Genomic DNA, 72,089 nt, shown 5'->3' on the forward strand with positions numbered 1-72,089 from the left:
CCAGAGCCTGTGCTCCACAACGGGAGAGGCCACAACAGTGAGAGGCCCGTGTACTGCAAAAAAAAAAAAAAAAAAAAAGAGAAAAAATAAAATGAGATTCTACTGTCTATAGCAGAGCTCAAGGCTAATGTTACTGTCAAATTGAATTTTTGGTGAAATCACTTTTTGAAAATTCTACCTACATCTATTAATTCAATTCCATCTGATAATAAAGCAGGATGGGGTGGGGGAAGTTCAGAGGGTTAGAGAATGTGTTAATAAATGATTAGTGGAAAAGTATCTTTGGAAGGCAGTACAATAAATTGCTTTTGCCTTTCTCTTTCCTAATTCCCCCTCCTCGTCCTTCCAGATGCGATTTAAATAAAACGAAGTTCTTAGGCAACTAATGTTAACTGTGTGTATAGTGCAATGCTTATGGTGGGGCTTCTGTTTAAAAAATAAAATAGAATAAGCCCTGTGGGATAAATAGAGTGAGTCATACTTCTAGGTTTCTCTTCCAAGCACTTGAATATTGTCTCTGTTGTGTTCTCACTCGAGTGTTGAAAGCTAAAATGCTGAGTGGAATCCCAAGGGGAATCAACTTCCCAGCTTCAGTGGTGTCCACCTAATGTTCTCCTTGGACTGAAGTTGTAAATCAACACACAGAAAGAAGGAAAGCATTACAGTAGTTGCTGTCAAGATAACCAATAGTTTTTCAACATTACCAATTTAATGTAAAGATTCAACTTATTAAATATACATTAAGTCTTTCTTATGATTAGGGCAAATTCCTTTCCAGAAAAGTTCAATTATAAAATCATCAATAATACTTATGAATTTCAATAAGCCATTTTGCTTCTGGGTAAATTATTCTTATTACTAATATGTGCAAGTCCCATTTGGACATAAAGAAAACCCTAGCTATAAGAAAGGAGATAATAATTAACTAAGCATTCTTCATTTTTAATAACTAACCTAAGAGGAAAATAATGATATGTCCATTCACCACTGCAGAATCAACCAGGACTCACTGAACAATGTAGATTTCATTGTTAATAAGGAACAATAACTCCCTCCTTGGAATGACTTTCCTTTTAAATAAACCATATTGGATGGTTCTATTAAAGGACATCACTACAAACAATAAATGCTGGAGAGGATGTGGAGAAAAGGGAACCTCCTACACTATTGGCGGGAATGTAAATTGGTACAGCCACTATGGACAAGAATATGGAGATTCCTTTAAAAACTAAAAATAGAACTACCATATGACCCAGCAATCCCACTCCTGGGCATACATTCCGAGAAGAACATAGTTCAAAAGGATACATGCACCCCAGAGTTCATTGCAGCACTATTTACAATAGCCAAAATATGGAAGCAACCTAAATGCCTATCGACAAATGAATGGATAAAGATGAGGTACATATATCCAATGGAATATTACTCAGCCATAAAAAAAGAACAAAGTAATACCATCTGCAGCAACATGGATGGACCTGGAGATTATCATACTAAGTGAAGTAAGTCAGACAGAGAAAGGCAAATATCATATGATATCACTTTTATGCAGAAAAAAACTCACAGATGTAGAGAATGAATTTATGGTTACAAGGGGGGAAAGCTGGGGGAAGGGATAGATTGGGAGTTTGAGATTGACATATACACACTGCTATATTGAAAATAGATAACCAACAATGACCTACTGTATAGCACAGGGGAACTCTGCTCAATATTTTGTAATAATCTTAATGGGAAAAGAAATTGAAAAGAATAGATACATGTATATGTATAACTGAATCATTTTGCTGTACTCCTCAAACTAACACAACATTGTAAATCAACTATACTCCAATATAAAATAAAAATTTAAAATAAAACAAATGCAAAAAATAAATACATGATAAAGGACGTCGGGTCCTTTTATTTTTCATTAACCTATAAGTGTTTAAATATGGCAAAATGATTAAAATGTTAATCAGTTAACTTTTTTCATGTGTTACTATTTTAGGTGCATCTCTAGATATTTTCAGCTTTTACTGCATTTCCAATCACCTAAAAAAATTCTATGGCTTTTTTTCTTTTTCATAAACTTCTTTTATAATCAACTGAGGTCACATCAAAACAATTAATTAAATTCTAACAATATTTTTCATATCTCACTAACTTTTAATAGTTACTTTAAGATTCCTTCCCAGACCCTTGATTATTATTAGCAGAAAATCATATGACTGTATTAGATGACATCAGCTAATCCTCCAAAGCAACTGCTCCTCTCCAGTTTGGAAAGAAACCAACACCTCAGGCCTCCTTGCAGAGATAATACACAATACACCACCGAAAGCCACAGCAATTAAAATCTCTGTTAGCACGCCTTTGATTTCCACAACTTGCTCTTACTGCTGTTAAAGATTTTTAAAACTACCAAGGATCTTCTACTGACATGAGCTTTATCCCCTTAAGTCCTTTTGGGAATGGGGCAGGATATAAATAAAGAAACAATAGTAAACAGCTTAGTACCTGCTCCCAAGATGAGCTAAGCAAAGAAGGGCTGTTAGAAGCACCAATATGGTTTCACTGGGTTCAGTCATCTTGACATATTTTCAACAGTGTTGAAAATTGTTGTTGTTGTTATTATTTCACACGCATTTATTGACTATCTACCATGTGAATCATGAAGCCAAGCACTAAAAGGGATATAAAGATACACACTACACAGTCCCTACCTTTAAAAAGGTTAATTGTATTGAAAACCATAAACATAGTAGCCATAATTTATTAAACATTCATGATGATTTAGGTAGTTTACACGTGGTAACCCTTCAGCCTACCCCAAATTCTGTAATATAGGAATTGTTGTCCTTATTTACATCGTATAGATCTAGTACCTATTCTTTAATTTTGGCATCCACTCATCCTCATCGAAACCATTTGCTTCATGAGCAGCCTCATGGCACAGGGAGATCAGCTGGTTGCTCTGTGACCACCTAGAGGGGTGGGATAGGGAGGGTGGGAGGGAGGGAGACGCAAGAGGGAAGAGATATGGGAACATATGTATATGTATAACTGATTCACTTTGTTATAAAGCAGAAACTAACACACCATTGTAAAGCAATTATACTCCAATAAAGATGTTAAAAAGATTGCTTCATGGAAAGCTGATTCTCATCTTCAGACCTCTGGGACCTGCTCAATCTCTATAGTTAGATGAGCTGACAAATCCCCTTCTATTATCAAAACTAGTTTGCATTGTTTTTTTCTATTCTTTGCAACCAAAAGCACTCTAACTGATACACAGGATAATATTCATCCTTCAAAATTAATAACATTTTCTTAAGGAGGTGGGGGTTATATTTCCTTTATTTTATAATTTTTTAGACACAAAGGAGAAGCTTAGCTGATTTCATAATATAAAAACCTGATATTTCATTAAATAAATATTTGCTAGATGAATGAACTGAACAAATGAATGGATAATGATTAAACTATTGAATATGAGATAATTTCTCTGTCCTTATTTTGCCCCTACCTCATCAGGCTAAGATGCATGATTGACATTGTTATGTTAAAAGAACATAAATATATAACAATAATTGATGTAACTCAGCTCTTTGAATTTATTTAGTTTTTCTCAGGCAGTTGATGATAGCCCCAGCTTGACATTATTTGAAAATCATACATAACGGGGGTTAAGTAGCTAGCACCTAGAAAGTCAGAATAGATAAGAGTCACCCATCTGACACTTGCCCCTTTGTATACTGACCTCCATCTCACATTCCTATACATCAGTAAGTAATGTTCCCAGAGAGTGAGAGATTAGACCGTAGAATGTGTGTTTTGTTTTGTTTTGTTTTACTCACAGTGATCAAAAGTGCAATAGATCTTGTTCAACTGTTAATGGTGGTTGTTAAAGACATTAATGCCATGACTTAGGGACCTTTTTCTCCAAGGAAGCTAAAGAATGGGTAGAAATGACATATAGCCTGAGGGGAAAGGGTGTGGTGGGGAGAAGAGGAATACCTTAAAGATATTAATCACACAGACATACTGAAGATCTCTCATCTCACAACTGGAAACTACTCCACTGAGAGGGCATTAGCTCTCACATTTAAAGTGAGAAGTGACAATAGAGAGGGAGAAAAGGGTTGTTTATTTCCAGACACTGCCAACTTCCATATTGCTCTCTTGCTGTGTCATAGTCACAGACCTGTACAATGACAGGAAAGATAATTTCTAATCTTCCTGTTCAAGAAATGATTTTATTGATCTCCACTTTATCTTTTATTTTTCCTATGACTCAGCAGGTTAGAACTGCTCCAGCTCCTGTAGCTTTCTATCATTCAGCAAGATGTCCACGGAGTTAAAATGTCTTACAAGTTAATAGGAGGTGAAGAAAAGTATTTCAGCACCAAGGAGAGTACCCTGTTATTTTTCAAATGGTTTTGTGCAATCAAAACTGCATATTACTCATGAGGCTAGAAAGAAATTTTGAAAGGTGGTTTGACAGAAAGCTGCTAAGAACTTATTTCATTCATGAGAAAAATTCTAATAATTTCTATAAAATTAAAAACTTGCCAGTTTTGTACCTGTACATGATTTCAACAATGCACTATTCTTTTAGCTTTAAAATGCAATGGAATTAGAGATTATTTGTCTATTTTTCAAATGTCAAAACCACAGATTCTGGATGGACTTAGATTGAAGGAAGTTTCAGTGAAGTCACAGAAGAGTTAAATTAACAGCGATGCTCCATGATGCAACTACATATTATCATACTAAATGAAGTAAGTCCAAAAGACAAATACAATATGGTATCACATATATGGGATCTAAAATATGACACAAATGAACCTATCTATGAAACAGAAACAAAATCAGGGACATAGAGAATAGACTCGTGGTTGCCAAGGGGGAGGGTCGTGGGAGAGGGTAGGAGTGGGAGTTTGGGATTAGAAGATGAAAACTGGTATATATAGAACAGATAAACAACAAGGTCCTATTGTATAGCACAGGGAACTATATTCAATATCCTGTGATACACCGGTCAGAATGGCCATCATCAAACAATCTACAAACAATAAATGCTGGAGAGGGTGTGGAGAAAAGGGAACCCTCTTGCACTGTTGGTGGGAATGTAAATTGATACAGCTACTATGGATAACAGTATGGAGGTTCCTTAAAAAACTAAAAATAGAACTACCATATGACCCAGCAATCCCACTACTGGGCATATACCCTGAGAAAACCATAATTCAAAAAGAGTCATGTACCACAATGTTCATTGCAGCTATATTTACAGTAGCCAGGACATGGAAGCAACCTAAGTGTCCATCAACAGATGAATGGATAAAGAAGATGTGGCACATATATACAATGAAACATTACTCAGCCATAAAAAGAAACGAAATTGAGATATCTGTAGTGAGGTGGATGGACCTAGAGTCTGTCAAACAGAGTGAAGTAAGTCAGAAAGAGAAAAACAAATAACGTATGCTAACACATATATATGGAATCTAAAAAAAAAAAAAAGGTCACGAAGAACCTAGGGGCAAGATAGGAATAAAGATGCAGAACTACTAGAGAATGGACTTGAGGTTACGGGGAGGGGGAAGGGTAAGCTGGGACAAAGAGAGAGAGTGTCATGGACATATATACACTCCCAAACATAAAATAGATAGCTAGTGGGAAGCAGCTGCATAGCACAGGGAGATCAGTTCGGTGCTCTGTGACCACCTAGAGGGGTGGGATAGGGAGGGTGGGAGAGAGGGAGACGCAAGAGGGAAGAGATATGGGGGTAGATGTATATGTATAACTGATTCATTTAGTTATAAAGCAGAAACTAACACACCATTGTGAAGCAATTATACTTCAATAAAGATGTTTAAAAATATATATATATCCTGTGATAAACCATAAAAGAAAAGAATATGAAAAAGAATGTGTATATATATATAACTGAGTCACTTTGATGTGCAGCAGTAATTAACACAACATTGTAATTCAACTATACTTCAATAAAAAATAAATTTTAAAAAAATCTCCATGAGAACAAGTCCTAAAAGCTTTCTCACTGCTCTATCCTCAGAGCTTGGCACATGGTAAATGCTCAATGAATATTCATGTGAATCAAGTGAGAAAGAATGAATTAATGAATGGCATTCATTAAGTGAGTAGGAAGGAATTAAGGAATATCTTGTTTGTAATGAATCACTTTCTGCAACTGGTCTCAGATATCCTCACATTGCTCAGCCTGAAACATGGACACATCTTTCTTTGCCCTGTATCAATGGTGCTCTGGATCTCAGAAAAAAATCATGCCCCAGATCATGCCTCTCGGCTCCATTAAGCTTTCAGTGTAAAGGGTTCTCCTTAGAGCCCTGGAAAGGTCACTGAGGTTTCTATCCATGTAATCCTACATCTCCAGGGTAGCATGGCATCCACCCACCTGTGGCTCCTCCAATGCTCAAGCCAACCAGTCAAGCTGGTTCTGCCCTGTTACCAGTTGGACAGGACCCAGTCACAGGAGGCTAACTCTCATCCTCTTCCACAAAGTCCCCAGGTAGACCATCACTACTTGTCCTTATTCCCAAGCAACCCAGGCAGCCCCTTCCTTCTGTGCCAAAAGTAGAAAATACCAGGCCTTGCTCTACTGAGAGATCCTCAAGAGTCCAGCGACATCTTAGTTCAGATGTGCTAGGAGACAAAGGACAATAGTGCAGTTCTCCTCTGAGTTACCACCATAGCCAGACATGAGGTCACCTTGAGAGACTAGAATCTACCAGAGACATGGCCAAAGGTGAAAGAAGAAACATGAACGTGTAAAAACAGTGTTGAAACAAATGTTTCCGACAGTCAGCATGGCATGAAGACTTCTCAGGCCTCTGAATCCCTTTCCTTGTTTTATGTCTATTTGTTCAATGAAACACGTGCAAATCAAGTCAAGCCTCCTGGCTCCCAGGTAGGTACAGCCCAGTTCTTAGCTCCTAGAAGGATTCTGGGCTAAGGCTCCACTCTACTTGGACTGTACTATCAGGCCCCCAAAACGGGGGGAGCTGCCAGGGAAGGACTGATTTCCATTTCAAACTGCATTCTGGTACTTTGTACTCCAGCACCATTGGCCGATCAATATTTAATGCTTGGAGATTCTGACTCTGCGGGAGTCATGTCAGGGGACCTTGGGAGCCAATCTGCTTGAGCTTCTGAGTGATAATTATTCATGGGCTCCTGCCTCTTGCTCTTTCTCTCGCACGGTCCCACTCTGCAGACTCAGTGCCTTATTCAGTCTTCTCTCTCGCTCTCTCCGCTGCTGTAGCTGGACCCTCCGCCTTCGCCAACGCTCAGCATCTGCACATCCCTACAATGGCTAAAACAGCAATGGGTAAGGCATCGCGCCTCGTTCTTCCTCGGCTCGACCTGGAGCCCACCTCTCACCCTCTCTCTTACAGCTTGGAAGACATTCGGAGATATTTTATAGAGAAAAAGACATTACTGTTAACATAGCAATCGGGAAGGTTGGAGGCCTCTCTGGGGTTTGAGGGAGGGCAAAAGGGGGATCCTTGGAAATCTAAAGCTAAGGATTTGTTTTTAAAGGTGGAAGCAGGTAAGTTGCCGTCCCATGGGTAGCGAATTTATTCTCTTTCCATATTTAAAATTAAGGCTCAGTCGTGGCGGGGGAGGGGTCTACTCGAACTGTATGCCTTAAATGGGGTTAAGGGACATTTTGTAAAGTGCTTTGTAACATCCTTTATTTCTTCTCTAGTTAAAACAAGAAAAGAAAAGAAAGAAAAAAGAAAGAAAGAAAATAGGGGAGAGGAAAGGGGGCGGGAGAAAGGAAAAAGAAAAATGCAAAGTCAAAGCGGTCCCATCTAGGCTGTTTGAAAGATGGGTGGAGACGAGGGAGGCGGGAGAAGAACCGGGCAAATGTATGGCATTGTCTGGTCAGAAAAACTGATAGTCCTGGGGCGCGGTGCGGAGAGGTGAGGGCGCGGGGCGGGGTTGGCGGTGGGGGGAGACCTACACTCTTTTGTTTTAGGGAAAGGGAGGGGAAGGAGAGAGGAAGTCGGGAGGGCACGGAGGGCGCGGGTGGGCAGCTGCAGGGGCGGGGAAGCGCGCGGTTGGGGAGGGGTGGAGGGACAGCGGTTTCGCAGGCTCTGGGGTGGGGTTTCTTTGTGTGAGGACGAGCCGTCCCGGGGGGCGGCGGGGGGAGGCACCTGCAGCGCTGGGCACACAATGCGGACGGCCCCACCCTTTGCGGAGCCGCGCTGGCGCCCTCCCCCTCCCCCCCTCCCCCCAACCCGGTGCCGCGGAAAGGGGGCCGGGTGCGGAGCGCAGCGCGACGCCCAGGAGCCCAGCCCTGGGGAGACAGCAGCGCCACGCCCGGAGCCTCGCACTCCCGACTCCCAGCCTCGGCTTCCGAGTGAGACCTGACCATTGCCCCCGCCTTCCCCACCCTGGCCTCATTGTTCCATTTTACGGAGGGAAGGGGGGAAAAGTGGGTTAACATTTTTCTTTTCAAAACCACATTACATAGGGTTATTAGACATAAACGCGATAAAGCCTTCTTTGAACTCATTTGATCGTTTGGGGGAAAAGCTTCTGGAACCTAGATACGAGTATACATAATAATACAGACACAAAAGAGGTCAAGGTCTTAAATTGAGCCAAGTGAAATATCTGTTTTGTAGGTCAGACAGGGCCAAATATCGGCAATTTTCATAGGCTCAGCCTGTATCGGAGAGACAGTCGAGACGCAGAGACCAAACGAGGTTCCGGATCCAGGGCCGCCATCCCCAACGGGTCTTGCGCCTCCAGTGCCCCTCGGTTCGGCGCTCGGTGGCCCCGGGAGAAACAGGCAGGGAGGGACCCGAGGTCGGGTGCCGGCTGGAAGCACCCCTTCCGCGGGACCCGGTGCGGGATGCGGAGAAGGGGGAAAAGAGGCCAAAAGGGCTTGCTCTGGTCAGCTCCGCCCTGCCCTACCCTCCCAGGAGGAGCCGGAAAGACCTCAGGCTCAGATACTGGGCAAGGAAAGGGGGCTGGGGAGGGGCCCTTGAGCGGTCTGCCGTCCTAGAGTCCTTTTTTCCAGCCCCGCAGTCCAGAACAGTCCGGGCGCCCCTCGATGTGCGCAGACAGCGGGCGTTGGTCCGAGTCCCAGCGCCGAGCCCCTCCCAGCCAAGTGCGTGGCTCTGCGAAAAGGCCGGCTCGAGCCCCGCCCGGCCACACAAAGGCGCGGCCCCACCCCAGCCGGCCGCGGGACCGCAGAGGTGACCCCTTCCAAGGAGCGCGGGGAGGGTCTCTTCTCGCCCTCCCACATCCCGTGGAGCATGGGGCTGTTTCCCGCAGCCGAAGCCCACGGCCCACGCCCTGTTCTCCATGCTTTCCTGGATGGAGACCCCTTGGATGGTCTCGGTAGGAGAGACCCTCGCTCCTCGAGCGAGGGCCTCGGCCCCACCCTTCCCAGCTGGGGCCCAGACCCGACAGCCGCTGGCCGGATGGGGGCGCACGTGGCGAGCCGGCGGGTGGAGCGCAGCCAGCCCTGCAGAGCCCCGCGCCGCGCCCTGCGCTCCCCCTCCCCAGGGCTGGGCGCTCGCCCGCGTGGGTGCAGCCGGGAGACGGGTTTCTGCGCAGTGTCCTGAACTACCCCGGCCTCCCGCGGTTCGCGGTTCGCCTGGCAGTCCGGCAAGATTCTGAGAATGGGGGGTGGGGGCTCTCTCGCTCTGCGCTCTGCACCTCCACCGAGAGGTTTCTGCGGCAGGACGGCGTCTGCAAACTCAGCAGCAGCAGCATTATTGCTATTATTTTAAATTATTATTATTGTTTCATGACTCACTGGCCATATTTGTTCAAAAGGTTTGAATGACTGCATTTGAATAAGGATTAACCCTTGTTGTGCTCACTTTTCTTTTCTTCCTCCTGTTCCCAACCCCCCTCCCAAAAAAAGTATGCATTCCCCCTTTCATTTTACGTTATAAAACAAATACATGTTCGGTTCCTGTAGGGACTTTGTACGTTCGTGTGGGTCAGATACAAGTGCAGGTGCTTGCTTAGGGCAGGGCTTGTGTGCCAAAGATTGCTGGAAAATTCTCCGCGGAGAATTGTTTGTGGCCGCAATGGATGAAAATATCCGTATATAATTGAAATATGTTGATCTTCACCTTGTAGTCCATAGACCCTATCTATAAATATATAAATATAGGTTATGCACAAAATTTTAACTTTTTATTTTTATTGCTAAACTCTTCTTCCAATTGCTGATTCTTGATACCGACTCGATTCTGCACAGAAACATGGATGGTGAAATAGCCACCATCCCATAATAAAAATCCCACCCCAAATATGACAAACGCAAGAGCCCTTTCTGCCATGAGTAAGCAAATCATGAAAAGAAGTACAACCTCAGCATTATTAAAATAATGGATTTTGAAGTCATTCCAGTTGCAAAGCATAATCAGTTAATCACCAGGGCGGGAGTTTTTTCCTGATTCATTAAACAATTATTGTATTCAGCAAGATTGTACTAGGTGCATATAATATTCCCTGTTATCTTCTCTAATGAAGTGGGTACCTTATAAATGGATATATAAATAACTAGAAGTGTAAAGAGGAGGATTTTGTTAAATTTTCAGGATAAAATTGAAAGAGAAATAGCAGTAGTTTATCACTTAATCTTATATGCATAGTTCGTACCAGGAGAGTAAGCTGAGCCTGCAGTAAGCATTACTGACCCAGTGTAGCTCAAGGCAGGTAGCTGGTTTAATGATATAAATTAATACACCGGGTGGTGGTTGTCTACCTACGCATGGTAAACTTCTCTGAAAGAAAATAAATTTTTCAATGATAATTATCAATGATTATTGGATTGGATGGTTTGTCATTAAAATACACAACTTTAAAGTTAATTAAAATTAACCATGGTTTTGTGATGTGACTTACCGAATAATTGTACCAAATTATTCTAAGGGGGAAGGGAGTGTTTTTATTGTCAGAGCAATTGTCTCTGTCCTTAATCATTAACAGTTTTAGCAGAATTGTATCTGTTGCATTAAAAATACTTTTACTTACTTTCATATTCTTTTAACTGTTAATGGACAGATCGTGGAATAAGCATTTAATCATTTGGCACAATATACTTACCTTCAAATAACTTGTTCTCAATTGTGAAATGCTGCAGGAGGCTACGTTTTCCTCAGATTCAAGAAATGTCCTCTCAGGGTGTCATAAAGCCGGTTCACGCAATAAAATAGCTTTCCTCCCTGTAATTTAGATTCAAAATAGTCACTCAATTCTGCAAATATTTAGTAGTAGCCATTAAGCAGAGTTTTAAAGTTAAATCTGTACAATTAAAAATGAAATGGAAGATAAGTCAATTACATAATTAATTGAGGATTTTTGTCATTGATAAATCCAGACCATCTTTAGGAAAATTCCTGACTTATTGGTCACTCGTGTTTTTTATTCCAACCGACTATACACCCACCCCAATAGCTCACTGCTCACACAGGCTGGATGAAGCTGGCCTCAGAGCTGGTGGCTACCTGCTTTGGGTGTGGCCACCCCAAGCTGTAATATCTAACTCCAGCTCACACCAGTTTCCTCTGCTGCCTTAGAAAAACACACATTATTCTGTTGTCACAGAACCTGTGACCTTATATGAAGAATGCAAGAAATTTTCCGGACAAGAAAGAAAAGAAAAAACGGAATTAGCCAGTGACCCAGATGTTTCCAGAACCAAGGCTTGGAGTCTGCATTAACTTTTCACCCCACTAGAGGGCACTCAGGTTCTCCAAAGAAGTAGATTGATTTAAACCCTGTTCCAAATACTTGCTATTTAAGAACGTCTTTTATCTGGAGCATTCAATTGCTTATTGGATAAGTTAATGCCATGCTTAGCCTAGTGAATGAAAAGGGTTTGTACACTTTTTCAAGGAGACGAGATGAAATGAGCCATGTTCATAATCTGGAAGTAGGTGTAGGTCCTGGTTAATTATTCTCTGATGATTTTACTTTCTAGTATCATTACATTGTTACTGTAATATCATTTATGTTATTAGGGGGTTTGTAGTGGATAAATAGTATACGGTGGTCAGTAGTAATATCAAGATTATATAGGAACAGAATGTTTCAATGTTTAAATAAAGGAATAATTAAACAAAAACATTGTTTAGTTATTCATTTATTTAAAATGTGCTCAGTGTTGAGGACACACCTGAATGTCACTCACCACTTCCAGAGAGATGTCAAGTTAGTAGATAAAGCAGGTAGATAAAATGTGATACTGAGAGGGGCCCCCCAAACTGGCTGTTACTCTTTTTCCCACTTCCTGTTTTTTTTTTCCATTTAAAGGATACCTTTTAAACCAAATCCAGTGTGATTTCAGCTTGAACATTTAAATCTAATGTTATGTCAGCTTTCAATAATTATTGAGTACCTCCTTGTAGTTTTATTATTTAGTAGAAAATTTATGTTAATTTTCATGAAATAAGAAGAAATAGATAAGCATAAACTAATTTTTAGGATTATCAAAAGTGGATTTTTTAATGTTTGCAGTGGTAGGAAATTCTTTTTCTCTCATATGTCATGTACCTATAATCCAACCATAAAATATTTAATAGGTTCATATTACTATGCTCCCCAGACTTTAATGTGCATGTGAATTACCCTGGATTTTCATTAAAATGCAAATTCTAATACAGTAGGTCTGGTTGAAGCCAGATATTCTGCATTCCTAACAAGCTTCCAGAAGATGCCAATTCTAGCCACCAAACACATCAGTTTAAGCAATATAAAATTGTGATATACACGTTCCTCCCGCAATAAGCTCTGGCATTACATCTTAACATTCAAGTCTATGGCAATCTTTACAAAATATTTCACCTCCAAACTCATATACTTAAGGATTTTATTCCTCTGGGAGTTATGTGTTCTGTGCCATCATTCTCTTTTAATTGGATTTTTTTTTAATATATTCGTATTGCAGGATTCAGCAAAAGACCTTCAAGAGAAATGTGGAAATAAGAATTTGACTCTGTTTGAGGGGCGGGGTGGTGTGTGTGTGTAAGAAAAAAAATAAGTGTGGCTTGCAGCACAGTTGAGAAGGCTGATAAATCAATACTGATAGTTTACTGTCATTTACAAAACAATGCGCAGAACAAAATGTTCAATTCAGAAACTTTTAATTATGGAATATAGTGCAAAAGTCTGTAACCCCATTTACCATATGGCTAATTCATTGCAAATACTCTACATACTAAGGAAATTAACACAGAGGATTAAGCATCACTAAAGTTGTCTCTCAGCATATCCCATACTTATTACTTACCAAATTATCTAACAGCATTTCTTCCTGGATACCACATGAGCAAATTATTAATAATTTATTGAGTATGGCTGTATATTTGAAAACATTACGTGTGTGTTTTCTGCTTACTTAAGCCAATAAAGGAATTCCAATATTCTATACTAACTTTCTAAGAAAGTCAACCTAGAGGTAAAAAATGGGTCTTCAGGGAATATCATCAAAGATGTACTATGTCAGTCCTGGCCTACAAGTGGGTGGCTGACACTGCAAACATCACCACATCTCGGGAAATGCTCTCCTGCAAAAATGATACTATGCATGAAATATCTCAAATTAGAAATTTACCATTTCCCAAATAGGGCACTAAAAACATGGTCCCAAATAAAACTGGCCATAGAGATAATAGGATATACTGTTTTTCCCCATGAAGTTGGATTAAGCCTCAAGGTTATCCATCCCTTTGTTCCTGTTGTTTTTAACTGTTCATTTCAGGGTCTCTCAAAAGCTAAGAAACTTTCAATTTTGCAACTCCTGGTACATTTAAAAAGGAAGAAGACATGCTAAGACAGCATTATAAAAATCATGTGTGTTTTAAATGTTTAATCCTAGCAGTCTGTTGTAGCTGTATGTATACCTCATTTGGAGATAACAGAAATTTAAACTAGTGGACCCTGAAGAATGAGGCAAAAAATTTCCTGACTGGTCCTTCAATCAACAATTTTCCTGTGACATTGCTCATTTTCAAGGATCATTTCTCTGGCATAGAAGTAAATTTCAGAGTGTCTATAAGAAGTTACTTTAATTTATTGCTTTCATCCTTATATAGTGTATATAACATGCTAGGCACTAAGCACTTTACACATATTAACTATGTTCATTTATAGCATGTTATAACATGTTTATCATCCAATAATCCTAAAAAGTATGTACTAGTACAGATGAGGAAACTGAGGTGCAGATAAGAGGAATGACTTGCCCAAGGTCACACGGTTATTCAGATCCAAAATTTGAACCCAGGCTTTCTGGCTCCAGAATCTTCGCCCTTAACCAGCACCCTTAGACTTCAAAGGTGTTCCCATCATGGGGTTTGAACCAGTGATACTGCTATTTTGTTTAACAAGCCTGATGGTCTTATCCTTTCTGAGCACAGATCCACCTTGAAGATGAAATACATTCAAATTAATGACTATTTTAATAGCTAACCTGGGGCTTATTAAAATAATTGCCGTGATTTAGGCTTTTGGTGAAAGAGAGCTATAAGACCTTGGGGGCTCTAATGTATGGGATCATGTCACTCTCTGAAGGCTCAACTAAGAACACAGCAGGGACTTCTCTTGTGGACACTGATTTTTTTTCTGGAAAAAAAGAATTCTTGACTTAATCTAATCAGTATCTTCCGGTTGACACGTTTCAAAATGGGCTCTTAGCTGGTTCCGTAGACCCTAGATGTTTAATCTTAATATTTTGTTTTATGAAATAAATCTAGAGCTAAAAGAGAGATACAGCCATGGCATTCACATTTAACATAAGCATTAGATATTACTTCAAGACTTTCTCCATCTTATTACCTCAAAAGCAGACACTCAGGCAAGAGAGATCTGTGGGAAGGCTCTGACTCCCTTGCAAAACATTTCTAATTATCTTTTAATAAAGGAATCAGGTCCTGTCATTTGTCAAGGAGACATTTGCAGTGGTAAAACCTGTGTTTATATAACCCATTTTTATTAGTCATGATTACGATAACATTTTGTGTACACTTGTTCTCACAAAACACTTTTATGTGAATGTAAAGGTTAATTAATGCATTTCAGCAATCATTTTGCTAGACATCTGGAAATATAGCTTCTCTAGGAATTGTACTTAAGAAAAGAAGTCACACATTATACTGTGAAACCATAACAAAATTTTAAGGCTTTTCCTCATTTGCAATTTTGTTGACCTCCAGATTAAAATATTTAATACTATGAAAAATTATAAGATTTTAAAAATTTGTTTTTGTGATCAAAAATAATTACAGTTCTTGTATAGTCCATTAAATATAGTATTATCTGGAATTGATTTTTTTAATTGTAAAGCAATGCTTATAAGTGTGCTTATTTAGCCGTTATTCCTCTGGAATAATTGTACTTTGGATGTCAGAATTTGTACATCATCCATTAGCACAAGTCCTTAGTATCACAATAGATGATCAGTAATATGAATCTGTCAACCTTTTAGTTGTATGTCTTTATATCCAGAAAAGAAATGGATGAAATTCATCTAAACTTAGTTCCACAAATACTTGTACAAGAAAGCCTTTTAAAGTTTAAATTTTCATTCTACTCCCTGTTTCAGAAGATTTTTTTCTCTATTAATGGCAGCCATAAAATTTAATTTCCATTCAACAAAACTGCTTACAGTAAACCTAATAACAGTCTTTCAGTTTGGGCTTCCTAGTAAATAGAAACCTAACTCACATGATAAAGCTCAACAGTATAAAACATTTGACTGTTGCAAAACTGAGACCAGAAAATCACATCAAGATGTCATTGTTACCATTTCCAGACTCTAATGGGGAGGGGCACCAACCATCTCAGGCGATTGAACAGCAACCAGTTACTGCAGCCTGCCTTGGAACGCTGCTTCAGACCATAATTGTCTTCACTACTGCGTGGTTCTTTTTTGTTCCAGACACACTAATATCTACTGTTGTTTTTTAAGTCTTATAGCTTTATTTGAGCAATGCCAGTTAGAATCCTTCTCATAGTCATTATTCAAACACATGACAAATTACCAGAGTTGATTCTAGCCTTTTCATGCACAGATTACATGATCCAAGACTCCTGTCGCTTTTAATATCATCTTTTCATTCTATTTCTGACCTAATCTTTACTTTTAGAATTAAAAAAATGGAGCAGATAAACACAGAAGATTGAAAACATTCAAAAGAAAAATTGGATATCATGATCTATCAATACGGGACCTTGTAGTTCTCAGAAAATACTCACCTGTGCCATACTTTTTAACCTTCCTATAATCCTTATGAGATGGGCATAGTATACATGTCACTCTGTTTAAAAATGAGTAAATTTAAGCTCAAAGAATTTAGTAAAGTTCACATGTGGTAAGTTTTAGAGCTAGGGCCAGAACACAGGTCTAACAAAGATATATGTATCTATGTATACATACAATATATGTGTGTGTGTGTGTGTATATATATATATATATATATATATATATATATATATATATATGTAATTTCACTGATATGTGGAATCTACAAAACAAATGAACAAACAAAACAAAATAGAAACAGAGTCATAGATACAGAGAACAAACTGGTGGTTGCCAGGGGGCAGAAAGGGGAGTTGGGCAAAATAGGTGAGGGAGGCTAAAAGGTACAAACTTTCAGTTATAAAATAAATAAGTCACAGGGATGTAATGTGCAGCATAGGGAATATAATCAATAATATTGTAATAACTTTGTATGATGACAGATGGTAATTAGACTTCTTGTGGGAATCATTTTATAATGTATAAAAATATTGAATCAGGGCTTCCCTGGTGATGCAGTGGTTGAGAGTCCGCCTGACGATGCAGGGGACATGGGTTCGTGCCCCGGTCCAGGAAGATCCCACATGCCACGGAGCAGCTGGGCCCGTGAGCCACGGCCGCTGAGCCTGCGCGTCCGGAGCCTGTGCTCTGCAACGGGAGAGGCCACAGCAGTGAGAGGCCCGTGTACCGCAAAAAAAAAAAAAAAAAATATATATATATATATATATATATATATATATATATATATATTGAATCAATATGTTGTGCACCTGACACTAATACAATATTGAAGTCAATTATACTTCAATAAAAAGATATAGATATCTAATATATATATATATATATATATGTATTAGATAGGATTCGATTAGATATATATATGAATATACCTAATATATATTACATCTATATTAGATATGATAATATATAATAAAAACAAAACTAATAAAATGTAGCACTTTCTCCTGTCCAGTAACAATAGGCACAAGTGAGGAAAGGCACACACTAAGTGGGTTTACCATCAGTCTAAATTTATTAATAGTTAATGGCATTCGCATAGCCCAGGGAGATCAGCTCGGTGCTTTGTGACCACCTAGAGGGGCGGGATAGGGAAGGTGGGAGGGAGGGAGATGCAAGAGGGAAGAGATATGGGGACATATGTATATGTATAGCTGATTCACTTTGTTATAAAGCAGAAACTCACACACCATTGTAAAGCAACTATACTCCAATAAAGATGTTAAAAAAAGTTAATGGCATTAACTGCAGTAAAATAGATTCAAATGCCAACTTTGTTCTGAAGCCTATGCTAGGTATTGTAAAAATATAAATAATCATGGTCCTTACCCTTGGAGAATTTAGTCTTTTGAAGAAAACAGGACCCTGTACATACAAAAAAAAATTAATAACCAGCAATAGTAGCTTGTAACTATAAATAGAAGTCTCCACCATTTTAACAATCTTATTACACTACCCTACAATATTATGAGGCAGCATATAATGATGTACTAAGACCATCAATTAGGAAGTATAGAGAGCCACTCAAGTGCTCTAAGAGACCTCTAGCAGATAAGAGGTGGGTATGGGGATTAGATGGATGTAATTTTACATCTTGCTCCACCTATTCACTAGTTGATAATCCTTGAGTGAATTATCATTTCTATACTACAATTTTCTCACAGTATATCTCACATATAGCTCAGTTATATCTCAGGGGGAAATAAGACCACCTAAATTACATGGTTGTTGTCAGACAGAGAAAGAAATACTGTATAATATTCCCTATATGTGGAATCTAAAAAATACAAATGAACGTATATGTGAAACAGAAACAGACTCACAGACATAGAAGATAAATTTGTGGTGACCAAAGGGAAGAGGGAAGGAGCAAATTAGGGGTATGGGATTAACAAATACAAACTACTATGTATAAAATAGGTAAGCAATAAGGATATACTGTATAGCACAAGGAATTATAGCCTTTATCCTAGTAACCTATTATGGAGTATAATCTGCAAAAATACTAAATCACCATGCTGTGCACCTGAAACTTATAATATTGTAAATCAACTATACTTCATTTTTTTAAAACATCACATGGTTGTTGAGGGGATTAAGTAAGCAATTCAGTGTTAAGCACTTTGTAATCCAAAAGAGTAATCCCCTTCTCTAACACCCTAGATGGATGATGAAAACACTAAATAAAAATATTAATTTAAAGTAAATAACTAAATTCTTATACTTTGTAAATTTCTACATATAATAACAAATCTACTGGAATTACTTGGAATTCAGGAAATGAGCATCACTCAATAATTCTTTGTGGTAGAGGGAAAACTGATGTGATATTTATGACACAGCGGCCAATATAGAACACCTCCAAGATAAATCCATTCCAGGTAATGCCAGAATTAAAAATACATTTCTTTTGCATTTATTTCTCATCTCATGTTTCCCCGTTATACTTCATATCTCATCCTCTGTCAAATACATATATAGCTTCAATAAAACTAACACTTCTTGCCTACCCAGTAAGGCTCTCAACATAAAATGTCACATTCAGTAGAAATAAAAACTGATTCCAGAAACATTAAAATGTAAAAGTCTTCCCTGACATTTCTTGGAGAGCAGGAAAGAAGAAATTACATCACATACCACACACACACACACATGCACACAGAGTCTTTTGTTCCTAAAATCCTCTTAACCCATCAATTTCACCCAAATCTCACATCACTTGACTGTTTCATAATCTCTCATTTCTGTTTCTCCAGTCTCCTCCCTTCCTGGAACTCTCCTGCTCTCCTATTTCCATTTTCAACACCTATCCTTTAGCTAGATCTTTTCTTTCAGGGATAACTTCAGGTATTTCTTACCTGGATAAATTTAGCCTTGCTACTCTCCACCCATTAGTAGATAAGTACAACAAAAATACTAGAGCCGAACAGTACAAACAGAATATTCCTTAGATGACTGTAGTAAGAAAAAAGATATAGATACTTAGAGTTTAGTATTATTCTCCCCGTACTCATGAAAATAATACATTTTCAATCAGTAGTGTTCCAGGTACCGATCAGTAAAACACTAAAATGTTACTGGAATGTCATTATTAAAATAATAAAAATATCCTGAGAAATCAAATTAGCATTCATCTGACATCTGGCTTGACAAAGGCTTAAGGGAGCATAATTCTGCTATAAAAGAGCATTACAACTCTTTTGTTTTGCCTCCAAAATATCATTTCATATAAACACATGGTACATAAAGTTGGAATTATATTTATGACATAATTATAGGCATATTAATAGAAATATGTTTACATTTACAAGTATAGTCCTTTTCAAATTAGATACTGTTGATAATAACAATCTACATATAAAAATACTCAATATTGTTCATATTTATAAGCCATAAAATGCAGATGATAAGATATACTCCTACTTTCTCATAAACGTGAAATAATGACAAAGGAGGAGCTTTATATGAAAGCATCAATACAGTTTAAATCCTCACGAGGTCATAAGATATTGCAGTGGGTAGAAGAGTTCAGCTTTAAAGAAAATGTAGACATTCTTTCATTTTAAAAAAATTGAACAAGCTTCCGAAATGCCTAACCAAAACACAATGGTAGAAAGAAAAGAACTGCATCTCTTCTATCAACCAAAAAGTTGGTTTTAAAAAAATGCTTAGTAGTAGAACAAATAAAAGAAAATGAAATTCAGTATCTAGCATGAGAATTTTTTCTAAGTTCAACATTAACATTGAAGAAATATTGAATTATGCTGCTTTGAAAGAACTGGATTCCACGTGCTGAAATGTGTCTTAAAATGAATTTTTTTCAAGCGTGTACAGTAGCAGTCTGTATTTATTATGAGTTGCAGGAAGCTGTATTCCAACTTATGCAAGAGAAGAATTGCAGAAAAATATAACTTGGGAGAGAATGGTGAACTTTATGACCTGCTTGCATAGCCGAAGAGAATAAACGCCTACCCACTTTTGCAAAGGGACAATGCTGCTGACAACAAATAGCCAACATTTTATCACTTTTGCTAAATTTTAGACGTGAATGGTGAATACATAGGGTGAGGACGGTCAACTAAGAAGTCAAATAGGATTTCTCAGAATTGCTTCTGTAAAAGCTTTGTTCTGCTTGAGACAAAGAGTAGCAGGCTTTGCAAGGCAGCTTCAAATCTAGCTTTCCTTGATCTTTCTTCCTGTGAACTCTACAGGTTTACTGTCTAACAATGAGCTTAGGGATTAGCCACATACCTACTTGCAGCACCTTTTTGTGGTCATCATATTTCCCATCACTTATTGTCCCCTACTATTCATGAACCAGTCACATGTCATGTGTCCCTATGCCCTTTCTCCCATTTCATTTTTATGGCACTCTTAGGTTTCATTATTCCCACTGGACAAGGAAGGATAGGAGAAGCTAAGGGAAGTTAAGTGACTTTGTCGAAGTTTCACATCTTGTTCAGGGCAAAGGCGGGTTTCAGATCTCAAACCCTCTCTCTTCACTCCAGCTGCCTTACCGGGAAAAGTTGTTAACTGTGTGTTTTGCTACAGACATTTCTTTACCTTATATGCAACTATACTGAAGGCTTCTTTTAGGCCAGAACTACGTTTCATGTACTTTGTCACCCTCACAGCATCTTGTGGCCGGAAGTAATGATACTATTGGGTAATGTGTATTGAGTGTAGTGTGCTGAGTGCAGTGAAAGCTGTCCCAAGCACCTTGAGAAGATTATCATGCCCATTTTCACAGCTGGGAAAGGAAGGCAGGGAAGGAAAGCTACGTGCATCCAGTAGGTGCTAAGGTCAGGATTTGAAACAAATCAGTCTGACCGTGGAGCCCTCTTAGGCAACCACTATACCTACAGTGTCCCTTGGACATAAGTAGGGGCTCTGGCTATGTTTGGTAATTTGATGAGCTAAGGATGAAGAGAAACCACAGCATTACAAGAAGCAAGATGCCACAGCATTTCACTATAGCCACGGCCTGTAGACTTCAAAAGTCACTCAAAGAATAAAGAGCAAATCAGAGAAGATTAATCTTTGCTAACAATATCTTACATGAGTTAGCACTTCAGTTTCACAATACATTATTTAATTCGATCTTTACAATAATATCCCCATTTTGTGGATAAATAAACTCATGTTTAGAAGGTTTAATAAATTGTTAAGGTTGGATAGATCCTGAGCTAGAGCCCAAGTAAGTCTTCAGCTCTTACTCATATTTTTTCCATTATCCCAAGGTAATATCTACTCATCTTAAGTCAGTATTGTGGCCAAAAAAGCAACAGAACATATAAATGAATGCAGAGGAAACATTCACCTGCCTCCTTTTTCTCCTTGCATAGAGAGAGGTGATTACCTGTTGTCATGAAGTTGACCTTATGAAGGATAGAAGTAGGTGGGGCTGCTTAAATTTTGCCTGGGAACCAAGCAATTACAGTTGTGCCACTAACTAATGTCATTTTGAAACTATCGCCATAGCTACAGCTGTGGGATAAGGGCTAAGTGAGATAAGTAGCCCACTTCAAAGCACCCAGAAATACCAGTCTGTAGCATAAAAGGAATTTAGTAAATTTAGTGAAGATAATCGGTGAGCTCAATCTGGCTCCAACATCTGGACTCCTAATCCCCACTCTTAAGCTAGTCTCAATGGGAAGCCAGCTGAGCCACTGACAGATCCAGGGGGTATCATTTGCAGCTGGTGACAGCTCCTCCCTGCTCAGCCACCAAAAGATAAGCATTTATAGAACACTAACTGCTACATATAACTACATGCATGCATTAAATGAGACAGCTTCTCTCGCCCTCAAAAAACTTAAATATAGTTGGGAAGAAACGATTAGCAGCAAACCCAACAGTAGAGGAATAAGGGCTAAGCTTTGTGAAACAAGCCAGGAACATGACTGTGTCTTTGAAAGGAAAAGAGACTCAAAGCCCTTTGCGATGGGAACAATTAAGTTTGAGTCACTTCTGTTTTTAGGGAGATGGGAACTCAGCCTTATGGAATTGCATGAGTCAAACATTGGAGACATTTCTGAATTGTCACCACATCCTCATACACAGATCCTCTGTCCTGCTCTGCACATTATTACTTGGCCAACTTTTTGAAATTGTGAGCAATATCCCAAACCACAAGTACACTTTTTTATGAATGTATTTAGGCTGAATAAATCTAGAGAAAACAGAACGTGAAGGAAAGCCCATATTGTGCCTTTAAGTATTATGTATTACCAAGTTATGATTTTTAAAATAATATCAGCAATTTATTATGCCAAATTCTGATTCATATTTATCGATGCAGATCAAACACTTGATACCATTTTACCTTCAGTTTTTTACCGGGAGTGTTTATGACCAAGTCTTGTAGTACTAGCTGCCACAAAGAAAATAAGAAGCATAGGTTATTCTGATCTCACTCAACCAGTTATACCAACATGTAATCTTTCTCATATCTTAGGAATGAGTATCATGGATTCAAAAGGGGCTCCAGATGGCATCCAAAAAGCTCATATTTTATGAATCACCTATTCAGCCTAATCATAAAATATATATATATTATATATATTTAAAATAGATCTTCCTTGTAGTATGGGGAAAAGCTAAATTTGCTCAAATAGTTTGACAATTTGAAATTCACATGATGAGTTGCTTTATGAATCACATTATATATAACATTTTGTGTCTATCATGTAAATATTTATTATGAAATACCAAGATTTGGAAAGAGGAAACAATTTACAAAGCAGAAATATGAAGAGTAAGTTTTCCTTTTCTTTAAAAATGTAATGCCTTAAAATAATTTGTTTAAAAGAAGGTAGGTAAAGAAAGCCCTTAGTGCAGAAAACACACAAAAAAATGAATCTGCATGCAACTAGGAAGTTAATTCATTTAAAGACAATATTTGCTAAATTTGTAGAATCATAGAATTCCAGAGCTTGGAAATACCAACTATCAATGAAAAAAAGGTCCAGAAAAATTAAATGACTTGCTCAAGTTCTTAACAGAAAAATCTTAAGTTTTGAGAAGACCTCACAGGTCATATAATCCAGTCACCATCTAATACTTATTTTCCTACCTGAAACATGGGGTTAATTAAGACTTGGGCTACTATCCAAGAGCAAGTTTAATCGCAACACATTACATAATTTTGTAAAGTAAAAGAGAAATGCCATTCTTCATGAAAATTTTGTAAATGGAGGAATTCTACAAGTAATACATGGTACATATATATTGCCTTGGTCAGCAGTAGCAGCAAGTACCACCATTCTGGATGCATTCCAAGAATTTCGTATGTATACATGAGGCATTGGTCTTCACATGCAGATGAACTTGCTTCGCAAGAAGGATGAAAGTGTGTGAAGCCCTCGGAAAGGCTGTTCCAAGTGCTCTGGAAGAGGAGATCAATGATCCTTAGGTTTTAGGAAAGGAAAAAAATACTGCCACAATACAAATAAATTGCTTTATATCACCCAACATCAAAAATGCACAACCAGATTTAGAAGCAGGAGAAAGAGTCAAATATTGAAGAAAGATGATGTTTTTAAAAGCCTTTCATCACTTCCACTATTACACCTTTCTCCCATTGCTGTTTTCCCCTCTGCCCCTGTCATCACCACCACCACACCATCTGCCATCCCCAAAGTGGGGGAAGGCCTTTAAAAAAACTAAGGTTATTAAGTTTGATTTCTTCATGTATAAAATGAGACTATCATTAGATTATTTAGATTATTTCTGCTGTTCCTTCCAGTTCTATGATGCTAAGGCTAGTGATTCCAATTGCATTAGACAAAATGCAGATTTATTAATAATCTAAACATATTTATATTGATGACCTTAAAGTAACTCTTTTTGAGGAACTGCTCACCAATCCAGGTCAACGAGATTTCACTAAAGTAGAAAAACAAAATGCATAACCAAAACAAACTAAAAACCTCATAATATGTTTCCTCGAAGTATGAACAAACCCTCCTGATCACTCAGGTATTTTTATTTGTATCTTATAGGTTAAGCGTGTTATGAAATCCACCTGTAAGAGAACATACGGTTACTTTTTAAATCTTTCTGGGTTTTTTTGTGATGTGTATTGCTTATTTCAAATAAATCAAAACCCAAATTTCAATCTCTTTATCCTTTCTGTAGCCATTTACTTTATTACAAAAAAGGCAAAGTGATACTTTGGCATACAAAGAACAATAACTTAACAAAACTACATTTATCATAGCACGAGCATACAAAACTTTTGCATCACTGAAAATTACCGTTTCTTAGAAGACCTTTTATTTCCAGAAGAAACAAAATGCATGTAGAAGAAGGAAAATTTAGAAAACTTTTCTTGGACCAAATTGTCTTTTATATTTTAATCTTGTTTGTAACAGTGATGACACAAAATGGACTGTGGAATTCAGAAGCTCCCGACATTTTTCTTACTTGCTTTTTATACTGTTTTTCATTCCTGGTAGAAAATTTTACTAATTCAAGTTCTAGTATATGATGGGATGAATCCTATTTCAGAAATGCAATAGTCAGTCTGCATAAGAAGTATGTTTTGCTGAATTAAGAATGGATGCAAAGTATTTTTTTTTTACTCTTCAACCAAAAAATTAAAAAATAATGGGAAGAGATTTAAATCACTTGGGTGTCACATTCAGCCATTGTGGAGACACAATTCAGAGAACATCATGACAGCCCTCAAATGGAGGTTGCCTCCCCATCAGGAGACTGAAGGGAAGGGGAGAAAAGAGTCATTCCTCTACGAGAACTCCACTCAGCCAGATGAATGGTCTCTCTGTTCTTTCACTCTGGCTTTGTCTCATTTAAGTCCCAACCAATTTATTTATCATCCTAGGCTTGTGACTACTACAGGTGACTTAAGAAAAAGACATCCCTCGGTACCCAGAATTAGGCTTGCTGATAAAATCTTGAATTGCAGATAGAATAAAATGTTCCCATTACCCCTGTAAACCACAGTGTAGTTTGGTCTCCATGTAGAACTACAAGAATTTCTTTATCAGGGGAAAGATAAAAGAACAAGATGCTGCATGATACAGCGGAATTCTCATTAAACTCAACAGGCGCTTGACCTGGAATCAAGAGTAAGGTGAGGTCCCAAATTGATACAATTTACTGCTTTTATTACAATTTTTATCACAAGGACTGATTCATGTCACCCAATTTCTTTTCCTTGTCACAATTGTTTTTCCAAGAATCAGTGGAATTGAAATTTAAGAGCCTCATATATTTCTGTAAAATCCAATGATGGGTTGTACAGCTTTGACCTTCTTAAATGTTCCTTTACTTGATTTGATATCTATTCCTACAGAAAAAGTATGCTGCTCTGGCTGATCAAAATATTAATCTTTTAGAACCTCCCTGGTTATTACAGCTTAGGAGATCATAATCCTTGTGGGGAGATGTGAGTTGAACAAATATAAACTGAATCCATATTTATATAGATTAACATTACATCATCATGGCAGAAATATCTAGAACATTACTTCATATCAGTGATCTTCTGGGATGTTAAAATAGATCTTGAAAAATCTGAGATTTGTTTTTCATGTAAATGTTGAATTCTCAATTACATATTCATCAAGCTAAGGTTTTTTTAGGGTCCAAATTGAAGCCAATATAGTATGCAAATGTTTTAAATAGAACCATTTTATAGTCTATTTCATCTTTCAAGAAGAAAATCAGTGATGGAACTCCTGAAAGTATTTCTAAACAGGATGATAGATTTGACTTTTAGAAAATAATCTGACCTCAGGCTCTAGGACCTCAAAGCAATCAGACTACCAAACACAATACACATACACATACACACACACACACACACAATAACACAATATGGCCAAAATCAAGTTAAGATGAGCTGCAGGAGCTTAATTTATGACATGGATAAAGAAGGCATCAAAAAAAGGGCTTATAGGTAACGGATTCCCATCTATTTAAAGACAGATAATAGGAGGCACAGAGAGAGGTCAGATCTAGGAGATCAGTGGTATAGTGTGGGTTCAGTGTTTAATGACTGTGGGTGTAAGTCTTGAGTCTTTTTAGAATCAATTAGCAGAGTACCATGTTTCTCCAATTATCTCTCATTTAAACTCTGGCAACAGCAGTGAGGACTACCAGGAATGTCCACAACTATCGCCCCCAACTTGCCAGATCCTAAAGATGCCCCTACCTGGAAATGACAGCATTTTTTCCCAAAGAAAGAGGTGCTCTTAATTCCCTGTTTATATAAATTGGAAAGCTTCAAATAAAAAAATGTTGTCAATGAAATCTCTTAGAAACCAATGCAAATCTACTTGTTGTAAAATCATTGCAAGGAACTTATATCCTGCATTCTGTATATCATCTAACTTTGTCCTTTACTTTCTTCCCAGAGACCTTTCAAATGAAGAAATTTAGGTTGACTCCAAAGTATCTTAGGACTTGTCAAGAAATCCCACCCCTACCCCCTACTGGACTAAAATGATCAATGATCGCAGGTAAAACATGAGAAAGGAAAGGAGGGAAAGCAATGTGCTAATAGACCCTGAGCAGCCTTCGTCGGAACCCCCAAAACACAAGTCCATGGTCAGGCAACGAGTTCCCTGAATGACTCTGTTCTTATGGTTAACACTGCTATGTGAGAACACAGACCAGTAGCGCATCCAGAGATTATGAGATATTTTCTTCCAAAGTAGTATATTAATGACATTTTCAGAGCATTCCTTAACTGTCTTTCACATATTAACAGGAAGTCTAATACATATTACTTCTTTTTTATACTCTGCATTAGCCAAAACTGAGTCAAATAAAATTTTGCCCAGAATGAATAAATGGAAGATATTTTTGTGATACTACTGATTCTAAATAAAATAACAACAAACTAAGTATGAGACCTCATATTGATGGTCGTTCCCACACAAGCCAGGTGAAATAGAAAATTGAACATTTTTAAAACACTTATTTTTAATTTTTCAAGCCTTTCAAAAGTAATGGAGTATATTGTCATGAATAATATAGATTATTGTCTTGTTGAAACACAAAGTGTATAAAATTAAGATGTATTTGAAATTTTGAGCAAAGGGCTTAGAGCTTGTGATATATATTTAGAAAAATGGGAGAAATAATTTTATATGTATATACATATATATGTGTGTGTGTCTATTTCATATTTTACTAAGTAAACAAAATCTCTCTGCTATTTTAATCTATCCCAAGATCTAATCTGATAATTAAATCTCTAGTACGGATTGTATTGTTCTCCTCAACCACTCTTTGTTCCTCGAGGGAGGACTACAATCTCCAGATTCACACACACACATGCACACACAGGAAAAAAACAACAAAGAAAATTGAGAAAATTTAGATGATTGCCTACCAAAATATATCATCCTTAAAATAACAATCCAAATAACTGATGCAAAAGTACTTTTATCCTAAAATACCTACCTAGATAATTACCACTTTCTCTTTTTACCTCATTAGCTGTAATATGAGTGTGTAAGGATATATTTACTCATATAATAAAATATACATATACTCAAAGTTCCTTTTGAGAAACTGTTCCTGCATTTTCTAGCCATCTCTGTACCAAGTAAAACCCACAAGTAAAAGAAAAGTTACATTTTCTTTCTATAAACCCCTACACTTACCTATAACCATGTAGTCAATAAAGTTAAACAACAAATGCCAAAGAAAAAATGGGAAAGAAAAAAGTCTTGAACTCATTATTTTAAAAATCAGTAATAATATGCATTATTTTCTAGTTAGAAACAACGTGTAGATGGTGAAGGTAAGTGTAATACACCTGAACAAATTCTTGGGGAAGTGAATAACATTAGCAGCAAAGCATTTAGAGTCAGGCAGACCTACATTCAAACTAAACTCCACACTTTATCATCTACTGCACATTGGGCAAGCTACACCACTTCTCTGAGTCTTTTAATTTCATCTGTAAATCTGGACTAATTATAGTACCTCTCATTGTATTGTTGAGATGATTAAATGAGAAAATACACGCAACCAGCTAGCAGCATGCCTGGTACATTGTTTGGTCTCAACAAATCGCAGCTGTTGCCATTATTCATAGTTCATTGTAGCCATTTAGAAGAATGGAAAAAATATCAGCGTTCATACACCATTAGGTTAAGTGGATATTGCTATTAAATCATTATGCATCATGTGGGTTGAATTTTAAATGAATTTACTAGAGAAATACACTTACCTGTAAACATTAATAGTAAATAGCAAATGCAAGCAACAATGAAAAACCTTATATGGAATTACCTATCTCCTCCCACATCCTTACAAACCATGCACACTCTGCTTGGTGTTCGGTATAGTGAAAAGATTAATATATGCTGATTTCCAAAAACCAATGAAGAAAATGATTGTCAATTCAAAGTATGAAGTTTCAATAGTGAAATCTTAATAACATGTTTCTAATAGCATTCACATTTGCTTGGGATTTGTTTTCCTGTCAATAAAAAAGTTTATTCAAATTATATATATTTCCATATCTCAACCCATGGTCTATTTACTACAAGGTCAGCTCATCCTAGATGAGCTGGACTCAGTTTTAGCGACCCTTTTTCTGGAAAGCTTCCCTTGGCTACCCATCCGTGAGGATCTCTCACTCTCTTCCATCTGCCCTTGACTCCAAATTTAGTTATTCTTTTCTATCAATTCATCTTTCATAAAGTCCCCTGCATCTTCCCTTTCTTTTTCCTCTGCACTACCATTTCCCCAAACCATGTTACCTGTTGAACTTTATTCAATTGTTTCTTAAGTGTGTCTCCTAGTGATGGGTCTTTTCTGCATAAAATGGCCAAATAGGTCTAAGAAGAGCTTTTATCAGGTAATTCCATTTTCAAAACGTTCAATGGCTTCCTATTGCTAGGATGACTCCTAATAGCCAAACGTTTTGACCGTGAATAGGGATGTTATTAATGGGCTTAAACCAGAACGATGCAGGCAAACCAGGATTTACAGCAAACCAACCTATTACCAACTGTGCTTTTCAAACTTTCTCACCTAAATATTCCTAAGGGTGGACTCAAAACTAAACTCTCAAATTCAAATTTCTTTTACATTTACACATTTAAAATTCTTGAAATTCTAACATTCTTGTATATATCCATGTTCGTTTTAATGTACACATAATGTTTTTAAGTTCCAGCAACCCTTTTACATGAGCAAAATTTCAAAACATCTTACCCAAAATCTTGGAGCCAAATTGACCTCAAAGAAGACTTACTATCAGGACACAACTTCTAAAAAAGTGTAGTCTGTGAAAAAGCTGTCTCCTGAAACACAGAGAAGGCCATTCACAAAGACCTGGAAATGAATTATGCTCCCTGAAGTTGAGTTGAATCATCCATCCTTATGTAAACTCACTGTTCCACTCACAAAAGTTTTCCATATGGTCTCTTTATAAACCCATTTCCATGTCAACAATAACAAATATACCTCCTCTCTTCTTTGCTTTCCTCAACGCTACTCAATCTTATGATCCTGGTCCATTTTCTCTGGTTGCCATATAAAATACAAGGTACCCAGTTAAATTTGAATTTCGGAAAAGCAAGGAATGGTTTTCAGTATGTCCCGTGCAATATTTGGATTAAAACTGAACTAGGTATTGGTATTTTTATTTGCTAAATCTGGCAACTCTAACTGTAAAGCCATTGCTGACCACCCTCCCCACAGCCCCAGGGCTTTGAGGTTCTTCTGAATTTCTAGTACAAATCATCTACCTCTATTTGAAACTTACCCTATTTTGCATGTGTTTCTATCGCTTTTTATATCCATATACTTCATTTCCCTGACTTGAAAGCTCCTTAAGAATGAGGACACATATATCTCTTTTTAATTTCATAATGCCTCACAGAAACTCTTGACCATAGGTGGTGATCATAAATATTGATACTTGTCAATTGAGAGATTGATTTAAAATCAGTGAGCAAAATAGCCAACAACTATTTATTAAGCAACTGCTTTCTGTTCCATTCAGAACTATGCTGTAAATTATTTCATAAATGAGTAAGGTGCAACATTTGCCTTCAAAGAGTTTAGTTTAGTAAACAAAAATTACACATCAAAAACCAGTAGTGAATGACCTGAAACAGTATATAATCAAGTATAACAGTGTATAATCATGATTATGTAGTATAGCCTACTAAGGACAGCAGGATATCAATGTGGGAGTACCCCGAAGAGAGGGAAACGCTGAAGAGGGGTGATCTGAATTGGCATTCAGATCTTGGGAAGGATGTGATGAGTGGAGACGATTAGGAAGGGTAATGTCATCTGGGGAAAGTCTCGGGCAACTGCAGCAAGTGGAAAGGAGACCCATCTTCACAATATGCCTTTGCTGCATGGAAACAATCAGAATTTGCTTGGGCTGTGGTTGCAACTGGTTTTACAGGGTTCCATAAGATTCAGAGCAACTATATTAGCGAAAATCTATGCAATGGCTACTACTGGATAGAGTCATGCCATGTAGAGTCACAGGCCCTGATGTTTAAAAAAAACAATCAAAGTAAGGATGCCATTAAAGAAATCACCCACGGAGATGAGCTGGGGTTTGTCCCCAGACCACCTAAGAGAGGAAAAAACAAACATTTTTATCAGTCACCATTATATATTACACATGGCCTCTAAATGTGTTGGTTCCTGACAACGTTTACACCTTTATCAATCTTAATTAGGTCAGTGACCTTACTGAAAATTGGTGAACTTCATTTCCAAGAAACTGAGGACAGATGTTGAGGAATGTTTTCTTCAGTAGGAATTCATTTTCTTTTACAGCTTTAATCTGTTACCTCTCTATAAAATGGAAAATCTTTTTTTATTGAAGTATAGTTGATTTACAATATTGTGTTAGTTTCAGGTGTACAGAAAAGTGATTCTGTTTTATATATTTTTTGGATTATTTTCCATTATAGGTTATTACAAGATATTGAATATTGTTCCCTGTACTATACAGTAAATTCTTGTTATCTATTTTATGCATAGTAGTTTTTAATCTGTTAATCCCATACTCCTAATTTATCCCTGCCCCCTCCCTTTCCCCTTTGGTAACCATAAGTTTGTTTTCTATGTCTGTGAGTCTGTTTCTGTTTTGTATATAGATTCATTTGTAGTATTCTTTAGATTCCACACATAAGAGATATCATATAATATTTATCTTTGTCTGACTTAATTCATTTGGTATGATATTCTCTAGGTCCATCCAGGTTGCTGCAAATGGCAACATTTCTTTTTTATGGCTGAGTAATTTTCCATTATATATATATATATATATATACACCCCCTACATCTTCTTAAACCAATCACTGGTTGATGGGAACTTGGGCTGTTTCCATGTCTTGGCTATTATAAATAGTGCTGCTATGAACATTGGGGTGCATATATCTTTCCAAATTAGAGTTTTCATCTTTTCTGGATATATGCCCAGGAATGGGTTTGCTGGATCATACAGTAGTTCTATTTCAGTTTTTTTAAGGAAACTCCATACTGTTTTCCATAGTGGCTGCACCAATTTACATCCCCACCAACAGTGGGTGCACCAATTTACATCCCCACCAACAGTATAGAAAGGTTCCCTTTTCTATGAGACAGAATATCTTTTATTTTGCTTTTGGATTGTCCTTCCCTAATAAATTTGATGTCTTTAACATGTGCTTCTAATATGTGCTTAGCTTTGCAAAATATTTTGGGTACCATTTGGCATCCTCTTACCAGAAAAAAGGTACAAGCCTACAAAGGCTTGCTGTTTTGGTTTTAATCAGTTCATGGAATTAAATGCATTGAACCACAAAAATGCTTTTATGTGACAGATATTGTGATTCACGCTGAACATCCATGTGAAGATCGGCTTGGACCTTTATAAGTGACATAATTTTATTAACTAAATAGACACATAGGACAAAGAAATATGGTTTCAGCCTTCTAAAATTCCAAAGGCATCCAGTAAAATCTCTCAGAATGGCTGTTGGCAGGACTATTCCGGCACAAGGCAAATTGTGTTGCTTATTTTAAGGAAATAAGCTAAATAGGGATGGAGACTCTTTTAGAGAGATGCTCTGGATGTGTTAGGTTGAACCATATGCAATATGACACTACTGGTCTTTGTGTATGGTTCAACGGTGTGCAAGCAGGTCCAGCCCTCTTGGCACATTGAATCTCATTCTGAAAGTAGAGCTAGAAGAAAGCCTCTTGGCAATCTTAAGACAGATTGATTTACTACATTTTATCCAGAGATCCCAATTTTGTCACCGTCCATATATGACTTCAGCCTCTGTGGGCCATTTCATTTGCAAAATTGATGGTACAATGGGTGGACAGTTGACTAAATGATCGCTTAGAATCTTCCCAACCTAAATTTCTGTAGCTCTGAAACATCCAGATACTGAATCTGTTTCCTACTGGCTAACCAAAGATGCACCTGGCAATAATGCCCAAACAATCTTCTGCAGATTCTCACCTTCCCAATGTACTCCTCTTCCATGGGTTACATAATGATCCAAAGACCCTGCCAAGAGGTACCTGCTCCCTGTGAGGTTCAATATGGTAGGACATCACCATTTGTTTATACTTTCTCACAAGTCAGTGCGCATTGTCTCTATTTTTCTTCCATTTTCCTTAATTTATTAATTTTGCTAATTAAATAACCAACAAAGGTGAGAAGATCCCACCTCTTTATCCCCATCTGGTCATCACTTGTCCCGGTGATGACCAACATGATAAGAGGCCCTCCAAGGTTGCCTGGACAGGAGACCTCTTGAAGGACAAAGGGGAAAATGAAATGGGGGGGGAGTTGGGGGGAGTGAAAGGGGAGAAAGGTCTGAACTCCGGCAGCTGTTTGGCATCCAAACTGAGTGTGCAGAGAGGAAGAGACATCCTTATCAGATCTCAGGTCCAGGTTTTTGGTGTGTGTGGAAAGAGGGAAATTAAAAAAAAAGTGCACTTGGGATGAAGAGAAATAAGCAACATTGGTCCCTGCAAGATATGTCAATATTTGCTTAATAACTCTCCTGATGAGTTCTCTGACTCTCTCCAAATGTGTATGTGGCCTTTCAGGGTCAACCAGCAAAGGACACCTCCTGAAGCTGATTTATATACAACAGACCTGCGTGCACATGTACTGGAATGGACCTTTCTCTTTGCCTATTTTGTCTGTTTCTGCTTCCTCTGTATCTTTCCTGTCTCTCCCTCCTACCCTGCTGGATCTCCTTTCCTTCAACCTTCCTTTCTTTCTCTAGCTCCCTTTCTCTCACTTCTTATCTCACCTGCAACAATTTGTGTTTTATGTCCTCTGTAATAAGGAATATGCACCCCAGGGTCTGTTTCCATCTTTCGTTCATTTATATTTTGTGAAAGAGAGCAGTGTCCCTGACAACATTCATTCTGCAGGAGGCTACAATTATTATTCAGGTTAAAACGTTCAGAGGAAATTCAGAAAATGATAGATACTAATCTTGAGCCTTTTGTTTCAGCCTACAAGGAAAAAATGAAGGAGCTGTCCATGCTGTCACTGATCTGCTCTTGCTTCTACCCGGAGCCTCGCAACATCAACATCTACACTTACGATGGTGAGATGCCTACAATAGAAATGCCCCTGCTGGCTGGATCAGTTGGCAAAGCTTGGATATATTTGTTTCTGTCTCACAGTTCCTGATATAATTAAATCAATATTTTGTAGATCATACTATTGACCTGCCGGGTCTAGCTAATGGGTCTTATTGATTGCCGTTTGCTCAAAACAGTATGAGTTTGATGCTAATAACAGCACATTAATGTCTCTTAAGAAACATGGCTGAGTGCTTATTAGCCATCGCATCCAGCATGTCAACATCCACAATATGTCCGAGGCTTTTCTTTGCAAATAACATGATATGCTAAGCTGTAATTAGAGATCACAATTTGCAAGAAAATGCTTTGTAGTTAGAAAACTCAGGAGAGAAAATCAACCACCATCGCATCTTTTTAGTGTAGTCTTTATAAAATCCCCATATTTTGTGTGTGCATGTCAATTATGTGCAAGTTCCAGTAGTAAAACTGACCTATGACTGAAGCCCCAGATAAAGAGGATTTTAAAAGAAAATCCTGAAGAACTGGCATAGCTATGAACCTTATTTTGCAGTAAAACCCTTTTGGTTTGATTTATCCTGATTCATACTACTTAATTTGATTACCTTCCTGGTTCTGCCTCTATCTGCATGACCTCAGGCAAGTAACGTAGATTCTTTGAGCCCGATTTAACTCTAATATCTTCCTCCCAGTGGTGTTGTTGGGTTTCAATGGTTTCATGTTTAACATAGAGCCTGGCCTCTTGTAAGCATTCAAAATGGCAGCTGTCATTATCAACAATACCATTTTTACTTAATTCAGTCCATTTAATCAAAATGTTTGGTGCAGTTATATATGTAGTAGATAAAGCTGAGGCATATTTGGCTACCTGTTTGGCTCACAACGATTTTCTTTTCCACGTGTATAAGGAAATACATTAAAGGTAAGGTGAAATGATCTATGGCAGTTAACCCCTTCTATGCCTTTAAAATATTCCAGGACTCAAAGACTTTTTCTTTCAAACTGATTCTGTCATGGCACAAGCATCATAAATATGAATTAACTGTTTCACAAGGAAATGTCTTTCATGCAAAAAGATTTTGGTTTCCAACCAAAACTCTCATTAGAATGCAAGTCCCATGCCTACTTCGTATAAGTTCGTTCAGTCAACAAATACACTGGTCCTATCCTTAATCTGCTAAATGTGGCTGTGACTAGTAATCCAGCTATGTTTCTTCTGAGACTGTATCTCACCATGTGTTGTCACTGAGGCTCCAGTGATGAATATGGCTCAGGCCTCTTCTTCAAGGCACTCATGGCCTAGTAGGAGAGAATTACAACATACAAATAACCAGTAAGTGGAACTCAGTGTGATTATTTGCTAAGGCAGCATTTACTGGTAGGACACAGAAGACAGTGATGGTTTCTGCCCTCTTAGGGACTGGAGAGAGGGAAACGAAAATCAAAAGTTATATATAAGCTGAATCTTAGAAGTCAAATAGACAATTCCACATCGCTCATGAACTGCTTCCTGAAAGAACTGATAGAGAATTTAAAATTCCCAAAGTCTTTAACTCTGTCTTCTCTTTCTATATTAAGTAATAATGTGAAGTGTTTATTGTAGACAAATATTATAACACGAATTAATAATAATAATTTATTATTAATAATTATTATTTATTATTATTTATAAACACTAAGTGCTATGGCCTGTGCTTTATATTTAGTATCCTTTATATCTTTTTTTGGAACATCTTTACAATTTAATTTTTTTAACAGTTGTATTGAGGTAACTTACAAATCACTGCACATATTTAATGTATATAATTCGATTAATTTGGACAAGTATCCTTCATCTTTTAATCTTCACAACAGTCTTATGAGAAAGGTGCCTTTTATCTCCATCTTTTAGATGAGGAAATGAAAGCTTAAAGAAGTGAATTAACCTTCCCTGTCTCACACCCTAGTAAGCAGGGCTTACTATTTGGATGCAAATACAGGCAGTTCTGATTTCAGTGTCTCTAACTCTATCCATTTAAAATCCCATCACCTCATCAAATAAGTGATTTTTATTTGCCTCTGTTCTCTTGAAATCATTTTCCATAAATTTACATAATTTTTATAGAATTGTACTTAAGATATAAGTACAAATTTGGATGCCTTCAGGAAGATTTAAAACATTTTTACATTTGTGAAAAAAAGCCACATCATTTTTAACATACTTACTGAATTGACTTTGTCTATATAATCTGTTAGCATTCACACATCTAAGTAAGTAAGGTCAGTTCCTGTTCACCTGGAGTCTTACCTGACCACAAACTGAAAGTGCACTAACCCGGCTGCTAAAAGAACATTAATGGAAGCTAATTTATAATTCTCTGCTCTGCTCTAGTCAGAACTAGCCTGGAGACCTGGCCAGCTTGGTTGCCACAGTTTTCAAGGGACAGTAATAAATGAGTGAGCCCTGTGAGGTTAGGGTATGATGCAGGAGTAAAGATCTAGAAACCGTGTGACTTTAGGACACTGAGGATGCTTTAGACTGGGGAAAAAATTGAAATGGAAAATCATAATTCTTTTCAAATACTATTGTGATGCACAACAGAGACTGGCCTGAATTTGGGTGGGTTCAGAGGACAAAACAAGGACTGGGGGGTCGAAATGAGAGGGGCGTAGTCTGGGGGTCAAAATAAAAAACACTCATCTAAAAGTTAGAGCTGTCCAATGAGCTTTTAAAAATCAGTATACTTTACTAAGCTGTAAGTTGTGTAATTACACTAATATCCTAGCAGGTGCTAGCTATCACTCCATTTTATATTATAAATGATATTATTTTATGTTATAAATTATATTATGCATTTATTTTCAGGTTTTTGCCCATTTAATTGCTATGCATATTATGCAGCTATTGAGTTTAAATATTTTTTAAATGTACAGAGTGTATAAATCAGATAAGCAGATGTTGCCCCCTCCCTCCCCTACTACAATGCCTCTTCCCCCGGTTCCTGTCTACAGCTGAGGGAGATGAAGAAGGACATTCTAAATAGCAGCAAAGTAGAAGCAAAGATATTACCATGGTACCCTGCCTTATTGTCTTCATTAGACTATAAGCACCTTGAAGACAGGGACCCCCATCACAGTGTCCTCCCCAGAGTGGACATTACACTGCTTGATGACTAAGATCAACAGACACACTGAAGGGCAAAACAGGAGCCAGCAGGATGCCTTGCACATGAGCCTTGACTGCTGCAGGTATTTCCAACCATTCAGGGAGCTACATCGGTTCCAACACAGCTCCTGTGATTTCTAACCACAGGATTAGGTGTGAGAACTGGAGGACTTTGTTATTTCCCTCATTATTTAATCTGAAAATGTTTCCAGCTATGCTAATTTCCAAAAAAATAAATAAATCTAAATCTGTGCTCCTTGGTTTTCATATGAGGCTCATATTTATTCAAAAGGAAAATCAAGTTAGTTTAAATCGATTCAGGCTACTTTTTTCTGGGCACACCTACCATGATTCAACTCCCTATGGGTATTATTGAATTTCCCAACACTGTAAATATTTATCCAGTTAAAATATATCTATAATTATACTAAAGAAAGAGGTTTTATATGTTCAAGCAATGTAGAGTAAATGATCATATGCAGCATTTTATTCATCTTTGCCAGAATAACAAGGCTACTTTTAATTGCCAGAATTCAAATTATTTTAGTAAACCTATGCCTGTGTTCTGTGTGCTTAACCTCAAATATTCATCTCTCAGATATGGAAGTGAAGCAAATCAACAAACGTGCCTCCGGCCAGGCTTTTGAGCTGATCTTAAAGCCACCATCTCCTATCTCAGAAGCCCCACGAACTTTAGCTTCTCCCAAGAAGAAAGATCTGTCCCTGGAGGAGATCCAGAAGAAACTGGAAGCTGCAGAGGAAAGAAGGAAGGTAAGTTTTTCCATAGGGTTTTAAATTCTGCTCTCTCTTTTCCTTGCCTTCTCTCTCTCCTCTTCTCTCTCCCTTCCCCTCCCCAACCCCTCAGCTTTCACACACACACACACACACACACACACACACACACTTCCATCAGAAGTTCCAGGGGACAATGATGCCTGAACCTGCACATGTAGGTCTTCTAGACATAGATCCAGGCTACTTCAAGTAAAAACTGCTGCTTTGAAGCTAGTTAAAACCAAAGATCTCAGACACTGAAAGAACTTCAGTGCCCTAGTGCCCTCTCCCCATCTTGGACCCATTTTGATAAAAGCCTCCCTGCCTTAGCCTATCCTGGCTGTCAAGAAAGCACAGCCTTAGGTACCGTAACTCCAGGGGTTGTGATGGAGAGAGGTGCCCAAGTGGTGAGTCCTCGCTCTCAGACTCTGCGTCCTGCCCCCAAAACATAGTACATGGTTTTCCTTGGAACCAGAAAACACCAGATACTCCCTCTGAGATATTTCCTGCCCAGAAACACTGTTCACCCCAGGGTAAGGGCCAGAAGCTTGCCCCTGTCCCCAAGGCTTCACTCCCTGTCCTTGAAGTTGGTTCATCCAAGATCAGAACCCTCTCGGGAATATATGAGTATCTTCCTCTACCCATTTCTAAGCCTTGATGGTATTTTTTTCTTTTTTCCATTGATCCTTGTTTGTATTAAAGAGCTTTTTCTTACAGAGCTAAATCTTTAATTTTCCACAATCAGCTGAGCCAAGGGTATTAAAAATGGAGGGCATACAGAAATCCCTAAGACTGTATACATAGAGACAGAAGTTATGTCTGAATATGTGTGTATCAGCTGTGTGATTATGGGGGTACATCCCATCGAGACACTCTTGAAACCCAAATGAATTACTGCAGGTAATTCATTCCTATGTTGTATTTTCCACTGACTTTATCATGATATATTTTTAGAATCATATATTCACTAAGAATATGCTGCATGCATGGTCTCATGATTTAAATGGAAACTCTGCATTTATAATAATTTTTAAATTTTATTTAGATGTTTATAAAAAGTTAGCCAATACATTAAACACTTCTATGTTGGATACTTACAAAGAAAAGGAAAATAGTCCTTCTCCTAAAGACTGAATTCTCTAACAGGGAGTGCAGAACAAACCCAAATGTGTGTGTATGTATATGTGTTTATATATACCTACACGCACACACACAAACACACTCACATATGTGTACATACATATCTACAGCATCAAATAACAAGGCTCAGAGATTATAAATCCTAGATTAAGTTTTCTGAACCAAAAATACTTTTTGTTTTAACCTTTGTGGTTGGAAAATCTTCTTATATTGTGTAACTTTCTGATCACAATTTCAATTTTTACTCAGGTGAAGTTCTCTTTACATCCAGTGAGTATTTCTTTACATATTATTTATTGTATTTGACCAATTACTGTTGTTATAAATCTGGATTTCAAAGGAAGGAAACTAAGCTACTAACCCAAGCAGACATACAGGAAGTTGCTTTAGAAATATTTATCTTTATTTTGTTGTTGTTTATAGCTTTCTTCTCATAGTAAAACTGAATTAACGTATTCAGAGTTACAGTCCTTCGAGACTTTTCGCCAACAAATATGAATAACTAACTACAATAGTAGAGAGCATGTTACAGTCAAGGTAATTTAAGTTCTCACTGAAGCATTGGCATCTTATAGCTAACAGTTGTAAGTAGAGGTCATAGGTTGACATATGAAGAAGATGCCATGACTTGATTAGAAGTCAGTAACTGACCTGAAATTAAAAATTAGAGATGAAAATTCAACATCATAGTTCAGAATGTTGCTGGTATATTTAATTTGAAGGAAATTATTAAAAGAAAAAGAAGAACACAGAGATGATCAAAATTAACTGGATGTTCTCATAAAATTCCCTGAGTTAACTAATTACTGATTCTGGTAAAATTCATGTACCCTGACAACAATAAATTACCAACAATTACACACTTAAACAATTGAGTTTAACTAAAAATTGGCCACGTGGCTAAAAGACATTTACAAATGTAATCATCCAGCATTTCGACACCCAGGAAAAATATTCTTTGGAGCCCTTTAAAATCAGTATTCTGTCACATTCCTGCTCTTACTAAAATTTTCAAAAAAATGATTTTCAAAAAAATCATTATATAGATTATGTCCAGGTACTAGGGTTTTAATTAGAAGAAAATACAACTAATTAACAGAAAGTGACAGCTTAAGAAATCATTAATTGATTTTTTTTCTATTGGGTTGTACTGACTTAATTAGCACTCATTTGAAGGACTGTTAATTCTCTTTAAAGAGAATTCTTTAAATTCTTTAATTCTCTTTAAAGAGCCTTTAGCAAGTGCATATATCTCAGTAACTATCTAAGTGAGGACATGCATATAACCAAAACTCAACTCAACTAAATGAAGCAAAAAGAGGGTATGAGACTAAAATCCTCAGAGTGGTTACAGCTTCAAAAACAGCTTGATCCAGGAGCTCAATATTTCTTTTTACATTTATCATTTATTTCTGCAACTAATTGGTCTCAATACCAAGGATTTTTTGTTTCAGTCAGTCCCAAATTATTTTTCTCACAAATTAGCAACTCCAGCAGAAAGAGAGCTTCTCTTTCCTAATAGTTCTAACAGAAGTCTTAGAATTGAGTCTCAGTGACCTGTGCCGGGTCACATGCCCTACCCAGTAAGATGGTACTAAATAAAGCAGGACAAAGAGAATTGGTAGTTCTGGGGTGAAAAGTGCTATTCATATGGGGTGGTCAGAAAAGGCCTCTTGAATATGAGAACATTTGAAAAGAAGCATGAAGATTGTGAGGGAAAACATTTGAAAAAAAGGCAAGAAGGTAAGGAGTGAGCCATGGGACTCTTCTCTGGGGGACAGAGTTTGATGTAAAGAGAATAGCAAGTGCAAAGGTCCTGAGGTAGGAGTATGCTAGGACTATTCGAGGGATAACACAGAGGACAGTATGGTGGGAGCAGAATGAGCAAGGGGAGACTGAGGTAGGAACTGAGGTCAGAGGTAGCATTTTTAAGGACTCTGACTTCAAATGAAAAAGAAGTTCATTGGGAAGATGAAACCATTTCATTCCTTGTGAATCACAGCCTCTGTTCAGAGAAATATCTGCTTTAAAAAGCTGGGTGACTAGAAAAATAAATAGTGTTAGATAAATAGGGAAGACATGAAAGTGTTCTAGATGTAGAGGATGGTTCCAGAACTAAGGATACCCAGAGGTGAGAGTGCAGAAAGTGTGTTTTCAGGGCAGTGGGTAGACCAGTAGTTTGGGCTAGTGGCCTTGGGTAGGGAGTTGGAGAGTAGTGAGGTGAGATCATGGAGGGCCTTCAATGCCTGGTTAGGTGTTCAAACTCCATTTTATCTAAGAAATGAGGAGTCATTAAAGGCTTTCAAAAATACTCAGATGTCCAACCTAGCCAAGTGACCGGCAACACTCATATTGCCCTGGTTCCATTTCCTTTCCTACAAGCTAAAAGTTTGTAAAGATTCCGCCTACCAAACATAATACATTTAAATAAGTATTAATCAATTCCTTTTGTCATGGTTATAATCAAAGCATCTATAACTGCTAATTAATATTTTTGATTATCATAAAATAAGCATTCTCTCACTAAATTAACATAATTCTAACTCAAAGTAAGGATAAAGATAGACACAGAGGTATTTCACAGAGGTGAAATATGACTTCTGATAGGGCTTTTAAAACAAAAAGGTTATGAGACCCCTCCCCCTCCAGTAGTACCCTTGAAAGACTTGCTTCTGGGACCTGAGTTTAGAGATCATGTCTGGGAAGCAGTGACCTACCTCGGCTGTGCTGCTGGAGCCTGCTGGATTTAGAGCTGGAGGGCTGCCACGGACTCATCTCCATGTGGGCTCAAATTCACTTTGTGTTCAATGTTTTGGCAGTTCCCCCAATTCCTCACTCCATCTGTTGATACTATTGCAGCACTGACCATCTGATCACTAGGTTAAATGCTCTTCCCTTACGCTCCTTTTTTTTTTTTTTTTCTTTTTGCGGTACGCGGGCCTCTCACTGTTGTGGCCTTTCCCGTTGCGGAGCACAGGCTCCGGACGCGCAGGCTCAGCGGCCATGGCTCACGGGCCCAGCCGCTCCGCGGCATGTGGGATCTTCCCGGACCGGGGCACGAACCCGTGTCCCCCGCATCGGCAGGCGGACTCTTAACCACTGCGCCACCAGGGAAGCCCCCTTAGGCTCCTTTGAACCAGAATTAATGCTCCATTGATTAGTTGGTAGAAGATTATTATAAAAGGAATAAGTCCTTTTCCTGATTTTTTTCTTCCTTCTTTGATTATCTGAGAATTCAGTATTCACCTCCATGAGACCACATTACCTCATGAGGTCAGATTTGAAGCTCATTATTTGAAATTAAAGTTACCATACAGCAGCTTACCCATGTGGATGAAATGATATGAACACTTCGGTTATCCATCCATCCATCCATCTATCCATCTATCCATTTATTCATTCAACAAACATTTATTTAGTGAGAGGCAGCAGAGCTAAGCTAACCATACATTCCAGTTGGCCCAGGACAACCCCAGCTTATTCCTACTGTTTGGTTATCATTATTATCTCAATCTCGTAAGTATCCCAGTTTGGACAATAAATTATGTGATATGGCAAGACAAGCACAGTGTTTAAGAGCATCTTTAAAAGCATAGTCGTTAGGGGCTTTCCTTGTGGTGCAGTGGTTGAGAGTGCCTGCCGATGGAGGGGACACGGGTTCATGCCCCAGTCTGGGAAGATCCCACATGCCACGGAGTGGCTGGGTCCGTGCGCCATGGCTGCTGAGCCTGCGCATCCGGAGCCTGAAAGCATAGTGGTTAAGAACACATGGTTAAGAGAATGCCTGTGATCAAAGTCTGGTTTCGCCACTTAATAGCTGTGTGACCTTGGGCAAGTCACTAATCTCACTATGTCTTATTTTATCCATCTGTAAAATGAGACTAACAATAGAACTTACATCCTGGAGTTATTGTGAGAATTAAAAGAGTTATTCCATATCACAAACACTGTGAAAGTGTCAGCTATTGTTGTGTAAAAACACATCCAATTCCAACCTCACAGAGATGATGATCTAGCAAACTCATGATTTAATAAAGAAAGCTTCTCATTAACACAGATGCTGAAATGTTACTGTATAATACATTTCATAAATATTTTTAAACATTATAAAATATTAGTTATCAAATTACAAAGGTGGTTTGATAGGTAACAGATATATAAATAGTTCAGCCCAACTAAAAGTGGCTTGAAAAATTAGTATTATAAAAAACAAAAATGATGGGGCTTCCCTGGTGGTGCAGTGGTTGAGAGTCCGCCTGCCGATGCGGGGGACATGGGTTCGTGCCCCGGTCTGGGAAGATCCCACATGCCGCGGAGCGGCTGGGCACATGAGCCATGGCCGCTGAGCCTGCGCATCCGGAGCCTGTGCTCCACAACGGGAGAGGCCACAACAGTGGGAGGCCCACGTTCCACAAAAAAAAAAAAAAAAAAAAGATGAAAACTTAAGGAATTGAATGATATTGATAAAATCTCATGCTAAAATCAATTAAATTAAAAAGAAAGTTATTCAAACCACTCCAGTAAACTATAATTGGCATACTGACAATACTAGCACAATCAACTCCAAAGCCATCGAACCTCCGAAAGAAATCTGTGTTGCTTATTTTTAATAATATGGCCTCGAAGTGGACCATTTGTCACCAAACATGATAGACTTACCTTTTCCATTTGTCGGCATCTCACATTGTAGATGGCAACTAAAGTCGAATCCAGTAAAAGAGGGGTGGTTTGTATAGCAATGATTATGAGCTAAAGTGCTGGATTATTCACAATTCAACATTCAGGAAGCGTTCTGCTCCTTAGAGAATGTGACACATGGTCCACAGACTCTTCCCGTGTGTGCAGACCACCCCCGTGATTCTTTTCCTAGGAGTTAACCACAGTAAATGCACTACAGCCTCTGGCAGAGGGACTCATTCTAAAGGTGTTTGGATTGCACTCATTTTAAATTTCTTATTATGCTTCTGATTCTTCAACACAAAGTGAATATTAAACCCTTTTGTTTTACATAATTATACTCAATCATCATACTTAACAAGGCTTTATTTGTGACTTTAGCTGGGTTAATAATGTATTTTCATTGTTAATAGTAAAGCAAATAATTAGAGACACATCATCTAACCTACTACCGTAAAAGCACTTAGGTACTAGGGGATCTAGCGTCGGATAAACGGTTCTAGAAGGCAAGAAATATATCCAAATGATGAAAAGGGACAAGAAATAGAGAGGTATGGGGACTTTCTGTCAGTCTATTGGTTAAGACTTCACCTTCCAATGCAGGGTGCGGGTTCAACCCTTGGTCAGGGAGCTAAGATCCCACATGCCTCGTGGCCAAAAACCAAAATGTAAAACAGAAGCAATATTGTAACAAATTCAATAAAGACTTTAAAAATGGTCCATATCAAAAAAAAAAGAACTTTAAAAGAAAATAGAGGTAGAAATGTGTATACTTCAGAACACATAGAAATAAAAACTAGCGCTATCTAAAATATAGTCTTAAATCTCCTCTGTGTACACAAAGTAAAATGAGTTTTATTATACCACTTAACTCAAATTTATCTTCCATTTCATTATACAGTAATTAAATGCTTATACTCAGTAATATAAGAAATGGTAATGAACCTCTTTGGAAAATTATATAGTTAAACTGTTCCTAAATGTACAATAATTCTTCTCACCTTCTCATTATTTTTCCCTTCACGTATCTCTCTTGTAATTATTTCAGTGATAACTGAGTTCAGTGTGAGGAAATTTATGCCTAGAATAGGTGTTCACCATCCATGTGGCTCCACTATTACAATAGCAAGATGGAGATGTTCTTCATCTCCTAGAATATCATGCTGGATGTCTCAGCTCTATAAATACTTTGGCTTGACATTCGCATTATACCTGCTGATGATTTTCATGCCCTCATTGTCTATTTCCGCATTTCAGTGACCTTCAACATTAGGTACATGCTATTCAGAAATGTTCCTCCATGGTCAGATCCTTTTCCCTTAAACAATTTATTTTTAACAATGTTTAGCAAGTCCCACCTCTCCAGCCTCCCTATAAGTCAATCAAGATTCCTTTCTGCCAATCTGCCCAAACAATGAATAAAGTAAAAATACCTATTCGACCATATAGCAAAAACTTTACTCCTACTGAAATGAAGGAAAATGCTTCTACTTTTATATATCACATCCTCACACTCATTTTCTGTTTTAAGGCAGTTTTCTGGACAAAATACTTATTTGCTTATTGATAGAAATATTAGAATCAGAACCAGTGAGGCTGTGACTGGGAGATTAAAGCTGTATTCATAGAATCAATTTCTCCCCAGGAACAAAGTTAGAGACGTTATAGGTGGTGATATCTGGATGCCAGGCTATGTAAGAAGGAAGAAGAATAATGACTTCCTGCAGTAGTGGAGTTCCAGAGACCCTAGGAACTGAGGTCAACACCCTCAGGGCTGTTAGCTCCATGGAAGAATGTAAGAGTTGAGTATGTATGAGGAAGAATCAAAACAGGGAGACAGACATATTTTCTTGGTGAGGAATTCTTTCCACAATCAACTTCTCATCCTGTATTTTTTTTCCATGCACTTGAGCTTTAAATATTTGAAACATATATAATTATTAGATCCTACTAATGCATGAGTTGAGGTAATGGTGGTTATAACAATCCCTACCAGTGCGTAAGGAAAGGCTCCATGGAAGCGAGTGGTCCTGAAAGGTGGCCTGGCCCAGTTAGGCAGGTCTTCATCACTGAGCAGCGGCCTCACGTGAGAACGTTCTGTACTGCCTTCTGTTTCTGTTTCACCCCATTAATTGTGCTAAAGGAATGCACTTAACACCTAGTCTGGGTAATCTCATTTAGCCCCAGTGGCTGCAAAAGTATTAACGCCATTATTTGAGGCATTTCAAACTGGGCCAAATGCCACACTCCACAAATGCAAGAGACCTCCCTCCTTTCGTGATTATGGGCCCCCGAGGGAGTCTGTGTTCACACAGACCAAATGTGTCCCACCAAGGCAAGAGATCTGAAAAGGAATGTATTTGCTCTATTACCCTTTCAATGCCAAGGCCTTCCCTTCTCAATCCTATTCCCCTGCTGTCTCCTGACTGGTTTCAGCTCTTTCACAAAAGAAAATTAAGAGCACAAATATAAACATCAAGTTACAACAAAATTTCACAAAGTGCCAAAGTTAATTTGCGCATCTGAAAATTAAAAATGACGCAGTTGCTTCTGGATAACTATCGATGGTAACTCTGCGAGAAAGGGCCACAGAAAAATCCAGGTAGATCCTATCCAGGGCAGCGCTGGAAGCACTGATCTATGGGAGAAAGAGGAGGGGAAAGGGACTTACTAACATACCGAGCAGAAAGTTCACGTATCTACTGGCTTCAGCAGCCTTGGCTGATGGACCGTGTCGTACAGAGGAATACAATCTAAAAGCACTGTTACAGAGGATTTTGAAAATTTTTTGTTTTGCTTTATTTTGATTGATTTGGTGTTCTTTGGTTTCCTGAAGCTGCCCCATCGTTTTCTGCCCATTACAAGAGATACCTAAGGCCCCAACCTTATCCATAATTCTTGGACACATTGCGCCCTTGTTTTGTGATAACCCAGACTTTTCTCCCTCAAAAAGTTTTCTGGACTTAGGTTACGTAAATTGAATTGAACTTTCTGAAATGAAAGATCAAAGTCATTTCCTCTTAATTCTTTGTGGTGCTTCCTTAACTGTGAAAATTCTTAACAGTACAGCCCCATTCAGTGTACGTGTGCTGGTGGACAGGACAGAGTTAAGGAAGGGCTGACTGTCACCAACCACGAGGGCACAATCTACTCACCGTCAGTAACTAAAGGAATGTGAACATATATACTGCACACGTGAGATAACCAAGACTCTACATCTGAGTTTAGGTGTAGCAGGAGGTTCAATTGCCATCCTCTCCTGTCACAAGTGTTTTGAGTTTTCCTTTCAATAATAATGGCTGCCGTTTGCTCAGCACTAGCTTACTCCATATTAGACACTGTGCTGAATACCTAGCAAACATTATTTAATTTGATGTTGGCAAATAGTCCTATGAGATAGCTACTATCTTTAGACATATGTCAAAAAAATAATTTCATGAAGACTTTTCTCAGAGAGAAACTTTAAACACACACACACCTTTAGTCAGTCTCTCTTTCCCTGTGTCACAGTTCAGTAGTCCTGGTACCAGTACATAAGCAAAATCAATGTAGGATGTTTTACCAATAGTCCCACCTAGAGGCAGGAGGATGAATAAGCTAGAAAATATTTTTTCATGTTTCTTCCAGAAAGGTTCCATTTGATCTTGAACTTACTTTGTGTTAACATTTTATCATTTTTCATAGTAGATTTTCTGCAAGCTATAACAAAGTAAGAATGAAATGGGTCTGCTAAAGATGTCAGTGAAAAGATTATGGGATTAAAACAAGAAGTGGGGCTGGTTCCCAGAACTGTCTATTTAATCTCCAGCGAGTCACTAGACATACTCCTGATAAACTTCACAATAACCACATCAACAAAGACTCTTAAGGCTGTCTGATTTTACCATTCCTGTAGAATTTTATCCAAAGAAAAGTCTCTTTCCCTGTCACACTTCGTATTGTTTATACATCACAATATCTCCAGTAGGGGCCCACGGCCACTCCCATCAACTGAAATATCTTCCTATTAATGTTTTTAATGGTAACCAATATTTAGCCCATGAAATATTTGTTTGATCTACCATTGTTTAGATATTCACATTTACAACGACTCTTCTGAAGCCTCACCTCAGAGGACCAGCTGAACCCAAGGAATTACCCAGGAACTATGGATGTGTAATAATTTAGTCTTAAACCTGGATAGTTCAGTAGTGGGTAAGACTTCTCTTAGCTGCATAATTGTGGAGGAGAAGGTGAATGTGGAAAGATGTTAATATATCCAGGGTCATTGACACAGTTAGAACTTAAACACAGACCTGACACCAAAGCCCATGCCAGTGTATTTTTCAAAAAGTAGGCTGTGAACTGCCTGCATTACAATCACTCGGGATGCTTATCAAAAATGTAGCTTCCTGGGCCTCCCTGGTGGCACAGTGGTTGAGAGTCCGCCTGCCGATGCAGGGGACACAGGTTCGTGCCCCGGTCCGGGAGGATCCCACATGCCACGGAGGGGCTGGGCCCGTGAGCCATGGCTGCTGAGCCTGCGCATCCGGAGCCTGTGCTCCGCAACGGGAGAGGCCACAACAGTGAGAGGCTCGCGTACCGCAAAAAAACAAACAAAAAAAAAGGTAGCTTACCAAAGAACTGCATTGTCAGAATCTCGCGGGTGGATACCAGGCCTCGGTATAATTATCAAGCACCCTCTGACTGTTAACATACAGAACCGTATAGCCTCCTGATGCTGCAGGAGAATTACAGTGCACAAAAATGTTTGGGACGTGCAGGAGTGGGGTACACAGGTTTCTGAAGTTTCTGCTGCAATCACTGAGCAATCGCAGGGTTTCACAGGTGACCCAGGTGGCCTTGGCATATTCAAGACGGGGCCAGAAAAGGACTTTCTGTTGTCTGTGGCCATATGGAGTTAAAGTTTGCACTGTTCCCAAAGTCTCCAAAGAGAATTTGGTGCATGAAAAAAGAAGAGCAGAGGTGGGCATGGACTACAATGAGAAAGTGAATTTAACAACTTGGGGAACGTTGAAAGGCTCATTGCAGGGCCCAGCCTACAACTGGTCAAAAACAGTGAGGCAGGAAAAAGATGGGAACGTGCCCCAATCCTCACCTATTTTTCTCAGGCTTCCATGGATGTTGCCATCAGGTGATTGATTACAGCATTCCCTGTTGCATAAATGCTTAGCAGCAACTTATGAAAACAAAAACTCTTCCAAGAGGGTAACATGCTTCTTCTTCTAAAACAATCTGTCCAAAAAACTCACAGCTGAAAATTCAGCTCACTACATTTCCCCACTCACCACATTCTATAGAAAATTCTAAGGCATGCAGATGAGCAGGGAATTAACAACAGTGCTCAAGGCTAGAAGTACTATTCATTTGAAAAGAATGCTGTCTTGAATCAGTGGACCATGATTCCACCAGGTTTGTGTCTGGGTGATTCTAAGATGCATATGTTTTTCTTCCCCAGTCTCAGGAGGCTCAGGTGCTGAAACAATTGGCAGAGAAGCGGGAACACGAGCGAGAGGTCCTCCAGAAGGCTTTGGAGGAGAACAACAACTTCAGCAAAATGGCAGAGGAGAAGCTGATCCTGAAGATGGAACAAATTAAGGAAAACCGTGAGGCTAATCTAGCTGCTATTATTGAACGTCTGCAGGAAAAGGTAATCATAACAGAGTCCTGAGCAGATGCACACATTCGTATGCAACACGGCCAGATGAACTCTCAAATGCCCAGGCACCAGAGACTTAATCAATCTCTGCTGCAGGTGCAGAAGGCACCTAACCCCATGGGCAGGGTTTCCCGGGGTAGCATGGCCTTAGTGGGCACTGAAACATGGTTGAGGAATGGGAGTAGGACTTAAAGCTGGAATTCTGTCAGATTTTCCGGTGGTGAAGAGTTTGAGGGAGGCTGATTCCTGCTTTTCAAATGTATAACAGACTTCAGCACAAATCTTAGGAACCCATCTACTGGAAAAATATTAAATTGGAAATATTAAATATTTCATACAATCAGTAATAAATGACAATAATATATAGTAAAGTAATAAATTTAATATTTAGTCTAATAATTAATATATAATATTAAATATGTAAAGGTTTTGTCAAAATATATTTGGACATATTTCCATACATTTGGAAAAACATATTTGTCAGAATACTTATGAACAGAGGAAAACCCATTCCCTCCATGTAGGAAAATCTACACTAAAAGCTAGTAGGGGAACTTCATTTACTCAAGTTGTGGCATCCGGGTGCCTTTCTTCTCACCAACCTGAACATATAACTATTCCCATCAGTCAGGATGCACAGCCCCGGAAATCCTCTAGAAATTGTTCTCAGAGCCACTGTATCTTTTACTCAGGATAATTGTGAATCAACCTTCATCTCTCATCCTAGGCCCTAAAAAAATAAAAGCAAATGGCATTGCTAGGAATGGGGCATGCTGATCTTATTCCAGAATTGGCAATTAGACCTTTAATATCCAGCACAAGATTTATATCAATCCAAGTGGTGGGATGAATTGGGAGATTGGGATTGACATATGTACACTGATATGTATAAAATAGATAACTAATAAGAACCTGCTTATAAAAAAAATAAATAAAATTAAATTTAAAAAATTTTAATTTAATTTAAAAAAGACATATCAATCCAAGGCTATCCAGGAGCATTACTGTTTTTTAAAATTATGCATACTCAAACACGCAGCAGATCCTTCTTGATTTCAGTTGTAAAATAGTTCATAAAATTTGCATATTTAACTATTATTTCCAGAAGTGCTGGATTTTAATGGGCAATTTATTTCTCTCTGTGTATTTTTCTTCACCCACCCCTCTAGCCAGCTCCTTTATTCTCCCTTCTCACTCTCATCCAGAATTGGTCTCCTCCCTCCATGCATACGTACTTGCATACACACTTGCATGTCTACATACATGCATACATACGTACATACATGCATACATACAGTTTGTCCTGGAAATAATCAACCTGTGGAATGCTTAATATTCCTGGCATCAAGCTGCAGAATCTCCAGGGGTGGGACCCAGGCATCCATATATTTTTTTTAACTCTCCAGATGATTCCAGCATGCAGTCAGTTTTGAGGACTAGCGGTTTGTAGCTTTTTCTGTTGTAAATCTCAGCTGACAGCATTTTATCCTGTGCTGAATGATGCAGCCCACATCATTTTGAGGGCCACATTTTCCCTGGTATTCCATAGCTAAAGAGACACTTTTCAAATCTAATAGAATCTTTGACCAGTGACAGCCAAGATCTGTTATCTTCTCAGTAAAGTGGAGATTATCCTTAGAGCATACTAACTTTACTTCCATTTGATGTATTTTAAGTACATTGTAGATTTTTTGTTGACATATGGTATATGTGTTTGTATGTACTAAAACTATTATGCTTCTTCCTAAAATAAGACAAAGTTAGTTTTTTATTGTGACTTTTTTTGAATGAAATTACTGCAATGAAGTTAGAAATTAAAAAGAGGATCAATAATAATAATTATGCTGAAAGTGCATGAAACTGCCAATATAACATAAGCTTTTCTGGAATCTCCCGCATCAAAAAATAATTATCACTGAAATGACATCTATTAGTTAGATAGTCATGAGGTGACCACACTAAGTGCCCACCATTTTGACAGCCCTCACTGGCCCTACCGATTAGCCAAGAGATGTGATACAATTCCACGTGAGCTTTTGCAGCAATCTGCCTACCACCCAGCCCTCAGTCCCCCTCCTCCTCAATTAATCGAATTGAGCATTTGAGCAGAGCATGTCCCTCGATGGTGGCTACGATGGTATCCTCAGTGTCATTCACTGATGAATTCCCACAGACCTCTCAGAGTCTCAGCCATGTTAGCACAAGGCCTTTAGATAAGACTGAAAGCCTAAAGCAAAATCAATCCCGGTTGCATTTTAGAACCTACTGAAGAGCTCTTTTAATTGCGTGAAGGCTGAAGACATATGCAAAATAATCTGGATGTAGAAAGGATAAAAAATGTGTTTTCTTCAGGGAGTAACATTCTGTGATTCTTTTTCTAAGAGATGATTTTGATGATATATAACTCTTTAGATAGAGATTTCAACCATTATCAATTTCCGTCTGTTGTAACCTTTCATTCTTCTCATCTGACTTTTTTTCTTTATCATTCTGATTCACGAATGCTATTTGCGTAACTATTTCCTATGGAATATGTCTGATAAATGAATAATGAAAGGAAAAAGAGGATTAAACTAGCTTTCACTGATTTCTCACTGTAGGCCAGGCATTTGACACATACTATGGAATTTAATCCAAACTACAGCCCTAGAAAGAAATACTGTTATCATCCCCATTTCACATCTAAGGAACCTGGTCCTTAGAGAGGTTAAGCCATTTGGCCAAGATCACAAAGCTAAGCAGATCGCAGAGTCTCAGTTTGAACCCATGTCTTTTTGACTCCAAACTTTTATACTAAGCTAAAGCTGTAACTTTGGCCATCCTAAAACTGCACAGTAAGCAGATTTGGCAGCGGCATTGGATGTTGATAGTGCTCCCATGACCAACGTCATCTTCATGTATGAAAATGTGCTTTCCTGCACTCCTGACTCACTCCTGACCCCTCTTTTGTATTGCAAGCTCATAGTTATCAGCAAAAAGAAGGATTCTGATGATGTTGAATCTCATCTTGCATTTAAATACTCATATAATAGGATTTCATGGATTGGAATTGATACCCTAGGTCATCTAGTTCAAGTCTTTTGTTTAGATTTGATACTTAGTGAGGTGAAGGGGATATTAAAAGGTAAAGTAAAAGAAAGACCTCATATTTCTTCACTTCCGGTACAGAAATCTCTCTAATCACATTTTCTCCAAGAGTCAGAATTTTTTCCTAAAACCATCTCTTACACATTTTTGCATATCAAAAGAATATTTGCATACAAGTGCTTAAGCACTGTTATATTGATGGGAGCCAGAGGGTAAATTGTAGAGAACATTGTAAATTCAGATCTGCTTCACTCTGTCTAACCCAGCGTGTCTGACAGTGCCTGGCAAATATTAGAAGCTCAATAATGAAATGAATATTATCGAAGAATAGACTTGACCTCTTGATGCGCTTTCTCAGAGTGTCACGACTCCCTCAGTAACCTCTTACTCAAGGTCTGACAATTGCCAACATTTTGCTGATTAAAAAAAAACAGACTATGTTGAAAATTACACGCCCCCTGCATATCTGCCTTTGATCCTCCCACATTTTTATACAAAATCACATTACAATTTTGAGTATATATTTGATGATTTGAATGTAAGGTTTTCAAATAATAGTTTTATTAAAATGCTTGAAAATAAACAATATTTTTCCCAGAAGCTCAGCATTTATTTAAATTTCCTTTTTTTTTTTCATGTTATCTCAAGCTCACAGATTATATTTGTTCTTTCCTATGGCAAAATCCATTTCTTTGCAACTAATTTTGAGCTGAGTAAGAAGTGTGCTCCAAAGTAGCCTACTAATACTGATTATAATCTTTCCTGTTATATTATAAATTTGAGTTTATATGAGTCTTTAGACTTGAGGCTGGTTTTTTTCCTAACATAGTGATGGTCTGGGCTTTCTCTCAATTTTTGTCAGAGCTCAGGTCTTAATAATTAGTTTCTTTCTGCATGAGAAAAAGATTTTATGGCATCTTTTTCCTCACCATAGCAGAACAAAAAGAAAGAAGAGTCAGCTGCATTCATGCTAGTTCCCCTGTGACATTTCCAGACAAGACATGATTTCTCTATACATGCTTTTTCCCTCTTCTTTTCATGGCTTTTGAATACAGACAAAAAGCTCATTTAAACCAATTAAATAAAATTGCTTTTAAACTCTTTCTGTAGAATCAACTTCCTGTTTACTCTATCTCTGTATCTTTGAAAGAAATGTAGGGCTGTACATGCCTTTCTCTCCCAGAACCTACATTTGAAAAGACACATTTTTCCACACAACTATAAAATTTTCTCCTCACGTTCACATTGAGGCTACATAGCAGTGGTTGAATGGGGGCTGTATAGCCAGGGTCCCTGGGTTGGAGTCTCAGCTCTGCTGCTTCTTAGTTTTGTGATCTTGGGCAAGTGACTTAGCCTTTCTGTGCCTCAGTTTCTTCATCTGTAAAATGGGCACCAGAATAGAGACTCCATCACAGGATTGTTTCGAGGATCAAGGGAATTAATACAGGTAAAATCTGTACCTATGCAGAACTGGTACATATTAAGTACCTAATAAATGCTTAGTATTATAAGGAACCTATAAGCAGAGACTCCTTGAGATTAATAGAGCTTAATGATAAGATTTACTTTATAGCTGGTCAAGATCATTGCCTCTGAGCTAAAGGAATCTATAGAGCAGCAGTCCCCAACATTTTGGCACCAGGGACTGGTTTCGTGGAAGACAATTATTCCACGGACCTGGGGCGGGGGGTGGAGAATGGTTTGGGGATGATTCGAGTGCATTACATTTATTGTGCACTATATTTATATTATTATTACATTGTAATATCTAATGAAATAATTATACAACTCACCATAATGCAGAATCAGTGGGAGCCCTGAACTTGTTTTCCTGCAACTAGATGGTTCCATCTGGGGGTGATGGGAGACAGTGACACCCAAAGTGTGTTGCTTATGTCCAGTCTACTCTGTAAGATGCAGCTTAATTGTCACTTGCCACTCACTCATAGGGTTTTGATATGAGTCTGCAAGCAGTTGATTTATTATGGTCTCTGTGCAGTCAAACCTCTCTGCTAATGAAAATATGTATTTGCAGCCACTCCCCAGTGCTAGCATCACTGCCTCAGCTCCACCTCAGATCATCAGGCATTAGATTCTCATACGGAGCGCACAACCTATATCCCTCGCATGCACAGTTCACAGTAAGGTTCGCGCTCCTATGAGAATCTAATGCCGCCGCTGATATGACAGAAGGCAGAGCTCAGGCGGTAACTCAAGCCATGGGGAGCGGCTGTAAATACAGATGAAGCTTCGCTCGCTCGCCGCTCACTTCCTGCTGTGCAGCCCGGTTCCTAACAAGCCAGGACCAGTACCTGCCTGTGGCCTGGGGGTTGGGGACGCCTGCTATAGAGCCACAAAAAATTTCTGGAGCTGCAGGGGGAGAAAATAGCAATATAAATAATATTCTAAATAGAAAAATAAATAATACTAATAACAACTAATATTTTAAAAATTCAATTTCAATTTAACACCCACTTATTTATCACCTATGATAGGCAAGCCCATGTGCTTATAATCATCCAAGGCAGAACTGTGTACTAAAAATAGAATTCCACCTTTCCTATCAGTTCCCTGCTCAGAGAGTTTAGTTCCCAAATCAAGTTTAGTGCCCCAGATCCTCATGTAAATAAACATTTATTGATCATGCACTATGTGCAAGAGAACCTGCTGGGCCCTGTAAGTGGAACAAAAGTGAGAAAATGCAGCCCTGGCCCTCAGCGGGCTTCTAAATAAGCATCTGCCTAAGAGAGCTGATGAGACAAGAACAGAAATGACCAAAGCACAAGTTAGAATAAAACGGCTGTCACGTAAAAAGGGAAGATCAATGCAGGTTTTCAAATGGAAAGTGAAATAGTTTTCAGTCTTATGAAAGTCTTCACAGAGAAAGAGACAACCGCTACAGGGATTAAAGAGTCTGTTTACTATCCTGGTGGATAGAACTGGAAGACTAGGAATCTCATGCCTTGAAAAGTGCATGAAAAGACACTTCTGTTAAACCGAGAAATCAAGCAGGCGTAGGAGACGGGTGGAGGGTAAGACTGGAGAGGTCATTTGGACTCAAGTTTTGTTGTTGTTGATGTTGTTTTGCGGTACGCGGGCCTCTCACTGCTGTGGCCTCTCCCGCTGCGGAGCACAGGCTCTGGACGCGCAGGCTCAGCGGCCATGGCTCACGGGCCTAGCCGCTCCGCGGCATGTGGGATCTTCCTGGACCGGGGCACGAACCCGTGTCCCCTGCATCGGCAGGCGGACTCTCAACCACTGCGCCACCAGGGAAGCCCCTGGACTCAAGTTTTGAAAGATCTTGACTAAGGGGTTAAGAATTTAGGAAGTATACAGAAAGTCTTGTTCCTGCATCTCATCCTCCTAAAGTGTCCACTGTCCATTATAATCCCTTAAAATGTTAGGGAAAAGGAAAAACGCTGTTCAAAATGATAGAGAAGACAGGATGATATTTTATTGCTATTCTCTGGATTTATACAGTAGTCCTAATAGTCAAAATTCTCTTAATCAAAAAATTTTAAATATTTTTTTCATTCTCTTAATCATATGATCTTTTGTTCATCATTTTAATCAAATACAGTGATAAAATTTTTTTAGACACTATTAGTCTTCTATGATCTTCTATAATGTGACCCTTATTGGGTTCCACGTTTTCCTTTCTTTGAAATGAGAACATTTCCTAAAGGTAGATGCTAAAGGGGGTTACTTCCAGTCAAGCGCATAGTAGTCAAATTAGTGGGCGGGCCCTCCTCGTCGTCTGTGGACCAGGCGAGGCTCCTGATGTCTCGTCTCCCTTCGGTGTTTTTCAGGAGAGGCATGCTGCGGAGGTGCGCAGGAACAAGGAACTCCAGGTCGAACTGTCTGGCTGAAGCGACGGAGGGTATGGCACGCCCCACCATTAGTAAATCCCCCTGCCTATATTATAATGGATCATGCGATATCAGTATGGGAAATGTATGACATGGTTTAAAAAGAACTCATTATAAAAAACAAAAAACAGAATCAAAAATAAAAAAAAATCAATGCGGTCTCTTTGCAGAATGTTTTGCTTGATGTTTAAAAAATACCTTGGATCTTATTTTGTAAATACTTACATTTTTGTTAAAAAATACAAGTATTGCATTATGCAAGTTATTTCATAATCTTACATGTCCTGTAACAGGCTTTTGATGTTGTGTCTTTCCACTCAAATGAATTTGCTAGGTCTGTTCTTTTTGAAGCTCCCCATGTCTGACTCCATTCCCTGCCCTTTTCATTCCAACAGAAAAATGAGGTCAATAGACAGTCTTTGGTGCTAGAAACCCACCATTGCCTACTGACCTAGACAGCTTGGTAATCTCTGAACTTGACTGAGACCATACCTAGATCACAGGTATTACAACTCCACACAAATGACCACATTTGTCCGCTCATAATCTACTAACTGCCTAGGAACTACAAAACCAGGCTAAGAAAAACCACTACTCGTAGCATTTACTTCTGCTTCTACTGGATTATGTGCTACAAATGTGCTCTGGCGTTAGAAAGGGATGGATGAAAAAGACAGATCTGAGATCAATCTGGGTAGAAGCAAAAAGCTGAACCTTTTAAAGTGCTGAACACAGATCCTAACCCAAATGGTTCAAGCAGCCGTGAAATCGCTTTTCATGAAGTGGGCTTATTCTCTAGTTTAAGTTCTTTTGATGGAATGAATTAATGTGTCAGGTGGCTTATTTGTGGATGCCATGATTGATGATGTTCATTTTAAGCTCTTACCTATAGTACAAGTACATGATGCTACTGAATATTTTTCCACTTGGAAACTGTGAGCTGATTGTTGCATTCAAACACACACGCAAACAAAATCAAAAACACTGCGGACTTTCACTTAAGCTGGTCTTTCTTCCCCAGTGTGAGGCAATCCTGCCTATTTAAAAAAATATTTATATATATTACTCCATCTATGAGGGCTGATGCAGTCAAGGGGGCTAGGCAGGGCGTTTGTGCCAACTGAGAGAATCAACAGATACCCACCATAAGTACCTATCGCAGTTTTGAAGTCGTTTCTCCCCCAACTCCCAACTCCCGAAGGTTGCTGCCTGCATATTTACTCTTCATTAGTGCTATTTTCCTGTATGTCATTGTGAGCAAGCTGTGATTAATAAAGAATTGGAGTTCTGTGAACTAATACAGGTTTGGTCTGTTCTCTTGCCCCTCCATGTGTCAGACCCTGGAGTTCAGCTTTTAAAAGGGTGGCTGTTGGATTAGGCAATCTCAGAAGCAAACACAGTAATTAGAGTTTGAAGGAAACCAGGGCCCTGCTGATTCACTTCCCTTCTGGAGCAGCAGGAAGTATCACTTTTCTCTCTCCCTCTGACAGTCCAACACAGCAGGAGAGGGCTTCAATCTGTTCCCCTTAAAAACATTCAAAATTGAAAGAGATACCACAGGTTTAGACTGATAATTCTGCAGGAGACAGCCCTTCTCAAAGAGCTTGGAAGCTTCCTGGCACCGTCTCATGTTCTCCCACGCGGCCACAGGACACCTTCCCCAGCCTGTTAAAATATGACTTCCCTGCCATACTGCCGAATTTTGCACTGCCAATAAACACACTGCACACACGGACACAGCGGGGGCGTGTCAATGACCCAGATGGATACTGCAGGACCAAAGGAACCACATCCAGATTTAGCAGAAAATCATAAATAATTGAAACCACACAGACTTATGAATAAGCAAACTGAGCTATTTGTCCATAGGAGTGCTAACAAGCCAAGTTTAAGGTGGAGGCCACCTGGTCCCTATCTTGAATATCCTTTATTTGTGGGCATCTAACACTGCAACCATTGATACACATCCTTAAAAACATGAATTCCATGATCTTCCTTTCAGAAGTCAATCAGAGCTTCTGATTAGCATAAAATAAACTATATTTTCACACTGATTTTTATGTTGTTTAATTCAGTAAACATTACTTGAAGGGCTTCCACTGGGCCAGAACCTGTGATTAAGCCCTGGATTTCCTCAGGATTACGTTTAAATTGTGTATATGACTTTGAAATGTTCTTTAAAGAAAACTCACATAATCCCATTGATTTGAAGATTCACCCTCCTCTCATCTCTTCTACTCTCAAAAATGTGTGAAACAGCTGAGGACTGATAAATGTCATTCTCCTCCCTGGATCAGGCACCAGACTTTACAACACTTCAGAGGAGAAAGCAGAAGTAAAAAAGTCTACCCCTCGCACCACCCCTCCCACTGAGGGAGAGAATGAGAAGGGAGACACGGCACCCTTGACTTTAGCAAGCAATCATCTCTTGCATTCCCAGGCTGGACAGGACAACGGTCCTTGACTTCTAATCAGGCAATTTGCTGAAAACTGCTAAGGCAAACACAGAGCCTAAAGCAAAACTAGCATCCTCAAGCTCCCCCAAATTATCCCAGATCATCTTAGATTCCTCTCTGTCCCCAGTGCCCACCTCCAAGTGACCATCAAAGCAGGACTGATTTGACTTCCAAGTTGCCCCTCATTCCTTGCTTTTCTGCTTTCATAACGACTGCCCTAATTTGGATGCTATTAGACTCTTACAGGAGCCAACTAAGAAGTCTCTTCTGTGCCAGTCTACAGCCTCCTCTACACGCTGATCAGGTCTCTCCCACATTCTACTACCGCCTCCCCTTTACCAGCAGAATAAAATCTGCACTTCTTCACATGACATTAAATTGTCCCCAACACACCTCTCTTTTCTCAAGAATGTCATTTTCCTTAGACACCAAACTATGCATCCTGACATACCAATGGCATGACATTTCTGGCCTCCATGCATATGCTGTTTTCTCTGTCTACAATTATCTTCACTACAATATCAGTCACAAGAGCCTAGCTTGCTCTGTAGTAAAACCCCCCAAATGTCAGTGAAATAAAACCACAAAAGTTTATTTCCTTCTCCTGCTGTACATGTCCAACATGAGTCACAGTGGACGCTGCTCTGTTTCACTGCTCACTCTGGGGCCAAAGACCTACAAGGACTGCCTCTATCTGGAGCATTGCTGGCCACCATAGAAGAGGAAAAGTGTAACCAAGGCCAATCACGTGCTGACTCTCTTAAAGCTTCCTCCCATAAGTAGCACAATTTATATGTCATTGGTCAAAGTAAGTGATACAACCACATTCGATTCCAAATGATCAGGAAAAGTTCCATCCCATCATAAGCCCAGAAGGAGGAAAGCCAAAAATATTTGGTAAGCAGCACCAATGACTGCCACCCTACTGGTCACCAAATAGCAGGTTGACTCTCCTTCCCACATGTAAAGTACACTCACACTGTTCCTAAGATATAAAATTCCCAAGTGTCAATTGTCCATGACATCAAGCTCAATGTCCAGGATCTCTGGCTGGTGCACAGTACTTTTTCCGACAGATGTGGATGTGAGTTCTCTTGACAAGAGGCAAGTAAATTTAAAATACAAGTTATCTTCCCTAACATATTCAATATACGGTGGTGAAATGAGGACAGATAAATCACAATAAACAAGCTTGTTCTAAAGGGGAACGATAGGGAATACATGGCATTCACTGAAGATAGAAATTCTGGTGACCCATTGGCCAGTCATTATGAGGGTCCTCCTCCTTTGGGATAGGGAACATTCCTTGCTTCTGTCTCTATTCTACTCCCAGAGAGGGGCTCCCCATTCCATGGCTCTTGGCTCTGTCACCTGAGCAGATCTTCCTGTTCCTTTATTCCCCTTAGGGCATTGGAGAATACGCCCTCCATGGAACCTGAGCAGCTCCTTGCCAGCTCGCTGCCCACCAAACTTGTAGATCCAAGACTCAGTACATTTTTACTATCATACCCTCACATATTATTCCTCAACCTGGCAAGAAACAGATGGCATACTATAAAGGGGTAAATGAAGTATATTTAATGAAGATTCTTTTATAAGGATGTGGACAGATTAAAAGAAACCAACAAAGGATGGTGAAGGACCTAGTGTGTACCACCAGAGAGAAGCCATTTCCACCTATGGCCTATAGATCCAAGAGAAAGTTGTAGCTGTATAAGAAGGCTGTCTGATCAGGGGCTATGACCTTAAAGAGAGGAATTCAGCCTCTAGCAAATGCAGCCCGGCAAGGAGGGATCCACAGAATAGAGTAGCTTTCTTCTCTTACTCTTCCATCGGTAGCCAAGGACTCACAGTGGCCAAATCCAACAAGAAACCAGAGGGCAAGGGAACCCAGGTGAGGCAGTGTGTAGAAGTCAGCCTCTGGAGCTGAGCAGGATGAAGAAGAAAGGCAGAAAGAGAATCTGGAAGGGCAAACGGAGGATATGGCAACCTGTAGTACAGACCGCCGACATAATTAGAGAACAGTGCTGATGACAACTAGGATACCTTCTATTTGTTTGTCATTAGTGCTATTCACTAAATATTTCTGGCTTCTTTTTTTCTGGGATTGATTGCTTCCCTGACACTTCTAGTTAGGCGTGGTTGTGTAATTCCCTTCGCTCAGTGCACGTTGTGTGGGAGTAACCCGTGCCCCTTCCAGGTGGAAAACTTAAGAGGAAATTCACAATTCACCATGCCCGATTTCCCCCTGCTACCACGACCTGGAAGAAGATAAAGCAGAGCTCAGCCCCCATCTGTGAGAGACTTGTATCAGGAATGGGGTAAACTCTTTTTGTTTTATGCCCTTGAGCTTTGAGGTTGTTACTCACTAATAATTATTAATGAATTGAAATTCTTTTTACCAGCACACACCATAACTTTTAGCCAACCACATCATCCCCAGTCTGAAATTGAATGTTTCAACAGCTTTCAAGTGGCTTACGTATTTTCAGTTCATTTGAGTCCTAAATGGCAAAGAAACCATTTAACACTATGATATCGGGAAGGAGGCCTGACCTAACCAACTGAACTATTTATCTCAAATATGAAAAGGCGAATTGAATTTTTTCATTGGTTTATTTTGAACTGTAGTCACCTGCATTGTTTTAAAAGATAAGAGAGCATAAAATTAAAAACCTTATACAAATTCTAGCATACAAAAATCTTCACATACATACTTGTGCCAACTACCTCTAAAGGTTATTTTCCTAACACACATATTCCCATGACTGAGGCTTCAGTAGACCCTTTTGTGTATGAAAGGAAGTAATACGTTTGACTAACCTGACACAAGCATGGAATATTGTGAAGGATTCCACTTCAATTAATGGGGACTTCCAGAAAGTCTTTTAAAACCTGCTTGTGATGTTTCCTAAATACTAGTTAAAAAAATGTATCATTTCAATTCTGTAGGCTACATGACAGACACTGAGCTAGACTACATGTTATATGCAATGGCACATACAGTCATTGAAATGATCCTCTCTCTCTCTCTCTCTCTCTCTTTTTTTTTTTGGCCGCGCTTCATGGCATGTGGGATTTTAGTTCCCCAACCAGGGATCAAACCCGTGCCCCCTGCAATGTAAGCGTGGAGTCCTAACCACTGGACCACCAGGGAAGTCCCCCCTCTCCCTCTTTTTGAGTCGCATTCAACTCTTCTCTGTCCCTCACCTCCCACCACCCAGCAGGGTCATCTCATATGGAGGGACAAAGATGTGATAGAAGCCAAACTTCAATCCAACGGGGCCTCTCTACTAACTCTCAGGTTAGTATTAAGCACTCAGGTCTCTGAAGAAAAAAAAAATGCTATCTTCTATCCTATTCCAATCCTATTGTTGTATTTTTTTCTACCCATCTTAGCTTCTAGAACCTGTTTCTCTTCCTTCACCTCCCAAGCACCTTTCAACCTACCACCATCTGCCTTCTGCTCTCACCTCTCCAGTGAAACTGCTTTCACCACTACCAATGGCCCCTTTGCTACTAAACTCCCAGTCTGGCCAAATACTACTCAGGATCAACTCCAGTCCCTTCCTTCCCTACAGATCCGTCCTTGAACACTTCATGCCCCAATAGACTGGTGAGCCGCATCGCCTATGTGCTCCCAAAGCACCCTGTGCAAAATAGTGTAGTGGTCAAGGGCATGGGCTCTGGAGATTAAGGTCCCTAGCTCTCTGACCCTGAGCAAGTTGCTTATCTTCTTTAAATGTCCTTACCGATAAGCTGGGGATGATCTCATAGTCAATGTCTATAGTTGACTGAAGCATTGTCTCAGCTCTTCACTCTCTCCATGTGACTGCAGGACCTCTCACTGGAGAAGGCAGAGTACATTTCCCCACCCACTGATGTTGGGCTTGACTATGCATCAGACCTTGGCCAATGGAATAATACTGGATTTGCCATGAGTCAAGGTTTTAACAGAGCAGAGGCTTGCCAGCTTATACTCCTATGATCTGTCATGGAAACATGTCCTGGAGGAGCTGTTGTAAACAAGGAGAATGTGGAGGCACGTGAGCAGACCCGAACCCAGTCAAAAGCCTGGAGCCAAGCCCAGTTGACCAACACTCTGAAACAGAAAAAATACATATATATGCAAGAAAAGTAAATATTTATGGTCGTGAGCCACCGAGGTTTGAAATGGTTTGTAACACAGCGTTGTTATGAGATGTTTAATGTAGTGTCTGAGAAGACTGCTGACAACATTAAATGAGCTAATGTAAAGGATCTTTACACAGCACCTGGTACATAGTAACTATTCCATAATTATTATTAACATATATCCCACTATATTATAATTTCTGTTTGCTTAGCTGTTTCTCTCATTTAACCATAAGCTCCTCCAAAGCAGAGAGTCTTTTTCTAATTTATTGTTGAATCCCTAGTATTTAGCAAGGGTTCAATACACACACATGCACACACACACACACACACATACTTTGGGTGAGTTAATGAATGAACGAACAAAATGAATCGATGAATTCAAATGAGAAGAATACTTACCGCAGTGCTTGGCATATTCAACGCTTAATATGAGTTCCCATCTTCTTTCCTTCCTCTATAGTCTAATGTCTTCTTGGTTTCAAATTATTTGAGCTTGAAATTAAGCTTTAGGTATACAACACCATTTTAGATGATCAGAAAAATAAACCTCCGCACAAAAGGGAAAACTTTTTAACATCTAACCATAGAGAAAAACAGAATAAAATCACTTGGAGGCAACTCTTTAATTAGGAATTTAATGGTAACACTTTCAGCAACATACCATGAAACCAACACTGGTCCCAGCAGGTCACACCACGTGGGCTGCTGATTCTGCCCGCAAGTCATGCCACTTAAAGCAGCAGCTAGTCCAGGGCTCTGAAGCCTGAAGTCCCCATTTGTTCCTGAGGAAATGGAGTCTAACTAAACTGAACTCTCTTCCAAAATGGGAAAGTACAGTAAGGGCACAGTTCTCAGGGTCTGGTGACAAAAAAATTCCTGGAATTTATGTGCTGAATACTGTACGTGCATTGTCTCCTTTAAGCCTTAAATTCCCCACGTAAACAATGTCTTTCCCAATGGAAATTCCCAATGGAAACAATGTCTTTCCCTCTCTCCCCTGGGGATTCTGCTTCCCCTGTAGGCTTCTCAAGGAGTGTGTTCTTGTTTTCCACATTCATATCATTCTAACACCTCCCTGAAATACCCACGCTTGCATCTCATGTCACCAGACTATTCAACCTCTTGTCTTCATTGTTGGGGTTCACTACAAACCCCCAGGTCACGTTCCCTCATTTCTCTATGATTTTTAGTTCTTGGATCACTGTTATTCGCTTCAACTCTATTTCTGTGTTAATGGTAATGTCCACATAGACGAAGCTCCCACATTCTGCTCTGAGTTCTTTGACCTCTCCTCCTCTAGGGATCTTGATCCTCAACTTTTCCTCAGTCACTTAGTCTCCTGGTTATTGCCTAGACCTTATCAATAATCATATTATTATCAGTTATTATCAATAATCATAATCCCCTGATTATCTCCCTTCTATCATCGCACTCTTTGATTACCACCTCCTTTTTCTAGCTGAATCCCTTTAGTACTTTGACTCCTACCCTTCAGTCACACTGAGACTCCAGTTCCTTGATAGAACCTCTTCATGTTCCTTAAACTTCTCAGTCATCCCTTCCCTCCTTACCAGCTTCTTTTCCATGGGCAATTATTGCAATCTCTCTCTTACACATCCCTACAACCCCCTCCGTGTAATGTGTTGTTCTCAGTTGGCCAAACCCACACCCGAGCTAAATTACCTCTCCATCTAGTCCATGCTGTACCCATGCAGATGAACACAGCTGTAGAAATCACACAGCTATTCTCATGAACTCCAAATGAGCCCTTAATTTTTCCAGGAAATCACACTTTATTACTCTAATTTTATTCTTATACTCTCTTAAACCTCCTCAAACTTCTAATACCACCTCCCCTATCCTCACACTCAGCTTATGACTCTCCTTCACTGAGCAAATGAAGTCATTGGAAGATAACTTCCACAGACTCCCACCAACACATCTATCCACCTACCACACTTATGTCTGCCTTCCTGTCTATTACTACAGATGAGCTATCCAAAGCCAGCCCTCCCATTTGTGTGCTAGAGCTCATCTCCTCTCAAAAGCTCAGATATATTGCTCCAGGAATTCTCTCCTCTCCCTCTTATTTCATCATTTTTTTCTTTCTACAGTGTCAGCATAAAAACATGCTATTATGTCTCCCACTTTAGAAATTGTTTTCTATTTATTTTTCCCACCAGCTACTGACATACTTCTCTGCTCCCTTTGGCAGCAAAACTCCTAAAGCATTGTCTCCCCTCACCATCTTTTCTCTCCCCTTCTCCCATGAACCCTCTCCAATAAGGCTTTTACCCACATTCTACTATACCTACACTATTCTATTTTTTTTTTTTTTTTTTTTTTTTTTTTTTTTTTCTGTACGTGGGATTCTCACTGTTGTGGCCTCTCCCGTTGCGGAGCACAGGCTCCGACGCGCAGGCTCAGTGGCCATGGCTCACGGGCCCAGCCGCTCCGCGGCATGTGGGATCTTCCCAGACCGGGGCACGAACCCGTGTCCCCTGCATCGGCAGGCGGACTCTCAACCACTGAGCCACCAGGGAAGCCCAACCTACACTATTCTTGTCAAATTATCAATGATCTCCAGGTGCCAGATCCGATGGTAAATACTCAACCCTCATCTTATTTGACCTATTACTTGACATAACTGATGATTCTCTCTTCCATGATATCTTCCTTCGCTTGGCTTTAACTACCCCAGATTTTTTTTTGGCTTTCATCTCAGTGTTTCTGCTTCTTCTTCTCCTTTGCTGGACCCTCTTCTTCTACCCATCCTCTAAGTGTTGGAGTGTCCCAGGGATCAGTCCCTGGACTGATCTACTTTCACTCTTATTCCCTTAGTGGTCTATACTAGTCTCAAAGTTTAAACATCATCTACATGTGTACAGCTCCCAAACTTTTAGATCTATATTTGTCATCTGAACTCCAGTCTCATATAGCCAACTGACCCTCAACATCTTCATTTGTATATACTGCATACATCTCCATTTATATATTTGTATAATAGACACCTCAACTTAACATGCCCAGAACAAAACTTCCAATATTCCCCCCAAATCCTGCTCCCCATTCTCTTACATTTTCATCCTTTAAGTTGCTCAGCCAAAAACCATGTAGTCATCTTTGATCCCCTTCTTTCTCTCATACTCCATAGGCAAATATCAGAAAATTTTGTTGACTCTATTCTCAGAATCAATAGATAGATAGATAATAGATGATAGATAGATAGATAGATAATAGATAGATAGATAGATAGATAGATAGATAGATACTTTATCACCTTCGTCTAATCTACCTTCATCATTTGTTGGGATTACTGAGATAGCCTTCTAACAATGTAGAAACATGGTGTGCTGGCCAATAACATGGGGTCAAAGTGTATGGGTTCAAACCCCACCTTGGTTACTTATCAGTCAGGTGTCAGTAAACAATAACTTAACCCCTCTGCCTCTGTTTCTTCAGATATAATGGAGGATAATAATAGTACCAACCTCATAAAGTTATAGTGAAAATTAAATGAATCAGCAACTTTAAGTGCTAAAAAAAAAGCTTAACCTCTAGAAAGTAGTACTTACTATTTATAAAGTATTAGTTACTTTGGATATTTTTTATCTAGAAGGAACTGAAATGCAAACTTTTCTGTCATGAACTTTATATTAAACTCATCACAGCTCTTTGAAAGACATTTTATAATTACACCCAGACCACTTTGATTTTCATACAAGTTTTATTACAGATTTAGCTTTCAAACACTTCTCTGCCTGCAATAAGGGCTTATATTTACACATATAAATATCTCAGATGGTTTTTGGAACAGAGTAGGGCATTAAATAAATATATTTCCACTCACAGTTATTGTAGCCATAAAGCCCAAACATATTAGTAAAATATACTTATTCTGCTGAAGGAACACAACATTTAACACAACAGTAAGAATCACTTATAAATTTAAGCAGTTGTCAGCAACCTTCTATATGTAATTTATTTGTTTACTCATTAACAAGGACTTGTGTAACCACAATATTTTGCCTATGTGTCTTTTTCATTATCTACTGGGAGATGGACAGTTAATTACCAAATTACATACTGAAAAGAAATAATGAGGAGCAACAGAGTAAGTCAAAGTTTCCCCTAGAGTTTAACATTTTGAGTAATACCTCTTTGGGAAACTTATAATGTTTCATACTTTCAATATGAAATTGATGGTTACAGAAGAAAGACACATCATTTCTAGTCCAGAGCTATAAACTAAGCCTAGTTATATATTATCACAAAAAGGATGGGAAAATCTATTAAACTTTAGCAATTATAGAATGTCCATTATAGAAGATCTATTACAGAATCACATGCAACCTTCTTATTAAACTGGTTTGTATTCTCTTGGCTAGGTTTTCATTTTTGTAAAATGAATTTAACAGCAAATGGAAGAGAAGAGCAAGAAAAACGTGTAAGAATAGGACAGTCTTTTACAAAGAAAAAATCTTACCCACTTCTAGTCTGTTCTACATACTACAGCCAAGGTGGGAGTTCATAAAATTGAAATCTGATTGGGTCACTTCTCCACTTAAAATATTTTGGTGGCTTCTCATTGCCCTGAAGTTATTCTAAATTCCTTAGTGTAATTTACAAACTTGTGGTCTCACTGCTTTCATCTCTTATCATCATAGCCCTATAATCTATGTAACAACCTTACTTTCTTTAGTTTCTGGAAAATACCATGATTCTCTCCTCCCAACATTTACAGAGTGCCTGAAAACATTTGTGGAGTGTAAAGAAAAAGAAAAAAAAGAAAAAAAAGAAAGAAAGAAAGAAAGAATGAAAACAAGTGAATGAAACAAAGAGAACATTTCCATTTTCTTAATGATTTGATTCATTTCCTCCTTTCACGGCTCAGCCCACAAACATGGCTGATGACAATATTTTAAAAGTACAGAGAGCAAAAAAAACACAACAAAAGTTCAGAATCAAAAGAATCTCAAAGGATTAACAAATTGATTTCTCCGTCATTGAGTAGGTTTGCACAAAATGTATCAGAACAGAGAGAACAATAACTTTTTAGTTGTTGTGTTGTAAATGTGGGATAATAATTTTGAAAATCAATTTTTTAATTAAAATTCTGAAAGCAAAGGGTGATTTCCTCTTATTTGAGCAACACCATAAATGGTTTAAGGGACTATTTCTTTAGGAAAACATAATTGAGAAGTCACCAGTTAGACCAAGATGGAGGGTTGGATACATTCATTTCTCATTGTTTTTACCCCAAATCTGTGAAATAGCATAAAATATATTTAAGATAGAGTAATTCCATTGCAATAATAGAAAATAGAAGTGCTGTAAATAGGCCAGAAGTTTTGAGCAAACTTTGAAAAATGGAGACCAGTTGGACTCAGATCTGTAGAGAAATCCAGCTCGAGGAACGCATGTATTTCAGAGGTAGATGCAGTTGGGGGGAGTTCTAAGTCCAGAGTCAAGAGGTAACAGGTGTGGGGCAACCAGGTATCAGAGTGTTTAACTGAGAGCATATATCTTGAGTATGTAGGCCAGCTGACTCCTTTCCCCTTTCCAGGCTTTAGTGAGAGTTAGACAACACTATCTTTATATTCGAACTAAAACAATGAGTGTAAGCCCTAAGGACATAGAGGCAAAAAAAAAAAAAATTAGAATAAACGAAAGTGGAAAAACAACATACCAAAACTTATTGGATGACAGGAGTATTTCTAAGAGGGAAGTTTACAGAACTGACAAACCTTTATCTAAACTTACCAAGAAAAAAAGAGGGAGGATTCAACTAAATAATATTATAAATGAAAGAGAAAACATTACAACTGATACCCAATAAATATAAAGGATCATAAGAGACTACTATGAACAATTTATATACTAACAAATTGGACAACCTAGAAAAGATGGATAAATTTTGAGAGACATACAACCTACCAAGTCTGAATTGTAAAGAAAAAGAAAATCTGAGCAGATCAATAACAAGTAAGGATTGACTCAATAATCAAAACCTCCCAACAAAGAAAATTCCAGGACCAGATGGCTTCACTGATGAATTCTACCAGACATCTAAAGAAGAATTAAGGAAAATTCTATTCAATCTCTTCCCCAAAAAAAATTGAAGAAGAGGGAACACATTCAAACTCATTTTACTCTCTAAAGCAATTTACAGATTCAATGCAATTCCTATCAATATTCCAATGACATTTTTCCAGAAATAGAGCAAATAGTTTTAAAATTTGTATGGAACCACAAAAGACCCTGACTAGCCAAAGTAATCTTGAAAAAAAAAGAACAAAGCTGAAGGCATCATGCTTCCTGATTTCAAATTATACTGCAAAGCTATAGTAATCAAAACAGTATGCAATTAGCATAAAAACAAATCAAAAGAACCAAATAAAGAGTCCAGAAACAAACCCATGTATTATATACTCAATTAATTTATGGCAAAGGAGTCAATAATATAAATGAAGAAAGCATAGTCTCGTCAATAAAAGGTATTGGGAAAACTGGACAACTACATGCAACAGAATGAAACTGGACCCCTAACTTATACCATACACAAAAATCAACTCAAAATAGATTAAAGACTTGAGCATAAAACTACTAGAAAAACATATCAAAGGTAAGCTCCTTGACATCAATCTTGGCAATGATTATTTTGGATTTGACACCAAAAGAAAGAACAGAAGAAAGATGGATTGAGGGTTCCAACATTCATCTCAGAGCTCTTCTAGATTACTTGGGCAAGAGGGGGAGCAGTTTGTGTAGGAAATAAAGACATAACAGAAGAAAATTTCCTAGCACTACAGAGCAACTTGAATCAGCAGATAGAAATAACCAACTAAGTGCTAAACAGAGCAAATGCAAAAAGACTGCACCCACACAAATGCTGAAATTTGGAAACATCCAATCCTTTAAATTGCCAACAGAGTTAAAAATAATTTACCTACAGACAAGTGAAAATCAGATTGATTCTGAGTCCCTGTTGGCAACTCTGAATGCTAAAAGATAAAGGAGAAATATCTTTAAAGTCTTGAGGAAATAAGGTAGGGCTCTATATCCATCAAATGACCAATCAAATGCAAAGGCAAAATAAAGATATTTTCATATATATAAGAACACATAAAATGTACTTCCCAGTTTCTGAGAAAATTACTCAAGGATATACTCTGTCAATATAAGGAGCCAGTAAGATTTATAGGTCTTCTAATTATTGTTGATGAATATGTTTGATATTGTCTAACATCATTCCGTATCATTCTCATCCCTCTGTACTCTCCCCAAGGACTACAAGCCTGTGAACTACACTTCCTATCTTCTTTGCCAGCAGAGTTCCTGGTACTCTATAGATTCTGCCAATGATATGAGCTTGCATTAGATTTGGAAGGTGGAAGGAAAGTAGAAGTCATTCTTTCCCCCCTGGATTTGGGGGGAAAAGCAAAGATGATCTTTTGTAGCAGTCACATTTCTCTGACAATGCCTTACTTCAGGACACTTGTGACCATGGACACTGGCCTTTCCTGCTGTCTCCAGACTCCTACATGGCAACAACCACTTCCTGATTTTCTGGACCACACAACTACAGTGCCTCTGACTTTCACTCTTGCAGCACTTACAAAGTTCTGGAAAATACCAAATTCCCTTAAATCTCTTTCAGTTTGACATAATTAAAATAGTTTCTGATTGACTTTTTACCAGTAATGTTCTTTTCAAAAGTAATAACAATTTGGAACTTTTCAGAAAATGTTATCCAAAAAAGTGTTATTTATAAAGAGAAACTCTCTGCAGTTCAAATCAAGCTTCTTTTCAAGCCTCTTACCAGACTCCTTCCACACTATCTTATCACTAAAGAATTCAGTAAATTTCAGAATACAGGAAGCCTCAGTAAAAACAGATGATTCCTTAAAATTTCACAAAATCCAGAACACTTGTGAATTGTTGTGCTTGATTCTTAAATTTTCAGATCCTCCAGAAACTGCAATAAATTCTAGAAAGGTCTTATCATGCAGTGGAATTCACTCTCAAGTAATGTATTTATTAAGAGACCCATGAATTTCAGCTAGATTCCACAAAGAGAAAAACATGTAAGGAAAACTACTTCAAAATGGATTTTGTTCTATGTATAAGATTAAGGTAAAATCCTTCTCTATGAATAAGCCAAAACATAATTTTCATGGCAGCACACTCAGAACAAAGCTTCTAAACTTTTAAGTAGGGGTCAATTTCCAGAAGTGAAACCCAGATTTCAGGGGGCTTTCCTCACTCATTTCACAGTTGAAACCTTATGAAAAGTAGGTTAAATCTAAGCAAATCAATGGTCTCGCTCTTTAAATGGCATATACAACGAAGGCACTACAGAATGAGCAGTACAACACCAAACCGAGAACAAAGGTAGAACTTGACTAATTCAACTGGCCCAATACCTGGCACATGGTAAACGGGGACTGAAACTGCACAATCTGTAGAATTTTGTTGCAACACATTCAGCTTACTATTTCTCTGGTAACAAGTCCTCCAGTTCACTGAGTCATTCAGCAAACATTCCTTGAGGATCCAGCATGGAGTTTACACAATCTGAGAAAACGATCACATGCATTTGCCATCTTTTACCCATTCTCTTCACTTATTTTCTACTTGCATCAACCATCCTCATGATTGTCCTTCTCTTACTCTTGTTCTTACTGATTCATGTTTGCATTCAACATTTAGAGAGTGATTCGTGCTCACCAAGTCCTGCATATATAAATGAATAGAACCCGATCCTCAGCTGTGAGGCCATTCAAATGGTGATCTGCCTAAAAAACAAATGTAGCTATCTCACATTCTTACAATAGTTGCCAGTTGCCCACTGGCTGGTCTTAAGCATGGTGCCCTCCGACATGACTGAACTGATAATCACAGTTCATACACCATGCCCTGCTCATTTTCAGGCTCATGCTTTTGCTCGTGCTGTTCTATCTGCTTGCTTACCCGCCTTCTTCTACAGCTCACACATCACTGGTTCCTTTAGGAACCTATCTTGAACACATATCCATCCCTTCCCACTTCCCCCCATTGGCTGACTCTCCTCTCTGCTTCTGTAACTCCGTATGTTTGCTTGTATCAACAATTATCACATTGCAATTGAAATAATTTCTTCCAGTTTTACCCATTCACTCCACAAACACTATTGATGGACTATTAAGTGCCAAATATTTGACTAGGTGTTAACTATACAATACTGAGTAAAACAGATGTGATT

At 38.6% G+C, this 72,089-nt stretch overlaps 1 protein-coding gene across 1 annotated transcript; it reads left to right on the plus strand.

The window, feature by feature from the left end:
- Positions 1-7,273: 7,273 nt before the first annotated feature.
- STMN2 (stathmin 2) lies at positions 7,274-57,531 on the plus strand. Its single transcript, XM_060115778.1, has 5 exons — positions 7,274-7,357; positions 33,808-33,903; positions 37,645-37,817; positions 49,096-49,287; positions 56,193-57,531. The coding sequence occupies exons 1-5, from the start codon at positions 7,339-7,341 to the stop codon at positions 56,250-56,252; spliced, it is 540 nt and encodes a 179-aa protein (XP_059971761.1). The 5' UTR covers positions 7,274-7,338; the 3' UTR covers positions 56,253-57,531.
- Positions 57,532-72,089: the final 14,558 nt, after the last annotated feature.

This window comes from Mesoplodon densirostris, chromosome 13, assembly GCF_025265405.1.
Source record: "Mesoplodon densirostris isolate mMesDen1 chromosome 13, mMesDen1 primary haplotype, whole genome shotgun sequence".
Classification (NCBI taxonomy): Eukaryota; Metazoa; Chordata; class Mammalia; order Artiodactyla; family Ziphiidae; genus Mesoplodon; species Mesoplodon densirostris.

Excerpts from the sequence above, each read along its gene's own strand:
- STMN2 (XM_060115778.1), top strand. Across the intron at positions 33,904-37,644 it reads CAACATCTACACTTACGATG|ATATGGAAGTGAAGCAAATC; the intron begins GTGAGATGCCTA and ends TTCATCTCTCAG. Across the intron at positions 49,288-56,192 it reads TTGAACGTCTGCAGGAAAAG|GAGAGGCATGCTGCGGAGGT; the intron begins GTAATCATAACA and ends GGTGTTTTTCAG.